Raw genomic sequence first — 71,837 nt, 5'->3', positions numbered from 1 at the left:
CAACACTTCCCCATTGCCCAACAATAGCACTTCTCCTCGTGCCTCGCGAAGCCTTGCTGACCTTCGTGGTTGTGGTGGTGATTCTCTTGCCATAGACGTCTCAACTTGTTCTGCTACATTAGCATCACTTGTTGAATCTTGTCCCACTGGCTCATCCTGAACTTCTTCAAGATACACCTTTTGTTTACTTTTCTCTCTTTTGAGAAACTCTTTCTCTAAGAACACACCGTTCCGGGCGACAAACACTTTGCCCTCTGACCGGTGGTAAAAGTAATATCCTAAAGTTTCCTTTGGATATCCCACGAACATGCACTTGTCTGATTTTGGAGTGAGTTTATCCGACTGTAGTCGCTTGACGTAAACCTCACAACCCCAAATCTTCAGAAAAGACAAGCTGGGAGTCTTCCCAGTCCACATCTCATATGGTGTCTTAACTACGGACTTAGACGGTACCCTATTTAGTGTGAAAGCTGCTGTTTCTAGAGCGTATCCCCAAAACGACAAAGGTAGGTCCGACTGGCTCATCATTGATCGAACCATATCCAATAAAGTCCGATTACGTCGCTCAGACACGCCATTCCTCTGAGGCGTTCCAGGCGGCGTAAGCTGTGGAACAATTCCACAACTCTTTAGATGATTGCTAAACTCATGACTCAAATATTCACCACCACGATCTGATCGCAGTGCTTTAATTTTCTTGCCACGCTGATTTTCTACTTCATTCTGAAACTCTTTGAACTTTTCTAAGGATTCAGACTTGTGTTTCATTAAGTAGACATACCCATATCTACTAAAATCATCAGTGAAGGTTATGAAGTATTGGAATCCTCCCCTAGCTGTCGTACTCATTGGTCCGCACACATCAGTATGTATGAGTTCCAATAAATCTAACGTCCTCTCCGGTAAACCCGTGAAGGGCGCCTTGGTCATCTTACCAAGTAAGCAAGCTTCACATGTCTCGTATGATTCAAAATCAAACGAAGTTAAAAGCCCATCAGAATGAAGCTTCTTCATGCGATTCTCACTTATATGACCCAAACGACAGTGCCACATGTAGGTAGGACTTAAATCATTAGGCCGAGGCCTTTTAGCACTAATATTACAGATAGGTGCATCATCAAGATTTAAAATGAATAACCCATTCATAATGGATGCAAAAGCCACAAACATGCCATTCTTAGAGATCACACAACCATTGTTTTCACTCGCAAATGAATAACCATCCTTCATCAAACATGAAGGAGACATAATGTTTCGACTCATACTAGGAACTAGATAACAATTATTTAACTCCAAAATAAATCCTGATGGGAGGTGGAGTTGCATCGTCCCGACAGTCAACGCAGCAACTCTTGCATTATTGCCTACCCGGAAATCAACTTCTCCTCTTTTCACGCTTCTACTTCTTATCATTCCCTGCATCGAATTGCAAATATGGGCAACCGATCCGGTATCAAATACCCAAGAATTAATATAAGAATCAGCAAGAAAAATTTCTGTAATGTGAATAGCAAGTGTACCTGCTGCGGCTGTACCCTTACCGCCGCGATCCTTAATAGAGGCCAAGTACTGCTTGCAATTCCTTTTCCAGTGACCAAGTTCTTTGCAATAAAAGCACTCTGCATCTGCAGCTGGTCCAGCCTTGGGCTTTTGATTTGGCTTGGATACTGTATCCTTTGCCTTGCCCTTCTTCTTTTGAGATTTACCCTTCTTCTTAAAGTTGGGTTTGTTTTGGACCGCCATCACATGGCCGCTGCTGCCAGCGCTTTTCTTTATGTCCCCCTCTGCTGTTTTCAGCATGCCACATAGTTCATTGAGGCCCCTCTCCGCCCCATGCATATGGTAGTTCGTGATGAAGTTTCCATAGCTGGGCGGAAGAGATGCCAAAATGAAGTCAGTGGCCAACTCTTGGCTTATTGGGAAGCCTAGCTTCTCCAACCTCTGACTGTAACCAACCATTTTGATTACATGTGGCCCAACTGCTGCGCCTTCTGCTAGCTTGCATTCCAGAAAGGCTTTGGACACATTGAACCTTTCAGTCCTAGCCTGAGTCTGGAACATATCCTTGAGCGCCACGATCATATCGTACACCTCATGGTTTGACTCAAACTGCATCTGGAGCTCAGGCTCCATGCAAGCAAGCATTAGGCAACTCACTTCAAGATTAGCATCCATTGCTTTCTTGTAAGCGGTTTTAGCTGCAGCAGTTGCATTTTCACCAGGATCCTCTGGCAGTGGGGTGTCTAGAACGTCTTCCTTTTTTCAGCCCTGAGAACAATTCTCAGGTTACGGATCCAATCCGTATAGTTTGTTCCATTTAACTTATCCTTTTCAAGAATTGATCGCAAAGTAAATGTTGGTGTGCTAGGTGCCATCTACAACAAAATAATGCAAAATACTAAGACAAAAATATCCATGACAGAGTAAATCATATTAAACATTTAATAGTCTACTCCCACTAAAATCAATATCCCTCGATTGATACTTAGTGATTCAGAACCCACAACTAACAAGTCTACTAGTGAGCTTTAGCATCACCGCTAGAAGACAAGGTAGATCGGTAAGCAACTCCTTGCTAATCATATCATATATATGACTCCTGTTGTTGGGTGACATCTCTATGTCTCGGCTCCCAACCTTATGCCTCAAAGTCCTTAACCATTAAGTTGACTTTGTTTAAGTTAACCAACCCTTTCTGCAGTTCGTATCCGATACAAACCTATCTAGTCAAGGAAAACTGGTGGCACCCTAATTTCATAGACCCACCACCAATTGTACAAGACTTATGATAGTGCAAGGTTTGGAGAGGCATTAAAGCTTAAACATTTATGAGGGATCGTCCTACTTATAACATCGCACGCAAGGACATATATGCAATATAAACAAGTAGAACAATAAGAATGGCATTCACACAACAGTTGTGATTCGGTATGGCTTGCTTTCACATGGTGATCCCCATCTCCAATAATCTGTCCATCACGATGATCTCCATCTCCATGATATAGGTATGCCATCCTCCAGGTGATGAGTCCTTCAAGACCTATCTAACGTATGCTGGTAAACAAATTACATATACGCTTTGGATCATCACATGTTGACACGCAGGTCATTACATTAAATTTGGACAATACATTTGGCTCCAGCCGTATTGCCCTGGTCACGACACGCAGGTCATGAATAATTTATTAACATGCATCACATACACATAATAGCCATACCGATCACATGTCCTGCAAAAACAGGTTAGACAAACACGTTTCTATACGTTCGCCACTACAGCAGATAGCCACGGCGGTCCACTGGAAACCTCACAGGATTCCATGCATCGTATGTATGGAAATTCCACTGGAAATCTCATGCGGTTGATCAAATCAACCCAAATCCGAGACTTTCGACCCGAAGAAGATTACACTCATGACGTCGATCTGTTGCGTCAATCTGCTGGTTGTGTACGCAGTTAGCCCCGATGGTGATTCCAGCCGGTAGGGGCAAGTCGCGCATACAACAGAGAAGGACGAACTGATCTCTCCAGTCATATCCGATGTAATCTACTTCAACCCTTTATTACCAATTGATCTAATCAAACCGTGCAACAAGTAGATCCATCACATGAACCTAGATCCAGACCTAAAACTTACGCAGAACCTGCCTTTGATACCACTGTAGGATTACGGGGAGGCTACGCTAGCGCAAAACAAAAATTTTCATCCCCATAATACCAAGAACTACTGCGGTTATAGGTCATGGAATTACCACTAGACGCGCAGAGCAGCGGAAGACGTCTCGATGTAGACGAACGCGTCGAGCAGTGCCGTGCAGTCGCCGGCGTCCTTCACGTCCTCGCACGGTTCGCCCAAGTGCTCCAGATGTAGCACCTCCGAGGTATCCACACGTACAGGGAGGAAGCGCCGCGTACCGAACTGCTAGGTTCGCGACGGCGGCTTGGCGAGGGCGAGAGGTGGGCGGCGGCTGTTAGTTCGCTGGTGGCGAATTAGGTTATCCTTAACCGCGCCCCCGCCCCTCAATATATAGGCGTTATGGTGGGCTTCTGACGCCGAGGCCCATCATTAACCCTAAAGCCCAGTCTAATTTCGGATCTAATCCGAATTAGGCTTCCTTCCCCTTAAGTGTGTGACCCTATAGGTTCACGTACAAATAGACATAGCCCGAGTACTCTTACTTGGCCCAATAATTGACAGCGGCCTCTAGCAAGACATGTCAACTCCTATGTGTACGTAAAGATCATATCAGACGAACCATTGCGACATTAAGTACATGCTGTTCCCTTTGTCTCACGATATTTGGTCTGGCTCTAAGCTGACCTCTCTTTCTCGATACTGTGAATTGGAATCCTTTCAATGGTTAACTCTTAACCCTAGCACGGCCATGCATTTCTTGATCCAATCACTCGAGGGGCCCAGAGATATCTCTCTCACAAAGAGAGGGACAAATTCCATCTTGACTGACCATGCCTCATAGCATGCTTCCTGACAAACCCAAAACTACCTTTATAACTACCCAGTTACGGGATAGCGTTTGATAGTCCCTAAGTAAGTCAATTCACATCTTGAGAACATGCGACAATCTCAGGTCTAAGGATACAGTATTCATGTTGCAAGAAGAGAACTATATTACAATATCTCACGTTGGGTCGGTCCAGCCTCATGTCATACATGCGCCCACATTATTAGTTTAACATCTCCATGTTCATGACTTGTGAAATGTAGTCATCAACTAATACATGTGCTAGTCATCGACTCTGACTAGGGACATCATTTAGAATAACCATATAAGTAAAGAATCTCACAAACAATTCACATAATTGCTAATCAATACAAGGTGCCTTCCATGGATATTCAATTAAGCAATATATATATCATGGATACAAAGAAATATGCTCATCTCTATGATTATCTCTAGGGCATATTTCTAACACTATCCGCATGGCGGAAAATCCTGTTGAACACAGCCGCACAAAGCACATTGACATCCGGCATCACTTTTTGAGAGACCACCAGAAAAGGGGGATATCGAAGTGTTTCATGTTAGCTCCGAGAACCAGCTAGCCGATATCTTTACCAAGCCTCTAGATGAGAAGACCTTTTGCAGGCTGCGTAGTGAGCTCAATATCTTAGATTCGCGGAACCTGGATTGATTTATAGCATACATGTGTTTATGCTTTTGATCATGTTCATTCTGCATTTTGTTGCTTATTGTGGTGCTCAAGTTGTACAAACACTCCCTGGACCTCACAAGTCCTGTTTGCAAGTGATGCACATATTTAGGGGGAGCTGTGCTACAACTTGACCCTTTGAGACTAACCATGTACTTGAGTTTGGTTGTTTTAGTCTCCAAGGAGAATTGAAAGGGAAAAAGGTGGACTTGGACCATGCAAGACTTCCACTGCACTCCGATGAAAAGAGTAACTTTTCCAAGTTCATCTTTAAACTCTTATTGCCTATTTGCTCTTAATTGAAGATTTTGGTGAGGCAATGGGGTTAAAGGGCCAAGATTGATCCCGTTTTGGTGCTTGATGCCAAAGGGGAAGAAAATAAAGGCCAAAGCAATAAATGGATCAGCTACCACTTGAGAAACTTTGAAAACAGTAGAATAGAGCTTTTGGTTTGTCAAAAGTTGGCCTCTTATGGGGAGAAGTGTTGATTATGGGAAAAAGGGGGAGTTTTTGGAATATTGAATCAATTTTCTTTGGAAAACCTCTCTTTATGTCTCTACAAGTGGATTTGACTTAGAGATAGGATTTTGAGTTTGATTTGCAAAAACAAACCAAGTGGTGGCAAAGGATGATCCATATATGCCAAATTGAATCAAAATAAATTTGAGTTTTTATTTGAAGTGATATTGCACTTGTTCTAGTTGCTTTATGTTGTGTTGGCATAAATCACCAAAAAGGGGGAGATTGAAAGGGAAATGTGCCCTTGGGCCATTTCTAAGTATTTTGGTGATTGAGTGCCAACACAAGTGCTTAAATGTGAATCTATGCCCATGGATGAACAAAGTGCAAATCAAGAGTAAAGGTATGTTTCTAAGCCTTAGTACATTGGTTTTGTGTACTAATATACTTGTCTAAGTGTTAGAAACAGAAAGAAGAAGAAAAGAAAAGAGGTGAAAAAGGCTTGGCTGTGTACAGCCAAGACTCAGCTCTGTCTGGCACACCGGACTGTCCGGTGGTGCACCGGACAGTGTCCGGTGCGCCAGGCTGGCTCGAGCGAAGTGGCCGCTCTCGGGAATTCGCCGACGACGTACGGCTAAAATTCACCGGACTGTCCGGTGTGCACCGGACTGTCCGGTGAGCCAACGGTCGGCCGCGGAATCTGCGCGCGACACGTGGCCAAGTCAACGGCTAGAAGGGGGCACCGGACTGTCCGGTGTGCACCGGACATGTCCGGTGCGCCAACGGCTCCCAGATCAGCAACGGTCGGCTGCGCCATTTTAGGAAGGAAATCGGGCACCGGACAGTGTCCGGTGTGCACCGGACTGTCCGGTGCACCCGACGACAGAAGGCAAGATTGGCCTTCTAGATTTGCTCTCAACAGCTCCTAGCTGCCTTAGGGCTATAAAAGGGACCCCTAGGCGCATGGAGGAGCACACCAAGCAACCTTAGAGCATCCTTGATCATCCACACTCAGTCTTTGCGCATTCGTTTGTCATTCTCAGTGATTCGAGCTCCGTTCTAGTGAGAACTTTGAGATAGTCTTTTGAGCTCGATTCTTGGCCGTGTGTGTGCGCATTTTGCTGTGGATTTGTGTGTGCTGCTCCCCTCCCTTACTTCGTGCTTCTTTGTGAACTTTAAGTGTAAGGGCGAGAGACTCCAATTTGTGGAGATTCCTCGCAAGTGGGATAAAGATAAGCAAAGCAAAACACCGTGGTATTCAAGTGGGTCTGTGGACCGCTTGAGAGGGGTTGATTGCAACCCTCGTCCGTTGGGATGCCACAACGTGGAGTAGGCAAGCGTTGGTCTTGGCCGAACCACGGGATAACCACCGTGTCATCTCTGTGATTGATCTTTGTTGGTTATTGTATTTTGTTGAGGATTCCTATCTAGCCACTTGGCAATTATTGTGCTAACGATTAACCAAGTTTTGTGGCTTAAGTTTTCAAGTTTCACAGGATCACCTATTCACCCCCCCTCTAGGTGCTCTCAACCGTGCACACGACGACACTCCCCTCCATGTCGTCTTCCTCGCCTCTTTCCCTTGATGGCCGACATGACGATGTCTGCTCCCTGCCCCTTCCTTAATGTCGATGTGGTGTGCTCCCTGCCTTTGCCTCAATGATCGTCGTCGTGGCGCCTCCTCTTTGTCCTTGCCTTGACTTCAACATATGGCTTAGGCTACGAAGTAATCCATATAGTCACACGTAACATGTAGCCCAGTCAAAAAAATGTCTATAGCGATAACTAGAGACAAAATATGTTTTAAATATAGCCTATAATATTCTACTTGACCTGTTACGATCGAGTCGTATCTGACTCGAGCAACAGGGGCAAGAATATATTTATATTAGAGGGTGTATTTGTACCTCTAAAAATATAAAACTAGTCATAAAAAAATAAAATCTTTATCTTATATGTACCATCATCAGCTAATGTTTAGATACCTATAAAAGAGTCACACTCTCTCAAATTTGTTCTAGCTTCACAATGACCATCCATCCAAGTATAGATGTCCATTCGGGCCGCCCGGCACGGACCTGGCCCGAGCCCGGTTAGGCACGACACGAACAGGGTCGTGCCTGGCCCGGCACGCTGTTGACTCGGGTCGTGCCGGTTCAGGTCACGTGCCAGGACATGTGTCCAAGCACGGCCCAGAGAGGCCCAAAACGTGTCGGGCTGGCCCGAAATCCTCTGGGCCATTCCGAGCCGTGCCCTCCACTGGCCCGAAAAATCACAGAATTACAAAAAATCTAAAATACTAAAATTCTAAAATCAGGCATCAGGCAAACAACTAATATGAAAACACAAGCACACATATAATATGAAAACAGATAATTATGGAGCTGTGTGCAATGGCTGCCTCATTAAAAACCTTCTTAGGCAAAAACTTACACCTCGTGAGAAAAAAGCCTAAGAAGGAAAAAAGAGTACAGCCACAACTCCTAAGCCCTAAGGCATAAGTTCATACAGTACAGTCCATGAGTTCATACAGTCCATGAGTTCATTACAAGAATAAACCATCAGGCATCAGGCAAACAACTAAGCTAGCCAACCACCACTCCACCAGTCCACCACCAACTACTGTTTGTGTTCTTCTGGATCATCAAGGTACAAGTTCTCATGTTCAGCTTCAAGTTCCCGTGTCTCTTCCTCCACAGTATGCTGCAGGTGAGCATCAGCAAGCTCCCAGTCTTTTATGCAAGACAAAACCTCGACCATATCTGGAGCCAGGCGACGTCGACGCTCTTCAATCACCCTGCCAGCAAGACTAAAGGTAGACTCTGAAGATATAGTAGAAGCTGGTGTAAGGAAAATGGACCCCGGGTCTTTTGGCTAATTGAGTTTTGGTGTTTGATGATCAACACAATCCGTGAACTAATAAGTTTCTCTAGCGGTTATGTTTGTAGTTCACAGGATGCAAGAATTACTTGGACTAAGGAATTGAGGAAAGCAACACCTCAAAAGAAGACATTAAGAAGATACAAGAAAAGTCCAAGAAATGGAGGCATGCTACCCTCGGACTGTCTGTGCGTGGAGCACCGGACTGTCCGGTGGCACACCGGACTGTCCGGTGCCCACACGCCGGACTGTCCGGTGCACCAGGGAACAGCATCCCAACGTCTAGTTCCAGGTGGCACCCGGAGAGAAGACCATCGGACTGTCCGGTGTGGAAAGCCTGCGGCGCCAACGGTCACCTGCTCTGACAGGGGGTCAGATAGGGCAACGGCTAGGCGCACCGAACAGGCTACAGCGCGCTGTCCGGTGCACCACCGGACTGTCCGGTGTGCCGCAGAGAGCAGCAGCTTTTCTCCAACGGCTACAATTGTGTTGGGGGCTATAAATATACCCCCAACCGGCCATTCTCAAGTGTGGGAGCCCAAGCAACATACCAAGCAATATTGTAGACATTCCCAAGTGCTCTTACACCCAAGTGCTTAATAGAATCACTCGGTGATTAGCGTAGGTGATTTGCGAAGTGCTTAAGTTAGTTAGACCGCTTTAGCGCTTGCTCTAGGTGAACCCTAGTTAGTTGAGTGAGTTTAGACAAACTACACAACCCCTCGGCTCTTGCGTGAGTCGTTGTAATTGTACCGAGTGGGGCGAGAGTCTTGCGAGACCGTGACAACCGTGTTTGTGTCACGGCCGCCACCGTGTATGGAGAGAACGAGGCCCGCGGCGTTTCGGCCGGAAGCTTGATAGTGGAGACGGCGGGGAGCGTCCGAGAGGAGCCGGAAGCGGAGCACCACATGCGTGTGGAGAAGGCCCGCGGCTCTCTACGGAGTTACTCGACCGAAGGTGCTTGGCCCTCGCGTGGGCTTCCCTTTGCGTAGGGGCACCAACGAGGATTAGTCGGAATCTTACGTGGTTCCGGATACCTCGGTAAAAATACCGGCGTCATCCACGAGAGTTTGCATCTCTACTTTGCTCTTTAAGTTTCCGCATTTGTATTAAGCATTTAAGTTTCAATCTTGTATTCATACTTATATAGTGTAGATTGAAACTTAGCCTTTGCGGTAGAGATAGCAACACTTAGACAAAACCTAGTTTGCTCATTCTAGTTTGTTTATTTACATAGGTTTTGCTCTAGGGATTTAATTGTGGCCTAGTTTAGAGAAAGTTTTAGAAGTCCTAATTCACCCCCCCCTCTTAGGCGTCACCCGTTTCCTACAAGTGGTATCAATGCCTGGTTTGGCTCATTTGAAACGTTTTAGCTTCACCGCTAAAAGAGCCGACGCTTTTTAGAGGAAGGGATGGATACCCATAGGCCACCACATTTCGACGGCACTAACTTTCCCTATTATAGTGCTAGAATGGCTTGTTACCTAGAGGCTGTTGATTTAGGTGTTTGGAGAGTCACTCGTGACGGGATGAAACCCCCCAAGAATCCCGAGAAACCCACCACGAGTGAGGAAAAAGAAATTCATTTAAATGCTAGAGCCAAAAATTGCTTATATGAATCTCTTAGCATGGATATTTTTAATCAAGTATTTACCTTGAAAACTGCTAATGAGATTTGGCTAAAATTGCATGAGCTCCATGACGGCACAACTAATGTCCGTGAGCAAAAACATTGCCTAGTCTTAAATGAGTATAATTCATTTGCTATGAGAGATGATGAGCTTGTTAGAGACATGTATTCTCGTTTAAATCTAATCATCAATGAGCTCAACTCTATTGGCATAAATAAGCTAGGTGATGCGGACATTGTAAGGAAGATTATCTCCCTACTACCACAACGAAGATATGGGAGCATCATCACCATCCTTCACAACATGGAGGACTTGAGTAATATGACCCTGACCATTGTGATTGGGAAAATCGCGGCTTTTGAAATGTCGCGAAAAATGTGTCGGGGAGAGGAGCCAACTTCCTCAAGGCCATATGCTTTTGCATGTGATGATAGGAAGGGTAAAAAGAAGGCTTCCACACCAAGTTCCTCAAGTGAAGAAGAAGAAGAAAGTGATGATGATAATCAACCATGCACATCATCCTCCGAGGACGAAGAAACAATCCGACGCGTCGAAAAGGTAATGGGGATGATCCGCAAGATTAATCTAATGGGTGTGCCCCTGCAGGTCGAAGATATTCTCTTTAACATTGACAGGAAAAAGCAAAGAAAGAGAGGATGCTTCGCATGTGGGGAGAAGGGCCACTTCAGGGACAGCTGTCCAACTATGACCAAACCCAAAAAGGAGAGGAGCAAAGGCAAGGCGCTAACAAGTGTTAGAACTTGGGATGACTCTTCAAGTGAAGATGAACCTCCAAGGACGCGCAATCACCGGTCCTCATCACGCTCATCACGGTCATCACACAAATGCCTTATGGCAAGATGTAACAAAAGCATTCCATCCTCTAGTGATGAAAGTAGTAGTGATGATGAAGGTGAGGGAAAGCCCTCCGTAGATGAGCTTGCGGAAGCCGTTGAATTTTTCCAGGATGTTTGCACTAAGCAAAAAGCTCAACTTAAAACCTTGAAAAATAAGTTGATTAGCTCCCAAAATGATTACAAAGGTTTGCTAGAAAAATTTGAAACTTTTGCAAACTTAAATAGTGAGCTGTCAACCAAAATTGAGCTATTAGAGTCTAGTGCTCCATCCATTGCTACCGATGATGGCCTTATTAAAAAGAATGAAAAACTTAAGGCTAAGTTAGCTAGCTCCCAAAATACTATTGAAAATTTGCTAGAGAAAATGGAAATTCTTAGCATACACAACAATGAGCTAACTACTAAGCTAGAAAACATTGGTAGCACCCCAGTAGCATCTCTAGTTAAAATTCCTGAAATTATTAAAAAGGATGCTTCTACTTCTTGCTTTGACTTAATCAATGATACTAACCCCTGCAACCAAGGTCTTGTTGAGAATATTGTTGTAGAAACATGTTCGGATGAGGTTGCAAAGTAAAATGAGCAATTAAGGCAAGAAGTGGCTCGTCTTGGCAAGGCTTTGTATGAAAAGAAAGGCAAAGCCAACAAATCCAACCTCCACAGGATAACACCACTGCGGGAGTGAACAAGCCTATGGAGGGAGAAACTGTGATTTGTAGGTTATGCCACAAGGAAGGCCACAAGTCTTTCAAATGCAAGACGATGACCGGGGATAAGCAAAGGCAAAAGCTCAAGCAAAAGCCATCAAGCAAAATCTCCAATACCTACATCAAAAAGGTGGACAAAAAGACTGCTACACCTTATTTGATCAAAAAGAAAAAGAATGGAAAGGTGATAGCAATCAAGGCCAACAAGCAAGCCAACAAAGGAAAGGGGGCCAAACGCATCTGGGTGCCAAAGGAAATTATTTCAACCATGAAAAGCACCAAGAAGGTTTGGATCCCGAAAGGGAAGTGAGTGGACCAAAGATCATCAGGGAATTTGGAGATTTGGCAAAATTGGGATGTATATCATGGGATACATCATATTGGATCAAGTTTATTTGCCAAGTGGATTAGTGAAAATCTTAGACCCAAATTTCCCACCCATGACTAAGGTAACTAGATTTATTATATTTATTATTTTTAGATATGCGTATCTATTTTCTTGTATCTAGTTTTACCTTTCATGCCTAGTATTACATTTGGTATTTACTTTTATGTATGCATACTAGGTAAATCGCATGGTAGGATTGCTTGCTTTCAATTTATATCTGAAAGGGAAATGTGCCCTTGGGCCATTTCTAAGTATTTTGGTGATTGAGTGTCAACACAAGTGCTTAAATGTGAATCAATGCCCATGGATGAACAAAGTGAAAATCTAGAGCAAAGGTATGTTTCTAAGTCTTAGTACATTGGTTTTGTGTACTAATATATTTGTCTAAGTGTTAGAAACAGAAAGAAGAAGAGAAGATAAGACTTGGCTGTGTACAGCCAAGAGGCTGTTTCGGTCTGGGGCACCGGACTGTCCGGTGGTGCACCGGACAGTGTCCGGTGCGCCAGGCTGCCCCGGCCGAAGAGGCCGCTCTCGGGAATTCGCCGACGGCGTACGGCTAAAATTCACCGGACTGTCCGGTGTGCACCGGACTGTCCGGTGAGCCAACGGTCGACTAGGGCCAACGGTCGGCCGCGGATTCTGCGCGCGACACGTGGCCAAGCCAACGGTCGGAAGGGGGCACCGGACTGTCCGGTGTGCACCGGACATGTCCGGTGCGCCAACGGCTCCCGCATCTGCAACGGTCGACTGCGCTGTTTAAGGAAGGAAATCGGGCACCGGACAGTGTCCGGTGTGCACCGGACTGTCCGGTGCACCCGACGACAGAAGGCAAGTTTGGCCTTCTGGAATTGCTCTCAACGGCTCCTAGCTGCCTTGGGGCTATAAAAGGGACCCCTAGGCGCATGGAGGAGGGAACCAAGCAACCTTTGAGCATTCTTGATCATCCACACTCAGTCTTTGCGCATTCGTTTGTCATTCTAAGTGATTCGAGCTCCGTTCTAGTGAGAACTTTGAGATAGTCTTTTGAGCTCGATTCTTGGCCGTGTGTGTGCGCATTTTGCTGTGGATTTGTGTGTGTTGCTTCCCTCCCTTACTCCGTATTTCTTTGTGAATCTCAAGTGTAAGGGCGAGAGACTCCAAGTTGTGGAGATTCCTCGCAAACGGAAATTGAAAGGAAAAGCATAACACTGTGGTATTCAAGTTGATCATTGGATCACTTGAGAGGAGTTGAGTGCAACTCTCGTCCGTTGGGACGCCACAACGTGGAGTAGGCAAGTTTTGTACTTGGCCGAACCACAGGATAAATCACTGTGTCTACTCTGTGTTGAACTCCTTGTGGTTATCATATTGTGCAAGATCTTCTTTCTAGCCACTTGGCATTAACTGTGCTAACACTTAATCAAAGTTTTGTGGCTTAAGTTTTGAAGTATACAGGATCACCTATTCACCCCCCCCTCTAGGTGCTCTCAATTGGTATCGGAGCCGTTCTCTTCAAGAAAGGGACTAACCGCCCGAAGAGATGGATCCTAAGGGGAAGGGAATCGTGATCAACGACAAGGAAAAGGAGTCCTTCGTCAACGAGCCAAAAGATGATAAATCCAACGACTCTGGCTCGGGCCACAGACGTAAAGATGGGAAGAAGAAGAAGACAAGGCGCATCAAGGAGATCGTCTACTACGACAGCGACGAATCCTCTTCTTCCCAAAAGGACGACGACAACGACTACAGGAAGACGGTCAATTCGAACTTTTCATTTGATTATTCTCGTATTCCACATAGTTCGAATTCACATTTGCTTTTCATTCCTCTCGGCAAACCTCCACACTTTGATGGGGAGGACTACGGATTTTGGAGTCACAAAATGCGTAGTCACTTATTCTCTCTTCATCCAAGCATATGGGAGATTGTAGAGAATGGAATGAAATTTGATAGCTCGGATAGTCCTATGCTTATAAATGAACAAATCCATAGAAATGCACAAGCTACTACTGTTCTTTTAGCATCTTTGTGCAGGGAAGAATACAATAAGGTGAGCGGCTTGGACAATGCCAAGCAGATATGGGACACCCTCAAGATCTCTCACGAGGGCAACGACGTCACCATGCTCACCAAGATGGAGTTGGTAGAGGGCGAACTTGGAAGATTTGCTATGATAAGGGGGGAGGAGCCAACCCAAACATACAACCGGCTCAAAACCCTTGTCAACAAGATAAGGAGCTATGGAAGCACGCGATGGACGGACCACGACGTCGTCCGCCTAATGCTAAGGTCCTTTACCGTTCTTGATCCTCATTTGGTGAATAATATTCGTGAGAATCCCAGGTACACCAAAATGTCGCCCGAAGAAATTCTTGGAAAATTTGTAAGCGGGCGGATGATGATCAAGGAGGCGAGGTACGTCGATGACGCGTTGAACGGTCCAATCCACGAGCCTCAACCCATTGCTCTCAAGGCATCGAGAAGCAAGGAGGCACTACCAAGCAAGGTTGCGCAAATTGAGGCGGCCGGGCTTAATGATGAAGAAATGGCTCTCATCATTAAGCGCTTCAAGACGGCGTTAAGGGGTCGCAAGGAGCATCCCAACAAGACCAAGACGAAGGGGAAGCGCTCATGCTTCAAGTGTGGTAAGATTGGTCACTTTATCGCTAATTGTCCCGATAATGATCGTGACCAGGAAAAGAAGAGTGAGAAATGGGAAAAGAAGAAGAATTACAAGAAGGCAAAGGGCGAGGCTCATATTGGAAAGGAGTGGGATTCGGATTGCTCCTCGTCCGACTCCGACAACGAAGGACTCGCCGCCACCGCCTTCAACAAGTCATCCCTCTTCCCCAACGAGCATCACACGTGCCTCATGGCTAAGGAGAAGAAAGTAAGTACTCGAAACTCTACTTATGCTTCTTCTAGTGAGGATGAGTCTAGTGATGATGAAATAGACTATTCATGCTTATTTAAAGGATTAGATAGATCTAAGATTGACAAAATTAATGAATTGATTGATGCTTTAAATGATAAGAATAGGCTACTAGAAAAGCAAGAGGATCTCTTGTACGAAGAACATGATAAGTTTGTAGAGGCTCAAAAATCCCTTGCATTAGAAATTAAGAGAAATGGAATGCTTGCTTGTGAATTGTCTACATGCCATGATTCAATTTCTAAATTAAAGAGCATCAATGATGACTTAAATGCTAAACTAGTAGAAGCACAAAAATCCAACTCTTGTGTTGAACATGTTGAAATTTGCACTAGGTGTAAGGATGTTGATATTAATGCTTGTAGTGAACACTTAGTTTCCATTTCAAAATTGAATGATGAATTAGCTAGTCTTAATGCCCAACTTAAGACTAGCAAGAGTGAATTTGAAAAACTAAAATTTGCAAGGGATGCCTACACTATTGGTAGACACCCCTCAATTAAGGATGGGCTTGGCTTCAAGAGGGAAGCCAAGAACTTAACAAGCCATAAGACTCCTATCTCCACCAAGGAGAAAGGGAAGGCTCCTATGGCTAATAGTGTTAAGAAGAATCATGCTTTCATGTACTATGATAGGAGATACTCTAGAAATGCCTTCAGAAGTAATGATGTTTTTGATTCACATGCTTATGACTCTTATGCTGTGACTGCTTCTAGTTCTCATGTTATGCATGGTAGAAATGTGTTTAGAAGAAATGTTGTTCACCAAATGCCTAGGAGAAATGTAGTTCATAATGCTCCTAGGAAAGTAGTGAATGAACCTTCCGAAATTTATTGTGCTCTAAATGCTTCCTTTGCTATTTGTAGAAAGGATAAGAAAATTGTTGCTAGGAAGTTAGGGGCAAGATGCAAGGGAGATAAAACTTGCATTTGGGTCCCTAAGAATATTTGTGCTAACCTTATAGGACCCAACATGAGTTGGGTACCTAAGTCCCAAGCCTAAATTTGCCTTGCAGGTTTATGCATCCGGGGGTTCAAGCTGGATTATTGATAGCGGATGCACAAACCATATGACGGGGGAGAAGAAGATGTTCACCTCCTACGTCAAGAATAAGGATTCCCAAGATTCAATCATATTCGGTGATGGGAATCAAGGCAAGGTAAAAGGGTTAGGTAAAATTGCAATTTCTAATGAGCACTCTATCTCTAATGTGTTTTTAGTAGAGTCTCTAGGTTATAATTTGCTATCTGTTAGTCAGTTATGCAACATGGGGTACAACTGTCTATTTACAAATATAGATGTGTCTGTCTTTAGAAGAAGTGATGGTTCACTAGCTTTTAAGGGTGTATTAGACGGCAAACTTTACTTGGTCGATTTTGCAAAAGAAGAGGCCGGTCTAGATGCATGCTTAATAGCTAAGACTAGCATGGGCTGGCTGTGGCATCGCCGCTTAGCACATGTGGGGATGAAGAACCTTCACAAGCTTCTAAAGGGAGAACACGTGATAGGTTTGACTAACGTGCAATTCGAAAAAGATAGACCTTGTGCAGCTTGTCAAGCAGGTAAACAAGTGGGAGGAGCACATCACAGCAAGAATGTGATGACTACTTCAAGACCCCTGGAGCTGCTGCATATGGACCTCTTCGGACCCGTCGCCTATCTGAGCATAGGAGGGAGTAAGTATGGTCTAGTTATTGTTGATGACTTTTCCCGCTTCACTTGGGTGTTCTTTTTGCAGGATAAGTCTGAAACCCAAGGGACCCTCAAGCGCTTCCTCAGGAGAGCTCAAAATGAGTTTGAGCTCAAGGTGAAGAAGATAAGGAGCGACAACGGGTCCGAGTTCAAGAACCTTCAAGTGGAGGAGTTCCTTGAGGAGGAAGGGATAAAGCACGAGTTCTCCGCTCCCTACACACCACAACAAAATGGTGTGGTAGAAAGGAAGAACAGGACGCTCATCGATATGGCGAGAACGATGCTAGGAGAATTCAAGACCCCCGAGTGCTTTTGGTCGGAAGCCGTGAACACGGCTTGCCACGCCATCAACAGGGTCTACCTTCATCGCCTCCTCAAGAAGACGTCGTATGAGCTTCTAACCGGTAACAAACCCAATGTATCTTATTTTCGTGTATTTGGGAGCAAGTGCTACATTCTAGTGAAGAAGGGTAGAAATTCTAAGTTTGCTCCCAAAGCTGTAGAAGGGTTTTTGTTAGGTTATGACTCAAATACAAAGGCGTATAGAGTCTTCAACAAATCATCGGGTTTGGTTGAAGTCTCTAGCGACGTTGTATTTGATGAGACTAATGGCTCTCCAAGAGAGCAAGTTGTTGATTGTGATGATGTAGATGAAGAAGATGTTCCGATGGCCGCTATACGAACCATGGCGATTGGAGAAGTGCGGCCACAGGAACAAGATGAACGAGATCAACCTTCTTCCTCAACTATGGTGCATCCCCCAACCAAAGATGACGAACAGGTACCTCAAGTGGAGGCGCTTGATCAAGGGGGAGCACAAGATGATCAAGTGATGGAGGAAGAAGCGCAACCGGCACCTCCAACCCAAGTTCGAGCAATGATTCAAAGGGATCATCCCGTCGACCAAATTCTGGGTGATATTAGCAAGGGAGTAACTACTCGATCTCGATTAGTTAATTTTTGTGAGCATTACTCCTTTGTCTCTTCTATTGAGCCTTTCAGGGTAGAGGAGGCCTTGCTAGATCCGGATTGGGTATTGGCCATGCAGGAGGAACTCAACAACTTCAAGTGAAATGAAGTTTGGACGCTGGTGCCTCGTCCGAAGCAAAATGTTGTGGGAACCAAGTGGGTGTTCCGCAACAAACAGGACGAACATGGGGTGGTGACGAGAAACAAGGCTCGACTTGTGGCAAAAGGTTATGCCCAAGTCGCAGGTTTGGATTTCGAGGAGACTTTTGCTCCTGTGGCTAGGCTAGAGTCTATTCGTATCCTGCTAGCATATGCCGCTCACCATTCTTTCAGGCTGTTCCAAATGGATGTGAAGAGCGCTTTCCTCAACGGGCCGATCAAGGAGGAGGTGTACGTGGAGCAACCCCCTGGCTTCGAGGATGAACGGTACCCCAACCACGTGTGTAAGCTCTCTAAGGCGCTCTATGGACTTAAGCAAGCCCCAAGAGCATGGTATGAATGCCTTAGAGACTTTCTAATTGCTAATGCTTTCAAGGTTGGGAAAGCCGATCCAACTCTTTTTACTAAGACATGTGATGGTGATTTGTTTGTGTGCCAAATTTATGTCGATGACATAATATTTGGTTCTACTACCCAAAAGTCTTGTGAAGAGTTTAGCAGGGTGATGACGCAGAAATTCGAGATGTCAATGATGGGCGAGTTGAACTACTTCCTTGGGTTCCAAGTGAAGCAACTCAAGGACGGCAACTTCATCTCCCAAACGAAGTACACGCAAGATCTGCTAAAGCGGTTTGGGATGAAGGACGCCAAGCCCGCAAAGACTCCGATGGGGACCGATGGACACACCGACCTCAACAAAGGAGGTAAGTCCGTTGATCAAAAAGCATACCGGTCAATGATAGGTTCTTTGCTTTACTTATGTGCTAGTAGACCGGATATTATGCTTAGCGTATGCATGTGTGCTAGATTTCAATCCGATCCTAAGGAGTGTCACTTAGTGGCGGTAAAGCGAATTCTTAGATATTTGGTTGCTACGCCTTGCCTCGGGCTCTGGTATCCAAAGGGGTCTACCTTTGACTTAGTTGGATACTCAGACTCCGACTATGCTGGATGTAAGGTCGATAGGAAGAGTACATCAGGGACGTGCCAATTCTTAGGAAGGTCCCTGGTGTCATGGAACTCTAAGAAACAAACCTTCGTTGCCCTATCCACCGCTGAGGCCGAGTACGTTGCCGCAGGTCAGTGTTGCGCGCAACTACTTTGGATGAGGCAAACCCTCCGGGACTTTGGCTACAATCTGAGCAAAGTCCCACTCCTATGTGACAATGAGAGTGCTATCCGCATGGCGGAAAATCCTGTTGAGCACAGCCGCACAAAGCACATAGACATCCGGCATCACTTTTTGAGAGACCACCAGCAAAAGGGAGATATCGAAGTGTTTCATGTTAGCACCGAGAACCAGCTAGCCGATATCTTCACTAAGCCTCTAGATGAGAAGACCTTTTGCAGGTTGCGTAGTGAGCTAAATGTCTTAGATTCGTGGAACTTGGATTGAATTATAGCATACATGTGTTTATGCCCTTGATCAGGTTCATTCTGCATTTTGTTGCTTATTGTGGTGCTCAAGTTGTACAAACACTCCCTGGACCTCACAAGTCCGTTGCAAAGTGCTGCACATGTTTAGGGGGAGATGTGTTACAACTTGACCCTTTCGAGACTAACCATGTGCTTGAGTTTGATGATTTAGTCTCGAAGGAGAATTGAAAGGGAAAAGGTGGACTTGGATCATGAAAGACTTCCACTGCACTCCGATGAGAGGGTAACTTATTCCAAGTTCATCTTTAGACTCTTATTGCCTTTGTATTCTTATTGAAGATTTTGGTGAGGCAATGGGGTTAATGGGCCAAGATTGATCCCGTTTTGGTGCTTGATGCCAAAGGGGGAGAAAATAAAGGCCAAAGTGATAAATGGATCAGCTACCACTTGAGAGATTTTGAAAATAGTATAATAGAGTTTTTGTTTTGTTAAACTCTTTTATTGTCTCTCTTGTCAAAAGTTGGCTTCGTGTGGGGAGAAATGTTGATTATGGGAAATAGGGGGAGTTTTTGAAATCTTTGATCAATCTCTTTTGGAATGACTCTCTTTATGCCTCAATATGTGTGTTTGACATAGAGATAGAGATTTGAGTTTGATTTGCAAAAACAAACCAAGTGGTGGCAAAGGATGATCCATATATGCCAAAATTGAATCAAAATCAATTTGAGTTTTATTTGAAGTGATTTTGCACTTGTTCTAGTTGCTTTATGTTGTGTTGGCATAAATCACCAAAAAGGGGGAGATTGAAAGGGAAATGTGCCCTTGGGCCATTTCTAAGTATTTTGGTGATTGAGTGTCAACACAAGTGCTTAAATGTGAATCAATGCCCATGGATGAACAAAGTGAAAATCTAGAGCAAAGGTATGTTTCTAAGTCTTAGTACATTGGTTTTGTGTACTAATATATTTGTCTAAGTGTTAGAAACAGAAAGAAGAAGAGAAGATAAGACTTGGCTGTGTACAGCCAAGAGGCTGTTTCGGTCTGGGGCACCGGACTGTCCGGTGGTGCACCGGACAGTGTCCGGTGGTGCACCGGACAGTGTCCGGTGCGCCAGGCTGCCCCGGCCGAAGAGGCCGCTCTCGGGAATTCGCCGACGGCGTACGGCTAAAATTCACCGGACTGTCCGGTGTGCACCGGACTGTCCGGTGAGCCAACGGTCGACTAGGGCCAACGGTCGGCCGCGGATTCTGCGCGCGACACGTGGCCAAGCCAACGGTCGGAAGGGGGCACCGGACTGTCCGGTGTGCACCGGACATGTCCGGTGCGCCAACGGCTCCCGCATCTGCAACGGTCGACTGCGCTGTTTAAGGAAGGAAATCGGGCACCGGACAGTGTCCGGTGTGCACCGGACTGTCCGGTGCACCCGACGACAGAAGGCAAGTTTGGCCTTCTGGAATTGCTCTCAACGGCTCCTAGCTGCCTTGGGGCTATAAAAGGGACCCCTAGGCGCATGGAGGAGGGAACCAAGCAACCTTTGAGCATTCTTGATCATCCACACTCAGTCTTTGCGCATTCGTTTGTCATTCTAAGTGATTCGAGCTCCGTTCTAGTGAGAACTTTGAGATAGTCTTTTGAGCTCGATTCTTGGCCGTGTGTGTGCGCATTTTGCTGTGGATTTGTGTGTGTTGCTTCCCTCCCTTACTCCGTATTTCTTTGTGAATCTCAAGTGTAAGGGCGAGAGACTCCAAGTTGTGGAGATTCCTCGCAAACGGGAAATTGAAAGGAAAAGCATAACACTGTGGTATTCAAGTTGATCATTGGATCACTTGAGAGGAGTTGAGTGCAACTCTCGTCCGTTGGGACGCCACAACGTGGAGTAGGCAAGTTTTGTACTTGGCCGAACCACGGGATAAATCATTGTGTCTACTCTGTGTTGAACTCCTTGTGGTTATCATATTGTGCAAGATCTTCTTTCTAGCCACTTGGCATTAACTGTGCTAACACTTAATCAAAGTTTTGTGGCTTAAGTTTTGAAGTATACAGGATCACCTATTCACCCCCCCTCTAGGTGCTCTCAATATCCTTAAGCAAACCTACATGGTTTAAAATGTTCTTTTTAAGCACGACACATAGCTTACTTAACATTCCTAAGTAAATGACACTAATGCATCAAAAGCTTATATCTTACATTTGGTATCATTTATCTTATATGTGCCAAAGTTCGGATTATGGATAACCTGCCCCTCTTGATATCAAATCAAAGTGCATGTCTCCTACAAGTATTCAAAAACTTGTATGCACACTTTTAGGGGGAGATTACTCTATAATCTAAGACTTTGAGACTAACACCCCTTTCAAGTCTATTTTCTTGTGATAGTCTCATTGTAAGGAAAATGAAGTCCCCGGAGAAAGACAACAATCTTCCACTGCATATCTCCAAGAACTGTCATTTTACATCATTTACACGTCCTCTCCGACTTTTGGTTAGACTACTATTTTATATCTTATACTTCCTTGTTGCTATAAATGCATAAATGGTTCAATCATATTTTGTTACCTATGCATAAGGGAAGTTAGTCTATTCAAATCATGACCTGCTCCTCTATTTTTCACATGCTTTTTCCTAAAAGTAGAAGATCTCTATCAGGGGGAGTATTTCTTCGTCTCTAAAGGGGGAGAAAAATTCTTTCTAAAAAGAGAACACTCTTTTAGGGGGAGTAATTATTCGAGGGCAAGCCTTTTATTTACTTCCTACATGCTTTTAATATCTTCCTTTTCGGTGGTTGATGCCAAAGGGGGAGAAGTTTAGGGACCAAAGCAATGAAAACTATATCAAACACCAAACACCACCAATTTAAAATTTTAAAACTACAAATGGCTTTTCAAGTGGTTTTGGTTATTTGGTCCAAAAATAGGAAGTTAGTGAATTATGGAGTTAGGGGAGGCTTAAGTCCATAATGTCACATTAAGGGGACAATCATGCATCCTAGCAAGTAGATTGCATATTTACATTCAAATACCTGTATTATTTGCTTGCTTTGGTTGTGTTATCATCAATCACCAAAAAGGGGGAGATTGTAAGGAAAATAGACCCCGGGTCTTTTGGCTAATTGAGTTTTGGTGTTTGATGATCAACACAATCCGTGAACTAATAAGTTTCTCTAGTGGTTATGTTTGTAGTTCACAGGATGCAAGAATTACTTGGACTAAGGAATTGAGGAAAGCAACACCTCAAAAGAAGACATTAAGAAGATACAAGAAAAGTCCAAGAAATGGAGGCGTGCTGCCCTCGGACTGTCTGTGCGTGGAGCACCGGACTGTCCGGTGGCACACCGGACTGTCCGGTGGCACACCGGACTGTCCGGTGCACCAGGGAACAGCATCCCAACGGCTAGTTCCAGGTGGCACCCGGATAGAAGACCACCGGACTGTCCGGTGTGGAAAGCCTGCGGCGCCAACGGTCACCTGCTCTGACAGGAGGTCAGACAGGGCAACGGCTAGGCGCACCGGACAGGCTACAGCGCGCTGTCCGGTGCACCACCGGACTGTCCGGTGTGCCGCAGAGAGCAGCAGCTTTTCTCCAACGGCTACAATTGTGTTGGGGGCTATAAATACACCCCCAACCGGCCATTCTCAAGTGTGGGAGCCCAAGCAACATACCAAGCAATATTGTAGACATTCCCAAGTGCTCTTACACCCAAGTGCTTAATAGAATCACTCAGTGATTAGTGTAGGTGATTTGCGAAGTGCTTAAGTTAGTTAGACCGCTTTAGCGCTTGCTCTAGGTGAACCCTAGTTAGTTGAGTGAGTTTAGACAAACTACACAACCCCTCGGCTCTTGCGTGAGTCGTTGTAATTGTACCGAGTGGGGCGAGAGTCTTGCGAGACCGTGACAACCGTATTTGTGTCACGGCCGCCACCGTGTACGGAGGGAACGAGGCCCGCGGCGTTTCGGCCGGAAGCTTGATAGTGGAGACGGCGGGGAGCGTCCGAGAGGAGCCGGAAGCGGAGCACCACGTGCGTGTGGAGAAGGCCCGCGGCTCTCTACGGAGTTACTCGACCGAAGGTGCTTGGCCCTCGCGTGGGCTTCCCTTTGCGTAGGGGCACCAACGAGGATTAGTCGGAATCTTGCGTGGTTCCGGATACCTCGGTAAAAATACCGGCGTCATCCACGAGAGTTTGCATCTCTACTTTGCTCTTTAAGTTTCCGCATTTGTATTAAGCATTTAAGTTTCAATCTTGTATTCATACTTATATAGTGTAGATTGAAACTTAGCCTTTGCGGTAGAGATAGCAACACTTAGACAAAACCTAGTTTGCTCATTCTAGTTTGTTTATTTACATAGGTTTTGCTCTAGGGATTTAATTGTGGCCTAGTTTAGAGAAAGTTTTAGAAGTCCTAATTCACCCCCCTCTTAGGCGTCACCCATTTCCTACAGCTGGGACTGTCAATACATCTTTAGCATTTAGAGCAAGAATAGGATAAGTGAGCTTATGCTGATGCCACCAAGATAGGACATTGAAGTCCTCATCAAACTCGGTTATAGTATCACTATCTAAGTAAGATGCCAGCTCAGAAGTGGATGCAGCAGTAGAGATAGAACTAGAACCTGGTCTCCTTCCCACAGAAAACTCACCATCATAGTCATCATCACCATAGATGTCATCCCATGCCATTTTTTTCTTACCAGAACCAAGAGATGTTGGGTGTTGATTAGCACGCAGGCGTGTGTCACCAAATTTAGCTTCATACAACTGAAATATCTTGGATAGTTTAGATCTAACTTCAATTGGAACATTAGAATAATTTGTACCAGTTAAGCTAGCTAACATGACAAGGAGTTTGTTAAAACACCTCATCTTAGCCCTTGGGTCTAAAATAAATGCAACAGCATATAGAATAGGAATATCCCTCCAATATTTCAAAAATTTATCTTTCATAGGAACAACAGCAGCCCTAAGAAGTCTATCATTTTCAAATGAATTTAGATGTCTGGCTATCCTAAGAATATGGTGTAGCATCAAAGTAGCAGTAGGGTAGTACACACCAGACAATGCAACAGTGGATTCATAAAATAATTCTAGGAAAGAAAGAACTTTTTCAGCAATTGTCCAATGATCATCAGTGAGTAAAGGAGTACCATCAGAATGCAAAGGATACTGAGTTTTGATAAAAACAGAAAAGCTGGACTTGTATGGTACTAGGTGTTTAAGCATTAAGTATGTAGAATTCCATCTAACATCCATGTCAACACCAAACTTACGAGGACGAATAGCCATACTCATACAATAGCTTTTATATGCAGCTATTCGTTGATTTGAAGCATTTAAAAAAGTTGTAGCATTTAATAAGTTCATTCCTTGCAACAGAAGGACAGTACTCCCAACGCTGCAAAGAACCATCGGGGTTGTACTTAAGCACAGTTTGGGTTTGTCCAGAGCGATCGTGTGCCTTCTTAGCACTACAATTGTGTCTAAGCAAGTGACCAGTACCAGAAGAGGATCTAGCACTTAATGTCTCATGACAGAACTTGCATCGAGCAGCATACCTTACACGCTTACCATTTACCAGATTGGTTAACTCGTCGAAATTGTTCCAAACTTTGGATCTCTTCCTTGAGCCGCCACCAGCAGAGGCAGTGGTAGATGCTGGTGGGCTCGTGGAGTCCGTAGCAGTGCATGTTCTAGAGGCGACGAAATCCTCGAGGTCGACCGGATCTAAATGAGTGACACCAACACCCAATAAGGCTTGTCTAGCATCCATCGCCTCATTGTGGCCCTCAAGTTGTCGCTCCGCCTCCTCATCCTCTGCAGCCGGGTTAAGATCCATAGTATTGAGACCTTGACCTCGACAACGAGGACGAGGAACACACTGGTCTCCGACTCTCGGCTCTCGGCACCCGTCTCCGACTCCTCAACGACTGCACGACACCCGATTTGACCGATACCTATGTTGAGGAACACACCAGAAGAATTAGGGTTAGGAGAAGGGCCCGAAGAACACACCGATAGAATCATAGAATAGGGAAAGGAGTAGGGCCCGAGGGACTCACCTTGTGCAGTCGGAGCACCGAAGACGACGGACGATGGCCGAGATCCGTGGAGCGAGGAACACCGGAGGGGATTAGGGTTAGGGAGAGGACCGGGAGAGGAAGGTAAGGACAGAGAGGAAGTATAGATGTCCAAGCACGGCGCGGGCGACCGACGTGCAACTGATTCCAAGCACAGGAGACACCGGCGGACGATGGCGAACCGCAGATCCGAGAGGGGAGAGGAGATTAGGGTTCGGGCGGAGCCGCGGAGTCGTAGAGAGAAAGCGAGCGAGGCGAAGGCGAGAGCGTAAATGCGACTGGCGAGGCGAGGGCGAGAGCTGTGTCCGTAAATGAGGCGAGGGCGAGAGCTGGGCCGCTGGGGCGCGTCGCGCGCGGCCGGTTAACCTAACCGAGCCGCCGCGTGCCTCCCCCTCAGACGGGCCGGGTCGGGCTATACCTGACGGGCCGAATTCTATGGCCCAGTCCGACAAGGCGAACGGGCCAGGCTAGCCCAGGCACGATTGAAGCCGGGTCGTGCCGGTGCTGGGCCGGGCCATTTTCGTGTCATGTCGCGGGCCACCCGGTGGACCCGGCCCAGCCCAGGACATCTATACATCCAAGTATCGAGCGGGGGATGGACACGAACCCATGCATGTGGTCTACCAGATCGAAGTGTGTGAAGTCACATGCATGAATCCAAGCATCCACAAAAGGTTTGGCAAGCCTTGCTGGGACTTGGCGACGATTGAGCTGGACGTGATCAGATTGGATTTGGATGCGTCGCCAAACCAAGAAACGGGGCCCTCCTTGCTCTTGGCCCGTTCCGCCGTTCATTCGTCGTCGCTTCCGTTTGCACGACGAATACTCGCTCCGGCTCCTTTTATCCTACAATAAAATCAATTAAATGTTTGTTGTCCGGTACATGTATACAGTAGATGCTTTACAGCCCAGACAGAGTAAAGGACCGGAGCTCTTGTGGGTCATCTGGTCAAAACTTGGCTGTGCGCACGGGCGACGGATTTTGACTCCTTCACTGATAGATAGACCATGAGACGAAACTGGCGCAGTGCAGGCAGCTGATAGCACGTCGCCTTCCGCTACCGCGTGCATCGCCGTTTGACATCTCGCGGGAGTCCACGGGTTCGGCGAATGTTTGTGTCGTCGTCGCAAACGACGCAGAGGTCTCGCAGACAAGCCGACAAGCATGAGGCGTGATAGCCTGATGTGATAGAAGGTGAGGCTGAGGCCGCAGTGCGGGTGGACCGAACCAGTTGCCCCGCTGGCTCCAAAGACGGAACTGCGTGTGCAGCTCACAGCTCAGCTCAGCTCTGCTGACGCGGCCCAGCAGGAGGGGATCCGCTATTCAGCTCAGACTGTCTTCAGCGGTTACCCCTAAATTTCTCCCCCTATATCTCACTCATGTGTCACGTCAGCGTTCTCTTCCCCCCTATATCTCCACCCTGTACAGCGGTTCCCCCTAAATCCTTCCCCTATACCCCACTACAACTATAAAATATCATTTTCTATACCTACTTTTCACCTCTTATCAATTTTTCATCTACTAATAATTGAAAGTGGACCCACGTGAACAGTATTAGAGAGGGTGAGAGAGGCACCACAGAACGAGGGGGAGAGAGAAGCTGGCTAGGGGGAACATCCACGTAGAGCGCCGGGTAGCGTGAGCCGTTGAACGGCTAACGTGTGCACTGTAGCCCCCAAATTTAGCGTGTGGGAGCGGCAGCGTCATCCGTTGAAGACAGTCTCAGCTCGCAAGTTCGGGGCGAGAAAGAAGAATAGAAACAAAACCAAACCCACGTCCACCCACAAGAGCACAACCTAGTGGGCTGGCAGATCAGTTCATCCACGCCGTTAATAAAAAGGACCCAGACCTTTGTTTTGCCTGCAAGCAAGATAAAAACCTCCGTCAAACTGTATACACGGTAAATAGGACAACGGGGAGTCTCGTGTATCAATTTGCTTAAAAAATGTTTTGTGGTGTCTATAGACAAGTCACTATGACAATAAGCCGGTTTTACAAACCCGGTTTTGGATAGTTTTGCAGGAACTGATAAAGTTCGAGAACCTATTCGCCCGGTTTTCTAAGTTTGAGAGCGTGCCAAATTCGTACACCGCTAGTGTACATTACTCTTAGTTTAACTAAGTCTATATAAATGATATTAATATTTTTGCATTTAAATAACTTTTCAATAAAAGTACATTCCACAACTAAAATAATAATATTTATTATATTTTATAAATATTCGATTAACTTTAAAAAAAACTACATATAAGTTTACTGTCTGCTTGTGACGTCGCCCAGCTTCGCCTTCGGGCACAGCAGGGGCCCCTTTGGTATGACAAAATCAATCCAAATACCGTGTGTGCGAACAATAAAAAGGCACCATGACTTCTTGAACTTATGTATGAGGAAGTATTTACCAAGTACCCTAAACCTATCAAAGTAATTTCGCATGAAGACATGTAGTATTGTTTCACGAGTTTATTTGTATGCCTAAAAACTGTCATTAGAGATGCTTTTGAACTAAAGACTTTCTTAAGCTACCGTCTAAACGAATAATTTAAAATTGTTTTTTTACATTTTAAACAATTTTACAATATTCGCTAAAGTGAACATAAATATCATCGGCCTCTATCTTTCACTAACGGGTATCTGTGTTAGAGTATTATGTTTTAGTCTGAACACTAAAAAAAGGTTTCAAATAGTGGTGCTATAACCTTTTCCTACAACGTAAAGCTATGATATTTTACTTTTAGATGATATTTCAACTACAACCGTTGTATCTCCGCTAAATGTCGTAGCTTTAGCTTTAAATAGCGGACACTATTTTTAAATAGCGGACACTATTTTTAATTTTCATGGTGGACCAAAAATTAATAAAATGTAATGAAGAAGGAAGATAAAGTTTATTGATAGTAATGAATGTAATGAAGATCGACTTGAGCTAGCTTCATACATAACAATATGCAAATGTTATTCACATGGATCATCAGTCATCAAGTGTGCATTCTTCTTATTTAGATAACTATATGCTTGATGAATAGATTGCACTAGTAGTTGTTCACTTGCACCAATAAGTTTTTTTTTGTTATGTACTAAATCAAGGTATTGTGTTGGTACCATGTCGATGAGCTTGTGAACTCTTTACTACTCTAGCATTTCATAACTAAGAAAACATATTAATTATCATGTTGTGCAACTACCTAGATAGTGGTATTATTGAATTGCTAAACACTTCAATTCCATAAATCATGTACTGTGTAATGTCCCTAGTCTCCTAGATTCGTGGAAAGATATTGCTCTTAGTTAGATATCTTGACTTCCATGTTTTTGCATAAATTATACATAGTTATGTTTTTTTGCATAAATTATACATAGTTTAGGTTTTTTATTTAGATAATAAAAATGGAGCCACTATTTTGCGTAGCCCAACGTTGAACACTAAAATTGACAGCACTGGTATCGTCGGATTGTCCAGTGGGCAAGCCCGAATAGTCAAGAATTAGATCAGATCATGGGAGAGTCCTGATTTCTTGCGTGATCTTCCTCATTTTGTGCAAGATCTTGTTGGACTCTACCTGGGAAAGAGTCCAGACCCACCAATAAATATGAAGTATGATCGATTGAGAACGCACCATCTAGTCGAACCAATCTATTTACTTTTATTTTTCGTTATGTATCTTTTTATCTTTTAACCCTAGATCTATTTCAATTAGGGGTGGTAATAGAGAATTCCCCATAGGGTTTTAGCTCCCCATCCCCGTCCCCGCGATGAAAAAAATTCATTGCGGGGATCCCCACGAACGCTTGCGGGGGACATTTTCCCCATCCTCGTTCCCCCGCGAGGATAAATCCCCATCGGGGATCCCCATCCCCGCTTAAATTAGACCGTATTTAATTTATTATTAATATAAAACATTGTCACTTATACATATTGTTAGATGTAAAAATTATTATATGTATATCAAAATGAACACATTTGTACAATGAGTGATCTCTCGACAAGATCATTATTTATTTTTATCATTAACTATTACATGAAAACATCGTCACATGTAAGCTTAATGTATCCCCACAGGGAACGGGGATGTGGAATGCTTCCCCATCCTCATCCTCATTTAACCGTTAGGGGAGAATTTTTCTCTGTTTACATCCCTATGGGGGAAGAAACTTCCTCATCTCCATCCCCTAATAGAGGAATTCCCCGTGGGGAATCGGGGATCGGGTCCCCATTGCCATCTCTAATTCTAACCCCTCTTCTCCCTCTCTTCAGTTCTACATCTATTTGAGGAGTTTTAGGTGGACTGTCGATCCTAAAACAATCGTAGAGTCCATCCTCCCTGATGGGATCCCTCCCGGGAGGTTGGATCTAGGTTTACACGAGAGCTCTTTGCGCGCCATAGACAGTCTGGCACCCTTGAAAGTTCCTTTAGGAGATACTAAGGACGTAGATGTCGCCTAGAGAGGAGGGCGAATAGGCGAATTTTAAAACTTAACTCGATAGAACTTTTGTTACTCTACTCAAAGAGTTGTATGCAACGAAATCGAGTCAAGTAGAGTAGATCATAGCGGAATGATGTCTTTGTCCCAAACACAACCTGCACTTCACAGAAAACTTGTCCCAAAGATACGAGAAGTGAAAATATAAGTCAAACAAAGAGGCATGGACACAAGAAATTTTCTCGTGATTCGGTCAATCCTAAAATGATTGCCTGTATCCATGTTGGAGTTAGCCAACCTGACTTGGAGTCTATTTCAACTCCTTCATTTGTTTGGTCAAGTTTATCACCAAGACTTCCACTATATCTCAGATGGTTGCAGTACAATAGAACCAAGGTTAACACAACTTGGTAGCTCTCCGGTTAATGAACGCAACACGAACACTTGCTCAAGGTCACTACTCAATCTTTCCAGTAGCAGTACACCTCTCTCTTTGGCTAGAACACACGCCAAACACTTAATTTATAGAGAATTACACTAGAGAGGGATAGAATATGAATATGCACATGTTCTCCACTTGCTTGCTGCTTGGGTGTACTGGTTAAGGGTGTAGAGGGGCCTATTTATAGCCCCAAGGGCTAAATGGTTGTTACTAAAAACTACCCAGATCTGCTCTACTCGGGGGCACCAGATTAGTCCGATGCACTACCGGATCGGGTCTTATAGCCCTAACTCTGGGATCCTGATTGGTCCTTTCTATCTTAGGCTACACCAGACTAGTCCAGTGCACCAACGGACCGGACTCCATATCAGCTAGCCATTGGGCCAGCCGCTGCCCGTGAACTAGCCGTTGAAGCCGAGGTCCGGTGCACCATCAAACTAAGATTGTAGATGGTCCAATGATTTTTAGCCCAAATTCCCAAGAGTGTCTTCTTCGCTGTCGGTGGTCCGGTGCACCAGACCGCCCAAGCCCCCTGCTGCCTTCTCTATGCATGCAATCCGGTGCGCCAGAGACAACTGTAGACCTATCCTTTTTATTCTCTTTCTCTTCCATTCAACTTTGGACTTTCTTAAGCACCTTCCCATGACTTAGATAAATATTATTAGAGTATAATCCAATTTACTAAGTTATGCGTACACATTTTTCTCCTCTTCTTCGCATCGTTCTTGAGTTCCAACACCTTCCAATGCTCACTAAGAAATTTTCTAAACACTGTTCTTGTGTTTCAAGGACTCCGACATGGACGTTAAGGTTCTGGTGTCTTCGACCTTCGCTCGTCTTAGCCGTAGCTGGTCTCAAGGTCCCAGGACCTCACAGGGTTGGCTTGACTTGCACAAAGGGGGAGTCAACGGCGACACGAGCGCAATGATCCTCTGTACGGCCTTTGTCCTCGAGGTGACGAGCCCTGGTGTCAGACAGTATTTGCTCCATCGATGTTGCGTATGCGGGGGTGCAAAGGCTCTCATGCACTGTGGCCCGCACCGATCATATAGGAGGCCTGAGGTCTCTGGTTACATTTGGGTCCTGCATTCATAGATATGATTAACTTGATTCCAGCACAACAACACTGTAGATCATTTTCGGCGGCCAGGGTTATTTTCGGCGGTTGAACCCTGGTCGCCGAAAATTACACGTTATTTTCGGCGGCCTGCGCAGGCCGCCGAAAATAGCACTAATTTCGGCGGCTATCTGTCTCGGCCGCCGAAAATAGCACTAATTTCGGCGGCCTAAGACGTAGCCGCCGAAAATAGCACTAATTTCGGCGGCTACCTGTCTCGGCCGCCGAAAATTAAACATTAAAAACCGTGTCTCCTTCTCTGTTCTCTGTCTTTCTCTCTCTCGCTCGATCCCGCGCGCGCTCGGCCGTTCGTCCGCCGCCGTCGCCGCCAGCCCCTGCCGCGCGCCCCACCGTCGCCCCTCGCCGGCCGCCCCCGCCCTCGGCCCCCGCCGTCGGCCCCCACCGGCCGCCCGAGCGCGCGGTTCGCCCTCGTCGGCCGCCGCCCCCGCCGCGCCGTGGACGGTCGCCGACCGGCCCCGTCATCCGCCCCCGCCAGCCGCCCGCGGTCCGACCTCGCTGGCCACCCCCGCCGCGCCGTGGACCCCCGCCGTGTCCATTAAGGTATTTTTTGTCTATTTTATTTCTTATTTTCGACGGCCTTTTATTTAATTGCCGCCGAAATTAGTATATCGTTGTAATTGTGTTTGTTGATTAGTGCGCTTGATTAATACTATTGTTTAGTACGTTTTTGAAATTATATTGTGTATTTTTGGCCATATTTTATTGTATAATATGTGGTTTATTAATGTATTAGTGGTTTATATATATGTGTTTGTTGATTAATTATATATGTGTTTGTTGATTAGTATTATATGTGGTTTATGTCGTTTAGGAAAAACATATGTACGTGGTATATGTGGTTCATTCTTATATTGTTTAGTGGCAGCGAGGTCATGCTGCCGAAATTTTTTTGGTCCTGCTAGCTTGCTGTGGATTTAGAACCTATTCTTGCCTATACATATATATAGGACCGAAACCATTAACGTAGTTGAATAACGTTTTCACGATATGGTTCGGTTTAACAGTCTCAGGCATGGCTGAAGATCGTGCATGGATGTACAATGACTGGAGTAGAAATGGACGTCATTCTGATGAGTGGGTAGCCAAGACCAAAGATTTTGTGGACCACGTATTCGCCTTGTCCTTAACCGGCACTGTCAGATGCCCTTGTAGGCGTCACGAAAACAGTATATTTCTTAATAAGGAAAGAGTTAGCCTAGATCTTTGTCAGTTTGGATTTATGCCCGGATATGAGGTGTGGGAACATCATGGTGAGGTAGTACCCAACAGGAATGTAGAAGAGGAGGAGAACAATGATTGGGCTGACGATGATGCGATGCATGAGATGCTAGATTCGCTACGTGCAGAATTCAACCTAAGCTCCGAGGATCCTGCCACACCAGAGGTTTCCAGATTTTTTAAACTACTAAAAGACTCTGAAGAGCCGTTGCATGAACACACAGATGTGAGTATACTCGCTTTTGTGACTCGGCTCATGTCCATTAAGTCCAAGTACTTTTTCTCGAACAATTGTTACAATGAGATTTTAAAGTTATTAGGAGATGTGCTCCCAAAGCCCAATAAGTTGCCTAAAGACATGTACCAATCAAAGACAATTATCAAAGGTCTCGGTATGGATTATGAGAAGATTGATGCGTGCAAAAATAATTGTATGCTTTTTATGAAGGAGCATGCGAAAGAGAAAAAATGTCTGAAATGTGGACAATCTAGATTTGTGGAAGTTGTTAATGATGAGGGTGAGAAGGTGATGACAGATGTTGCACATAAGCAGCTCCGCTACTTGCCACTAACTCCTCGAGTGAAACGGATGTTTCTATCTAAAAAAACCGCTATGCACATGCGATGGCACAAAGAAGGTGTCCGTGATAACGATGACCTAATCGTGCACCCTTCAGATGGGGATGCATGGAAGGCTCTCGACACGTTTGATCCCGAGTTTGCAGCTGATCCGAGGAATGTTCGAATCGGCCTCGCGGCTTCACACCTTTTGGTCAAATGGCATCATCATACTCATGTTGGCCCGTCTTTGTTATTCCATACAACCTTCCACCTTCTCTTTGTATGAAATATGAATTTATATTTCTTTGCTTAATCATTCCTGGCCCAGACTATCCTGGAAAGAACCTCAATGTCATGTTAAAACCCTTGATTGAAGAGTTGAAGGATCTTTGGAAAGGTGATGAAGCATACGATGTTTTTACAAAACAGATATTCAAACTTCGAGTTGCGTATTTGTGGTCGGTGCATGACTTCATGGCGTATGCTATTTTTACCGGTTGGAGTACACATGGTAGATTGACATGTCCATATTGCGGTTCAGATACAGATTGCTTCCGTCTTGCTCATGGTGGAAAGATCACTTACTTCGATTGTCATCGACGCTGGTTGCCCAGGAAACACCCCTTTAGAAGCGATAAGAAAAACTTTATAAAGAACACTGTGGTCACCAAAGGTCCGCCTAAACGTCTTAACGCGGCAGAAATATATGCTCAGCTGAACAACCTTGTCCTAAATGAAAAGGGGGACAAGTACGAAGGATTCGGAGTGGACCACAACTGGACACATATATGTGGTCTCTGGGAGCTCCCTTATATGTCGTCATTGATTCTTGTGCACAACATTGATGTCATGCACCAAGAAAGTAATGTTGCTGAAGCCCTCATACACACCTGCATGCATTTTGACAAAACAAAGGACAATCTGAAAGCTCGAAGAGATCTAGCAATGCTTTGTGACCGACCAACCCAAGTGCTCAATGACAACGGTAGGCCGCCCCGTGCCTTGTTCTGTCTTACCTCTAAAGACAAGATCGAGGTAATGAGATGGATGAAAAAAATTAAATTTCCCGATGGTTATGCTGCGGGCTTGAAAAGAGCTGTGAATTTGAAAACGGGAAAACTAACTGGGTTAAAGAGCCATGACTTCCATATATTAATGGAGAGGATTATCCCTGTCATGTTTCGTGGTTATATGCCCGACGCCATGTGGCAAGCAATAGCTTATTTTCGGCGGCGTCTGGCCGCCGAAAATGTAGCTGTTGTAGTGCAGGCGAGGTCACCCGATAGTTGGTTTGAGGTCTGGTTAGATCTTTGCTCCAACAATGGTTACTCTCGGTTCCGAAATCGAGACTGGGAGCAATCCTTGGACCTCGGCACAAAGCTATAAATGTCTAGTGCTGGCGGCAGCAGCGAGCATAACCATGAATCTAGTGGCAGGGACCAACGACACAGAACAGTTTTAGGCACAAATGGGAGCTTCAATCCGAGTCATGTGCTAGGCTTGTTCCTAGGCCAAAGTTCATATGTGTAAAAAAAAGTGTGCCAGCTGCCACAACATGTCACATTGGGCCCTCCGCCATTGCAAAATAACACAAAATAACTTATACAATAACTCAAATAACAAAAGTAACAAGTTAATCCCTTACACAACCACTTTGTTCAGTTATCTATAAAAATAGTATATTTATAGTTTGACATGTTATTTATATGATACAAATCACATGTCAAATTAGTTAGCCAACATGAATACATATGATATAAGTGATGTATATATTCTTAAATTACATGTATCATCGGATACCCGTCGGTAAATTTTGATGACAGCATACTGCCTATATATATCTTTATAGGTACTTGAGGCTCATGCACGCGCGGTAAATTTTCATGCTCGTACCTGATATGGAACACCATACCTAATATGAAATCTCATATGTATGGATAAGATTGCCATCCCTATATTAGTCCTGGACCAAGCAAAATATATTTTATGTTTTTATTAATTCGTCTTTGCCAAAAAAGTTGTCACACGATGTCACACACAACTTATATTAGTCAAATGTCCGTGTATTATTACGGTTTTGTATATATCATACGAGTAAATTTTGTTTTAATAAATACAAAATATGTGTGTTCTATTAATTAAGTGGGTGTGAATATGAAGTCAATAACCAAAGTTTGAACCCTTTTGCATAGTTTTATCTTATTTTTGTATAAAGCGAGAAGGGCGGATAACGATGAAAACCGTGGAACCGTGAAAACTAGTACTTTATAGTAGTGATGATGAAATGATATTGTTTTCATCGGTTTTTATTTCATCAATTAAAATGGTGACATGAGTATATTTTTGAAAAAACGAATTAAAAATAAAATTTAATCCGTCAAGGGAAGATGGACTCACGCTCAATGGGCTGAATTTGGGCTTTCCCGTAGAAAACTCAGTCCACGCTTTTGGGCTTTCCCTTTGCCCCTACTCGTCTTCCCCACCGAAGCAGGGTGATGCGGAGGGCGTCGCCTTCGCTGTCTCCGGCGAGGGGCCCGGCGGTCTTCGCCGCCGCGGTCGTGGTGTTTCTGCCGGTCTTATTCCCCGGGTTGTTCTCCCCTCTTGGCCACGCTTTCCCTTCTGTCTTCTCGGTGAGCCCCACTTTCCCCTCCCCACTGTTGCGTCATTCGATTTGAGCAGGCGTAGCGTCATGTCGTCAGCTTGTTTAGTTGCTTCGTGCGGTTTCTGTTGCTAATTTGCGGCGCCTTGGTGAAGCCGCGCCCTTTGTTTGTGGTGCGCAATTGCTGGATCATTTTAGGGGGATTGATGTGGCTGTACTTGTGGAGAAATGGCGTGGCAAAACTGACAAAATTTTAGTTATATTTAATGGTTTATTACGCACCATGTTAGAGAAAATGCAAACTTATGACCTTAGTGGAAATTACTGAACTATAAAGCTACTATCTAAAGAGCTGACTCTTTTGAAGGATCCATGCCTGTATATGTCCTTAAGGATCTTCGTTTTTCTTTTAGTGGTATACTAGTAAATTGCGCGCACCCTGCACGTGTAGAAAATAACGGGGCGTGTAAAAAAGAATTTAGTAATATAAGTAACAGAAATGTTGTAGCTTTCTACCTTAATTGGTTGTCTAGCGAAGCTGATCTAGCTAGACTGGTGGACTTGAAAAGAGTTTGGGATTTAATCGTGCATAGTGACGGATCAAAAATCTAATAGAGTCTTAGACTGATTTTGATATGATAACAAAACATAGCACCCCAAATAAAAGTTCAATTAAAAACAACAAAGTGTGGCGATATTTTGTTCTTTCTTTTGCAAATATTATGACAGATCTTTAGTTTACATAATATTTTAATCATAAGATGCACACAGATATTCTAAATTTGTTCCAAGACTAGTGTACTTTTGTCGTTAGATTAACCAAATTTGATCGCCTAGATATGTGTATTTTTGTCCTCAGAGTAACCAAATTCGATCCAAGAGGTCCACTAACCAATCTAGTCCATTGGGAACGGAAGCACGCCAGCCTTGCCCAGTTGTCGTTCCTGGTGGTGGGCACACGCGCAGCTGCCTCAACCCAAGGACCGATCCATCCAATTCAGTTCTGTGGCGTCTATTCCTCTCTGTCTCCCTCCTGTCTGCGTACTCCGTAGACACGGACTCCTGGATTCAGAGCGGGAGGGCAGAGAGGGCCGGATGGCGGGCTGGCGGCGATGCTGGTGCCTGGTGGGCGCGCTACGGAGGGGGAAGTGGATGCCGACGCGTCTCGCGCCTCCTCGCTCAGCCGCTTCGCAGATTCATGAGTTAGCTACGGAACGTTTCTAGACGTAGGAATGCAAATGGACGGCTGAAAAAAGAAGAACGACATGGACAGTCTAAGCGTTGAGTATTGCTTCCGGCTTTAATATATAGAAATGGGATGAAGTGTGTACTGGAGTACTTGCCTTGATCACCAGTTGGTACTATTGTGTGCATAATGTATGAGATCAACTTATGAGATTATGGTAGAAGTATGCTTCTGGTGAATTATTCTGTAAAAATGTTATATTCCATTTTTGGATTTTGCACATGCCAATGTTTTGTTTCCGGTATTTTGCAGGAGTGGAATGCCCCTAAGCCAATGCATCCTTCTCTTTTGAATGAGGCCTTGCGATGGACAGCTGTGAGTACATCTATGTCAAATGAAAACTGCTGTCATTGTGGTTGATGATATTTTAACATATGTTTTGTTGCAGACAGACGGACAAAAGAAAGATCTATGGTCACCCTTGCCATATCAGGGGTGGAAACCATGCTTAACGCCATCAGTTTCTCACAGTAATTTACTTCTTTTATGTGATGATGAAACATAGTTCCTCTTCCTGTTGAAGAAATTAATTAATTAAACATCTTTTATTTTAATGTTAGAATTACCTCTGGAACCAAGTGGATACATCCAAGTATTTCTTGATGGTGGATTGAACCAACAAAGAATGGGGGTATGCTCTTCTAATTACTATTAGTATGATTTTAGGACATGAGATAGCTTTCTTTATCCAGGCTTTAGATTGGCCAACTCTTTATTCCAATTCTGTAGATATGTGATGCCATTGCAGTTGCAAAGATTCTTAATGCTACTCTTGTGATCCCACATCTTGAAGTAAACCCTGTTTGGAAGGATTCAAGGTGCCTCTGTAGTTTGAAACTATATATTCCATGTTCTCCTGTTGAGGCAGAAATATTTTTTTTTATATATTATACTGGTTCATTTTTTCCTGGCTGCAGCTCATTTGAAGAAATTTTTGATGTGGATCACTTTATCAACTCCCTAAAAGATGAAGTTTCCATTATCAAAGTGCTTCCAAAAGAATTTTCTTGGAGCACAAGAGAGTACTATGGCACAGGCATCCGTGCTACAAGAATAAAAACTGCACCTCTTCATGCCTCAGCAAATTGGTATTTGGAGAATGTCAGTCCTATCCTGCAAAGGTCAGTGACAAATTGAACTTGCAGTGTCTCTATTTGACTATTTGTTATGCATGTAGTTTTACTTTCTGAAGGCGCTTGTATCACAAGACATCTTTCTAGCTCTCTCTTTAATGATGCCTTAGTTGAGATTTTGCACTGATTTTGAGATTGATAGACACTTGACATATTGAATACAATTCCTGAGAAGGTTGTTCATGTTTTGCCCAGCTCAGCTGCTACTGAATTTGCTCTATTTCTGTTAACATTATGTCTAACTATTGTTTGATTTACTGAGTTGGTTACTCGATGAAGATAATTTTCACCAGCAATCTTATCTCCTGCTGTTCCACTGCCAGCTATGGGATTGTTGCGATCGCTCCCTTTTCTCACCGCCTTGCATTTGATGATTTGCCTGTGGATCTTCAACGCTTGCGTTGTAAAGTTAACTTCCAAGCTCTGGTCTTCCGTTCTCACATTATCTCACTTGGAGAAACACTTGTGAAGCGCTTGAGGTCTCCGGTCCGGGTTCATTCCAGTAAATCTATCCATCAAGTTGTAGGAGACACAAATCAAGCTGAAAAATATGCAGTTTTGCATCTCCGTTTTGATAAGGTAGATGACAACTTCTGCAGTATTGGACGGTGCTTGTGTATCTTTGTGCTCCTAAAAGAATTTCTGTTCCAGAACATTGCAAATTTATCTAAACTTTTCAGGATATGGCTGCACATTCTGCATGTGACTTTGGAGGTGGCAGAGCTGAACAGCTAGCTCTTGCTAAGTACAGGCAAGTTATATGGCAAGGAAGGGTATTAAATTCACAGCTAACTGATGAGGAGCTTCGGAACACAGGACGCTGCCCATTGACCCCAGAAGAGATTGGGCTGTTACTGGTAGCCCTTGGCTTTGACAACAGAACTCGACTCTATCTTGCATCTCACAAGGTTTGACTCTTCTGTGCTCTAACCTTTTCTTGCAGGGGAAATCAGGAAGTTTTAAGAGCATCTCCACCAGATCTCCTATTTCTTCTCCCCTATAATTAGTTATAAGAAACCTTTCAAAAGTAACTCTATGATATAAGAGACCTTTGCTCCAGCAAATTACCAAAACTCATCCTGATTTAGGAGAGGGAGAGGTCTCCCCTTTATTTAGGAGAGTTGGTGGTGGATTTAGGAGATCTCCTAAAATATAGGGATAGGATATGTGATAAGAGATCTACTGCAGCTGTTGCCTTCCTATTTGATGGATAGGGAGAGTATAGGAGATCTGGTGGAGATGCTCTAACACGCCTCACATATCCAGGTATATGGTGGAGAAGCCAGGATCTCTAGCTTGCGCAAACTATTTCCGTTGATGGAGGACAAGAGGAGCCTTGCATCTGAAGATGAACTTGCTAATGTTGAAGGGAAGGCTTCTGTTCTAGCAGCTCTTGACTATTATATCAGCATGCATAGCGACATTTTCATATCTGCATCTCCTGGAAACATGCACAATGCTTTGGTAAGTTATCGTTGCCTCTATATTTATTAGATCATTCCTTTAACGCGTAGCCTTCACTAGAACAATTCTTCGCCTCAGGTGGCTCACCGAAGCTATGAGAACTTGAAGACCATAAGGCCAAACATGGCACTGCTTGGGCGCACCTTTGCGAATAAGAGCATGGAGTGGCCAGAGTTTCAGCAGGTTGTACAGGCAGGACACAAAGGAAGATACGGGCAAATCCGGTTGAGAAAGGCAACGCAATCCATCTACACTTATCCTGCACCTGACTGTATGTGCCAAGGATAGGCTACTGGTTTCAAAATTTCAGAAAACCAATCGGTTCTGCAGCAAATGAAGGTCGAGGATCGCCGTCTCAAATGTTGCATTGCGGTTAGTACATTCCAGCTGCCACTAGATATGCAAGTTTGATTTTTTTGGGACAGCTGCTATGTACTGGATCTCCTCTCTCTCTCTCTCTCTCTCTCTCTCTCTCTCTTCACAATACAGTTTGGTGCAGATGCAGTTTATAGATATTCTCATATTCGTGGTTGTGACGGGTGTTAAGATATCACACTTGCCATTAACACTTTGCGCTCTTCAGCTTCTACATCTATTTTAATGCATCATGTATTCTTCAGTGCCGAACTATGTGCTTGGAGCGAAACTGACCCTGTTCGAGGTTTAGGACGAGCCGAGCCGAGCCAAACTTTGTTTTATACTAGCTCGTTAGGGTCTGTTTGAAAATGCAGTTTTGAAATACTATAACTTTGAGATACCACAGTTTACAATTATACATGACACAATACTACGATATCACTTTACCATAGTAAAACCATAGTATTGTTTAAAACCGAGATCTGTTTGGTTCTATTGGAAAAAAACAAAGTATATGCAGAGAGAAGAGAAGAAAACTAAAGTCCCGAGTAGAGTTTCGAAAACTTAAAAATACCACGGTTTTGAATAAAACATGGTATTTAAAACTGTGTTTTACCTGTATAAACTAAACACCTTTTTGAGTTTCAATACTATAGTATCATCAAATGCCATAGTATTGTTTTAAAACTGTAAAAATACTACACTTCCAAACAGTGTCTGTTAGCCTTACCGAGTCAAGCTCGAAGTGAGCTGAGCCGCAGCGGGTGAAGGTGGCTCATTAACAATGACAAGTATTTGCTCTGTTCGAATTTCGAATAGGTTATCAGGATCCACTGGTTTTTGTATTGCGGAGTCAATCCAAATTAGGGGTTGTTTGGTTCGTGCTTAAATATGCCACACTTTATCTAAGGTTAGTCGTTCGAATTGAAGAACTAACCTTAGGCAGAAAAGTTAGGCAAAGTGTAGCAACTTAGGCATCAAACCAAACAGGCCTTTAGACTCATTATAGGCCACCCGACCCACCCGACTGGGAACCATCCCTTATTCTTAGAATTCCTATGGCACTTCGAAAGATCATGTGCCCTGAACTCGTACGTGACTTATCCTCGCTGATGTCAAAACCCAGCAGATTGTACTTTTTCTTTGAGTGGCCAGGCCAGGTAGATCCTAAGAATAGAGAACCTATGGCGTCTGAGATGGGTGGAACCTGACTGGGAACCGAATTAGCCCTTAATCTAAATTATTCTAACTCATCAAAGCTTATATAAATAAGCAACCTGACTGGGAACCGAATTGGCCCTTAAGCGGAAGTTGATTATGCTTGAGATATCAGCTCCTTGTACTTGAATCATTCTATCGCTATCTTGTTGACCTTGTTCGAGTGTTCTTGAAAGAAAGTAATTTCACTTCTTTTAGCCGAATTGTACGAACTTGTTCGTTTGAGTTGTCTGAATGGAGTCTGGACCATTTGTAATAAGGGATGGTTAAGTCTGGGTCCAACAATACTCTCTAAAGGGTTCTGTACCCTAAATTTAGAGGGTGAGGACGTCCTCTACTCCCTCCAGCAACGTCCTTTAAACGGTCCTCTAAATTTAGAGAACGCTGCTGGATCCTCTATATGTAGAGTTTCTCTAAACGGTTCTCTATCTATTTGAATACTTTAAACAACCGGTTTAATAAAACTAAAATATGTACAATATATTTAAGAGTATGACAAATACGTATGTACAAAAATTAAAAAAATTAAAAATGTCTTTAATATAGGTATTTACATATAGAGGACGTGATTTAGAGGACGTTGTTGGAGAGAAAGTAGATATAGGAGATTGAATCTTGTAGAGAAGACTGTAAATGACGGATATAGAGGATGTATATAGAGTACGTTGCTGGAGATAGTCTAAGCGTATAACTTATGCATGGGCCGAAATAAAAAAAATTTCCCACTAAACAGAGAAGATAATAGAACGCTTAGGCCCGTTCGAACTCGTGGACAATAGGCCCAGCCCACAAACTACAACATCCTACCGGAAAACCCTAGGAAGTCCGACGACAGCTATATATAAGGCCGCCGGAGCGATGTCCCAACAATCGCCTCGTCTCACAGTCCTCGCCGACGGCAGCCGCGCCTTCCATGCGATACTCTCCACTATGTTGTTTGCATCCTTCTATTCGTGCTGCGGGCTGGTCTTTGCTCTTCTTTCTTTTATGCTCTGAGATCTTTGGTTGCTTGAGTTTATCGTTTTTCTTCTTGTCGATTTGGATTGAGATTGGATGCAAGCAGGTGATGAGAACAAGACAGGGACATCAGAACCCTTTTCCGGGCATGATAGACCAAGTCTATAATGGGAATCTCTCTGATGCTTTAGCTTTTCCAAATCCAAAACTCGCCTTCAATGGCCGTCCCTCTAATGCTTTAGCTTTTCCAAAACTAAATCTCCTTTCTCTGTGTATCTTTCTTTCGGGGTCTTGCTTCTTGTCATGTTCGTTGGCTGCCGATGATGCATAAAAAATGCACGTATTATCGGAATTGTTCCATGACGATCCACAAATTGTCACTACCACTGAGGCAGACTGTGGTCTTGAATCTGTTCTTTTTCCAATGTGATTAATTCGTTTTTCTGTCATTTTATCATCGTTGTCAAGTGTACCATTAGGCTGTTTAACACAAGTTTAGGCTGGTGTATTATCTCGAGCAAATTGCCGATGATGGTGTTAAATATACTTTGTAGCGATTCCGCTGTGAAAAAAACTTAAATCTGAGGCATTTGCAGAGTATTGCCGTACATTTTCATCTTCCCTTTACATAGTGACCCTCACAAAAAAATTTCATCGTCTATAGGTTTGTGTTTCATTTTCTACAGACTTTATACTTCCTACGATGTTATATTACATTCTGATAGTTAATTGATTGGATCGTGTGAACAACTGCACATGATAAATGTTGTAAATCGTTTTTGATATCTGAGGAATACTGGCCTGCTTCACACACTCATATTCTAGAGATACCAAAACAAAAAAAATACACGGTCGAACTACCAGAATGTCTAGAAATGTGGAGTTTAAAGTAGAAACGCTTTTTTTGGATGGAAAATCTATGAAGTCATAGTTTTAGTTAGTAGAAACCTAATTCGTTAAAATTCCGTCCAGTAAAACAGAGGAATTATAAATTTATAAAATTATAGGATATTATATAACATAACTTATTTTAAACAGAGTAGGTTACCACCAGATTATATAATACAACTTATTTTGAACAGAGGAGATTATAAATGTAAACAAACAGCCTCTAATTGCTTTAGGCCCGCACACAATTCTGTTCTATCTATATATGAAACGTCCATAACTCCTAAAAATCTCGGGAGCAAATCTACGTCTGCAATAGATGATTGTTCTAATTTTGACGGCTACGGCAGCATCTCACAATCCTTGGGCGGTTGAGATTCGTGGTGTTGTGCGCGCGCTGTGTGCCACGGGGACCCGATCGGCATCGTTCTTCTCCTGCCCCGCTGTAGCGTGCCTTCGCTCCTCGTGCAGAAGCTTTCGACACTGGTTTTGGAAAACCATGTACAACGATTGTTGTACAATGTCGTAATGCATTAACAATACACTATTCGATATTTTAAGATTCCGTCTTAAGGCAGTAGATTTGAATCTTTGATCAACAATATCTATAAAAAATATTATTTTTGAAATTAAGAATTTATTTTCAATCTCGTTTGTATTAAGTCAATTTTTGAAGTTTATCAACAATACTAGATCATGGAGCGCCTGAAGGGCGCCCTATCCAACTCAAGGGAAAAACATGAATGAACTTTTGTTCGTGCCATATTCAAATTCAGCGAAAGATTTGATAAATTATTTAGCACAATTGCTGCTTCAAAGAATGAATCTCCCACCATGAACAAAGTCACATAACAATTAGGACAAATTGATGTCTTCTATAATCCCAATATAAATATATTGTCATTTGTCCAGGTATCTTCCATAGCGAGTTGCAAGAATTACAATAACCTGCAATATACCTTCCACAGCGAGTTGCAAGAATTACAATAACCTGCAATTACCAGTGAGAATAACACTTCCCAGTGATACAACTGATGCACAGTATTCAATGGTATGTGGTGTATTATGGACATCATCCAGGATACTGATATGCCAAGCATTACAATCACAATAAATCGTTGAAATGGCAACTGAAGAATCTATACAAAGGTCATCTTATCTCGGACAACAATTGGGTCTAATAAATCTCCTCGGGAGTTGCTAATTTGAATGGTAGTTAAATCAAAAGGCAACCATTAAGAATTGTGCCCAATTCTGTAGACTGCAACAAGCTTGCACTCGTGAGAATTATTTTCTATTTATATAGTAAGAGAGGTTGAATTGAAGCACAAATGTAATAAAATGCACAAACACTTAATACAAAACATAGAGAACATGCTACTACAAAACCATGGAGAAAATTAAAGTTCCATTTGAACCCTGTGTGTTTTACAAAATAGCAAGTTCCAAAAGTTGAAGAGAAGTTTTTTGAATCTCGACTTGGTAAAAAAAGGGCATGGCTGCCTAGAACGATGAATTCGTGCAACCTGAGGGCTCGGTAAAGAAAGGGCATGTCCGCCAGGAATGATGAATTTGTGCAACCTGTGGCGATTCTAAAGGAGGTCAAAAGGCCAATGGGTTTGAAGGGAGAAAGAACATCAATTGTTAAGTTACATTCTTATGCATCAATTGGTGAGGCCAAGAACCTTGAATTCACATGTCCATTGTATGAAAAATACCTTGAATAAATATCCACGTTGCATAGTAATATGACAATTATATCCTTCGAAAGCATCTCAGAGCAGTCAGGGACTCAGGGCAAGCCTGAAATGGGCAGTGGAAAAATCAGGGCAACAATAAAGCAGCCATCAAAATGGGCATAAATGCAACAACATATTTAGGGTGAGTTTCATCCATGATATAGGCTTATAGCGCGCACAAAAGTTTTGGGGGAACAATCAAATAAAATATTGAGTCAACTAAGGCAAAGATAAAGAGTACTCAAATCAACTTGCGGCAGATCCTATAACATTGGAGACAACTAAAACTCTAAAATCTATCACTTCAGATAAGCTAGAAGTTCTACTGCACCGGCATAGCCGGATTCCTTGTCCACGTCCAGGTCCTCCATCACACCCCGATCTGCACCAGGAAAAGCAAGTCCAAGGTGAAGCTGCCAGAAACCATGCCACCGGTAAGTTAGTCCCAATGGAACGGAACAAGGGGCTGGACGAAGCATTCTGGCCGCACCGCTGTGGCCGAGCTGCGCCGCGTAGAAGCGCTTCGCGACGGCCAGGCGCGAGATCCAGTGCTCGTAGTCCAACAATCCGATGGGAGCGGGGCGGAGGAATACGTATCCTCTTCCATCTCCTACTCATGCGACAGTATAATGGCAAACTTGGCGTGAAGCTTTGCTTCTCGTTGGCATTGCGTAGGGGCGAGGAGGATGTGGTGGAGTCGACGGCGGCGGCTTGAATTGTTGTGGCTGCTCGGTGAGGAAGACAACCCGAACAACCAGATACGTCGCCAAGCACGCGTGAACGGGAGGAAGAAAGAGAGTGCATCAGATGGGAAGAGCTGCGGGATTTTAGCCAGATACCTAGTACAACCCTATGAAACCTCCTCCGCTCGCTGGACATCCCCCAAGCGAGCTCCTGAATCTCTTGCAGCCTCCATGGCTGGAGTGTCGTGGCACAACATGCAAGTAGTGAGGAACAAGAGATCGGGGACGGAGGCGAGGGGCGATGGAGGCGGGGAGCGACGAGGCTGCGTGCGTGGCATGGTTTGGGAGCGACTAAAGAACGGCTGGACGGGCAAACACGACTGAGGTTTAGAAACGAGTTGGAGAAAGAACTTCGGGTCCGAGGTCAAGGTCACGCGTCGGCATGCGCGTGGCCAAGAGCCGCGCAGAACGCGGAGAGGGCTTCAAACTTGAGTGTCTTTTAAGACTTTAGATGTATAAAATATTATTTTTTAAATTAACGAAAAAATTTCAATCACAAGTAATTGTAAGAAAAACAAGTAATGGACAAAAGAGTGTCAATCCAATTTTTCCAATGGTCTCATTAATTTGGTGATCACCTCTACCCCCATGTTAAGGTGGGTTTCTAAACTCTTGCTATTCTATCACGACATTGATTAGTCTTCAAGTCAAGAATTATCTTTGCTGTTCCGGTAAGGTAGTTGCAAACCTTCCTCACAATATCCTATGTTGCCACACAATCTTTCCAAAAGGTTCGACATACTAGGATCACATAGATGATAGATGACTCAATCAATTACTAGAATGCAATTTCAAGCATTCTGTGTGAGTGTTTGGAATGCTCAAATTTGCTTAATATATGCTAGGAATGACCAAGAAAGTTTCTTCATACAAGGACCCCTTTTTATTTATACCATTCCAAACACAGATAGCCATTATGGGTAGTGATGGCAACAAGCACAGTTTACCTTCATACGAGTTTCGGTGTCTGTGTTTGATTTTCAATCCAACGGTGTAGTCTTGTGCGTATGAAAATGTTGTACATGTGCTCTCAAACTCGCGGATATATGTTGTCGGTGTTTTGGACCCGCGAGGACCCTCAACCGACTAGTGAATTTGTCGCTGCGTGTCCCTGCCCAGATGGGTTGATGCAAGATGGAACACAAGAGGGAGGATGAGACTTATATTATCTTGCACCGGGGTGCTCATAGTAGGGGTTACAAGCGTCGCGAGAGAGAGCTAGGGTTCGACCTTAAGGTGAGGTGTCTGAGTTAGCCTCCTCCGCGTCTCTCCCACTCTGCCCGCCTCTTTTGGAAGGCCCTGGACATCACCTTTTATAGATAAAAGGAGATGGTCCAGCTGTATAATGGGGGTGTAGCTATGTGCTAACGTGGCCGACGGAGAAGTACTTGAGCCCCGTAGAAGCGCAGCTGGCGGTGCGGCAGGGGTCCTGCTGACGTTTCCTTGCCTTCGTAGGGAGCTTGAGAACAACCGACGTCGTGGACGCACGCAGGGAACCATCATTACCTATTACCGGAGTAATCTAGATGGGACACCGGCCTTGTTCCTTCATAGCCTGAGGCAGCTAGCTAGGGGTAGGGTAATGATGTATCCCCTGTGGCGTGGTCGGTCCGAGGCCGAGGTCGAGCGAGGCGGAGACTTCTCCTGAGGCCGAGGCTGAGGTCGGGCGAGGTTGTGACTCCTCCCGAGGCCGAGGCTGAGGCCGAGGCCCGAGGTCGGGCGAGGCGGAGACCTTCTCCCGAGGCCGAGGCTGAGGCCAAGGCCGGGGGTCGGGCGAGGCGGAGCTCCCTGTTGCGCCCGAGGCTGAACTCGGGGGAGGTCGTGACTTACTGTCGTTAGTTTTACCCTAGTGGTTGGCACAGTAGTCGGAACGGGGTGAATAGTTCTGTTTTCCTGTCAGAACGATCAGTAAAGGGGCGAAGTGACTGCGGTCATTTCGACCTTGCCGACTGAGGCGTGCGTGTCAGGATAGGGTGTTAGGCGATCACCGTATTAAATGTGCATGCGATACCGTCGGTTGGTAAGACGATTTGGTCGAGGTTGCTGCACGACAAAGTTTGCCCGAGCTTGGCTTCGGGCGAGCCGAGGGTGCGCCCACTGCCTGAGGAGGCCCTCGGGCGAGGCGTGAATCCGTCCGGGACCGCAGTTCTTGCCCGAGGCCGGGCTCGGGCGAGGCGAGATCGCGTCCCTTGGTAGACGAGGCCTTGACTTGAACCGTGCCTATCAGTCTTTACAGTTTGTTCTGAAGATGTTTTCTAGCCATGTTAAGGAGTATTGGGGGTACCCCTAATTATGGTACCCGACAGTAGCCCCCGAGCCTCGAAGGGAGTGTAGGTACTTGCTTGGAGGTTCTGCCGGATTTTTTGCAAGGGGACCAGCCTTTCTCGGTTATATTTTGTCCCGATGGGTGCGCGCGAGCGCACCCGTCGGGTGTAGCCCCCGAGGCCTCGGAGGAGTGGTTTGACTCCTCTGAGGTCTTAATTCTTTTTGTGATTCCTCGGTCGGCCTTGTTGTTCCCTCATGCGGCCTGGCCGCAACCCGGGTGCATGGTCAGGCTCCGAGCTTTTAAGCTGGTTTTGTCGACGTCGTCAACAATTTGGCCGTAGCCTGGTGCGAGAGTAGCCTCCGAGCCTCTGCACGGAGCGAGAGGACGATCAAGGACTATCTCGGCTTTTTATTGTACGCCCCTTCGTCGCCTTTCCGCAAGGAGGAGGGGGAGGGGAACGCGCCATGTTACCCTCAGTGGGCGCCGAACATGGTGTTTCCAGTGAGTTGCTATCGGGTGATCCGAGTGGACGCCCGAGCCCCGTTCGATAAGGGTCGGCTAGTGGCCCAGAGGCGCGCTCCAAAAGTACCTGCATGTGATTTGCTGGACCCGGACCCATTTGATAGGGTCCGAGGGCTCGGTGCCTCCCTCCAGTGGGATTCCATTACAAATCGTTCCCGCTGGTCTCAGAAATGTCCTAGGGTACCTCGGGAGCGTAGCCCGAGCCTCGGCCATGTAACGGACATACCTAGGGTCATCCCTGACTCTGCATGCTCTAGGGCGGCTGTTAAACCCTTCTGAGGGGCTAGCCTTCGATCCCCTGATCAGTAAAGGTCTCGGAGCCCGGGTGCTCTGGGGCGGTTGCCGAACCCCGCAGGGCGCAACCTTCGAACCCCTGATCAGTAAAGGGCTTGGGGCCCGTTTCCTTCGCTGAGAAGGATCCTTCCGAAATATCCCCTTTTTCGATCCCTGTGGCAAGCGTGAGAGAGAGAGGGAAAAGGAAGACATGATATAAATTTAAACAATGTGGCGCACCTTTTTTGAGGCGGTCATCATGACGGAGACGAAACGGCGCCCGCTTCGCCTGTCAGAGGTGTCGCGTGCCCTGCCAGGGAGTTAATGCGACGGGACGGGCAACTCGCGGGGTATCTGTTGCGCGTGCGCGAGTCATTCGAGGAACGGAAAAACCGTTTTGCCTCCGAGTTTGAATTTCACGAAGGGTTCGGGCAAAGTTTTGGGTGGATCTCGCCTGGGCCCTTATATATCCGGAAGAGGGGCCGGCGGTGGTTCTTTACCCTGCCATCTGCGCTTGCCTTCTGCTTTTGTTTTCGCAACCTAAGAGAGTGGACAAAGAAGAGAAAACCATGCACCTCATCCCCTCCGCCTCTACCGCTCCTGCTCGGCGATGGCTGACAAGACGACCGTCATTCCGCCGCACGACCCGTGGCCTTTCTCCACCGTTACTGTGGAGGATCTGGAGGCCCTTGTCGCCGATGGTCTGCTCCATCCTCTCTCCGGTGGGCCACAGCCTGAGTGGATGGCCCCCGGGAGCGAGGTCGACCCGACTCCGCCGCCGGGGTACGTGGTCAGTTTCACCCCTTTCCATGAGCGGGGGTTTGGGATGCCAGCGAGCCGCTTCATGCGGGCGCTCCCGCATTACTACGGGGTGGAGCTGCATAATTTCAACCCCAACTCCATAGCGCAAGCGGCCATTTTCGCGGCGGTTTGCGAGGGGTTTCTGGGGATTGACCCCCACTTGGACCTGTGGATCCATCTCTTCTCCGCAGAGTTCTTCGGCGCGTCGACGGACGTGAAGAAGGTCTGTGTTGGAACTTGCTCTCCCGAGCAAGATGATCCAACGGGGGAGTGAAAGTAATGCAAACGAGGTTTTAGCTCAGGAAGGCAATTGCTCTGTTCATCCAGCCTCTCAAGGGCACTGTGCGGGGGTATTTATAGGTGCCTGAGTGCCCTTCGTCTTGGATTAAGGACGCATGTGCCCTCAAGCGCCCAGGTTATCCCCGGAATATTCCTATAAAGCAGGGTTACATACTGTAATTACAGAGAAGCCTTTACAAATTAGGCCCGTAATGCACAGCGGCCACGCGGTGCCTGTTACAATGGGCCGAATTGCACGTGGGCCTTCGTGTTGGACGAGGCCGCGGGATGGGGCGACCTCGTCGTAGTCCTTCGTCCTGCGGCGTGTTGGACGAAGGGTGGAGACTGCCAGTCGTCTTGCCTCCGTTGGTGCAGCGAGATTGGCGAAGGCATCGAGCGAAGGGTAGCGTCTTCGCCTTCGCCCCAACATTTGCCCTCCGAGGGACCAGTTCGACTAAGTCATCTGGTGCCGAAGGCGTCGCTAGATGGTGGAGACGCTGCCCTCGCTCGAAGTGGTTCCGCGGGGGTTTTTGATATGACCGTTGATTGACACCGCACTGTTGGATTGCGGGTTTCCCGAAGCGTCGCGTCCTGTGTATAAAAGGGGGTGGGGGCGGCGCGGGTTGAAATTTACCTTTCCGCGCGCCGCGAAAACCCTAACCTCTTTTTCAAACTGCTCGCTTGCTCGCCTGCCCTCCTTGCTCCTGTTCGTCGGAGATCTGGCCCGCGTGAAGCAGACCACACGCCGCCATCGACAGTACATAGCTGAAAGTTGCCTAGAGGGGGGGGGGGGTGAATAGGCAAGTTAAAACTTTTTCAACAAAAACTAGAAGCAAACTGGGTAAACTGAATTGATCTCGAAATTCACGCAGTTAACTTTGAAAATGATATGTTCTAAATGATCCACAGGGTTCAAAGTAGTAGATCTGAGAAGGGCACTTCTCAAAATCCACACACCAAAAAGATATAAACAAATCTTTCATGGAATGGTGAGAGAACGAAGAACATGTCTAAGCACAATGAACAAGAACACAAGAGACACAAGATTTATCCCGAGGTTCGGTCACACCACAAAAGGTGCCCTACTTCCTCATTAAGGCGCCCACAAAGAGCCGGGTCTCTTTCAACCCTAATCCTTCCTTTGTCGACCACAATGGTCAAGCTCACACACTAATCTTTGCTCAAACGAGCGGGTAATACAAACTTTCTTGTGGTCTTCCACAAGATTTAGAGAGTCACAAGAGATACCTAGTCGTCTAGGAGCTAGAAGCTCCAAGAGTAATGAATCCACAAAGAACTCGATGTAGTACCAAAGCTCAAATGAAGAAGAGCAAGAAAGATTTGGAGATGAAGCACAAAAACCACAGCTCTCAAAATCACTCAAAGATTTTTCTCCAAAGATTTGAAATGGGAGAGGCAAGAGATGTGTGAGAGAGTGGGAGGTGTTCTTCAAGTTAGAAATGGAGTTTGGGTCATGCTCTTGTGTGTGGGGAGAGAGGTAGGAGTGAGTATATATAGGTGGAGCTCAAAACTAGCCGTTGGGCAGATTTTTCTATCTGAGATCGGTTGAACCGCCCCCTAGGGCAGTTGAACCGCCCCTGGCAGGTCAGGCAGACTGTCTGCCAGTCTGACTGTCAGACTGACTAGCAGACTGACCTGTAGACTGGTCAAGTTGACCAAGACCGTTTGAACCGCCCCTAAGACCGGTTCAACCGCCTGGGGCAGGCTGACAGACAGTCTGCCAGTCAGACTGGCAGACTGCAGGTCAGACTGCAAAAAACAGGTCCTGACTGGCAGACTGTCTGTCAGCCTGCAAAAACAGGTCCTGACACCGGTTGAACCACCCCTAGGGCCGGTTCAACCGCCTGGGGGTCAGACTGGCAGTGAGTCTGCCAGTCAGGAGGTCAGACCGGTCAGGTGACCCTGACACCGGTTGAACCTCCCCTAGGACCGGTTCAACCGGTTTTGACCAGTGAGGTCCAGGGAAAATACCCCGGCTGAACTTTCCCTGGACACCGGTTGAACCTCTCTGGACCCCGTTGAACTTGCCCTGGACCCCGGTTGAACCTGTCTGGACCCCAGTTGAAGTTGAAGTTCAGCTGGAGTTGAGAAAGCTCAACTCAGCTGAAGTTTAGCTCAACTGCAGCTGAAGAAGCTCAGCTCAGCTAAAGTTCAGCTCAGTTGAAAAGCTCAGCTGCAGTTTAAGAAGTTCAGCTGCTTTTCAACAAGAACACTCTAGGTTTCTCAAACCTAACCATGGTCAACCATAGAACGTTCAAGAGATTTTTGGTTTTCAAAAATAGCTTTTGAATATAGAGGCTTGAGCTTTGGCAAACACCAATCTTCTTTTTAGATCCCCCTTTATAGTACGACGATTCCTATACTCAAATTAAATAAAATTAATTAAGTAAACTCCTTGAGTCATTGGTGTCTCATGTGTGATTTCTCCATGGCGTTGCTTCATAAGGATCACAAACATCTTTGTCTCACCTTTTGAAGCAAACACAAATCAAACCCTATGACTTGTACCATATCACCATATATGAGATCAAATCATGGCTTCAAGTAATCTTATTGATGCATCAACATGTTATAACTCTTCATAGCTGATTAGTTCATCGACTTATTGCAAGTACTCGCTTCTTCACCTTAGCCATGGTACCTCGGTCCACAAGCCGTCGCTTGGCCTTCACCTTCGCTTAGTTCCTCGAAGCCCTTTCCTTGCTATCTTCACCCTATCAAGCCATTCTTGAGTCACATCATATTGAGCATCCATTGAGAGAATCATTTCTTCAATATTGTGAACCTTGCTTGAATGTCTTCTAGATATAACTATTAAGATCAATCAAGCTCTAGTTTGATTCTCATAGGAGCATATATGGACTGATAGTAATATGGTCAAGCTAATTCACGATTCCTCATATATTATTCACTTTGGCTTGACCAATCCTCTTAATCACTTCAACCTCTATTCTGATCATATCTATGTAGTGATTTCTTGGGTTTTGTCCATATATTCAAACCAATATAGAGACCATATTATATCCATTTGCATTGTCTCACTGGTTATTTAACCTTGTGTTGAACCTTTGTTCACTGTCATTATACACTATTCAAGTTTGTTCATCATACTGAATTTCCTGTTCAACACTTAGCAAACTTGTTAGACCTTTAAATGTGTTGTTATCCAAATCACCAAAACTCACAAAAGGGATGAATGCACTTTCAATCTCCCTCTTTTTGGTGATTGATGACAACACATTTAAAGCTTACATAAGATTTGATAAATAAGATTTTGAATCCTATGATATAGTTTCCTCCCCCTAAATATGTGCATTTCAGAAAATAACACTTTTGTACTCAAATGCCAAAAGCACATATTTGGGTCAAAGTATGGAGACAACTTATATCATACTATTCATGAGGTGCAGTGTGTCATAAAATAAACGTGATGCTCATGACATAGTATGCACTCATCAATTTTCTACATCTTATGTTTTTCTTATGATTCCCCCTTTTTGTTAATTATATCTCCCCTTCTTAAAAGTCTTCTAACACTTAGTTACATACGACTAAAGGTAAGCTTTAATGCAAAATTTCTCCCCCTTTGTCATAAATCTCCAAAAAGGATACAAAGAATATAAAGGGTAGAAATTATGATTAAGCAAGATGGGAACATACTATTATGAAAAGGGTCCTTAGATGGCACAAAGGTAATGGAGAAGTGACATGAAGTGATGTACCTTTGCATTTTACCTTTTCAAGGGGAGTTCCAAACTTGTGTTGGATTTACAATTCATTTGCAAGCTCTTGTTGGTATAGTTGTGACATAGGTCCAAGATATTAAATGAAGATTGTCATACTAAATCAAAGGTGAAGCTTGATACCTGGAGTCTAGATGTCACCTAGCATCTTCTTATCACAGCAAGAGGCAACATGAAAATTGCACAAGTATGGATTCTACAACTAGTGATCATGTACGAAAAATAACAATTGAAAACACCAATTGACACAATTTGTTAGATAAGCAGATCACTAATTGCATATTACACTAAGTTCTCCTCAAGTTTTAGTGCGCACATATATATGAATTCAATTGATACTTGTTGAGAGTACTTATTTGCAACTTAATGCACCATTGGCATAAAAGGAGTATCAATTGAACATAATCATGCAACATAAGGAATATGTGTACTATTTAATCAATTAAGTTCTAGAAAGGAGAATTCATAAGCTATGCTACTTTAGACATTTGCAAACCAAAAGAATATGATACATGTTTACCAATTTTAGATGACGTTGGAGTAGCATATACAAGAGAAACTCATTCTCCTATGAAATGTATAAAAGATACATTTATTGGAGCAAAGAATCTTTGATATCCATCAAATTTGTAGTGGAAGCGATTGTCTTTGCCCAAAGGTTCCTTTTTAATTTGAGACTACACACATAATAGACTTGAAAATGAAGTTAGTCTCAAAGATTCAAATTATAGACCATTCTCCCCCTAAATGTGTGCATACAAGTGATGGATACTTGTTTAGCTTATGCACTTGGACTTGTGAGGCCAGAGGATTAAGTTCTACAATTTGAACCTTGGTACAAATAAAGTATGAAAATGTGAAATTGTACCAATTTAAGGAATTACTCATAATCAAAAGGTATACTAATAGACATGATATGCAATATTTTAAGCCAAGATTCTTGAGAAGTTAGCATGTTTGACTCATACCTCACTAAGATGACTTAAGACTAACTTATGATATCACCACAAGAGGTATTAATCAAATATCTAGAGATTCTTTAATCGTCACCACAAGTGCAACCTTATGATGTGACTTAAGATATTGCATATACATGCACACACTAGCATGTAAGAGCCTAGATACACAATTGTAATACAATAGTTCATGGAGTGACACACATTTGTTCTACGCCACATGGTCTCCATTACAATCATGAATTTTCATCTTAGCTTTTGATAGGCTTGACATTTCAAAGAGAAACTTATCCTCTTCAAACGATCAAGAGAAATTCATTTTCATTTCTATGGAACCATTCATCCTCATCTGATGTTCTCCAAGGTGTGAGACTACACAACATGAACTTGAGAGAAATCATTAATCTCACAAGATATAGGCTAAACTCTCCCTCAATTTGTGCATGCAACAGTACGCAAAGTACACTTATGCACATCAACAAAATACGAGGTTAAAGGAGATGTTTGCACTATATTTTGGTTTAACATAGCATGCTTTACATAGATGATGAAAATTAAACCAATTGAAAGTTTAAGGACTGAAAGTATATCAATTGAAATCCTGAAGGGTAAAGCATGCTAATATGAACCTTAAACCTCATAGTGAAGGATATCATATAAATATGTCACTACATCTTCATTATTTGGTTGACAAAAAAATAACTCCCTTCTTGAATCGTTGTGATATCTTTTCTCTTTACGATTTCATCCAACCAAGTGATCTTGAACTTCTTTCATTTTTTCTTGATTCGATCATACTTGATATGAGATCAATTGAAGCTCAATGATTGAAACAACCAAGACTCTTATATTTGTAGATTTTGAATTCATCTTCAAAGAACTTGGGAGGACCTTGTTGAAACACTTAGAAAAGAGAGCATTAGAAACACAAGAGAGGGTTTCACAAATGATGATCCTTATATGTGGATGGCAAATGAATCATCATTATTGAAACCCAAATGGATAGACTAAATTCATTTAAATTAGTGCACACATATAGTTGATGTCAAAGTTATATGCACTATTGAACATTTTATATTGCAAGGAATTTAACCTATACTATGGTACATCCCACTAAGGATAGAATACTAAAACAACCGAAGGAGAGGAAGTTTTCATACCTTGGCCTCTGATCAACTTCTTCTTACTTTATTTGAATAGTATCCTTTAAGCTTGTGATTTATCCAATTTAAAACAAGCACCATCTCTTAACATATATTTTCTATGGATAAACTCAACACAAGAGATGACATTAGTAGTGTCGGCGTTTCGACCCCGGGGGGTCCCTGGACCGACGAGTAATTTGTCGCCGCGTGCCCCAGCCCAGATGGGTCGGCGCGAGACGGAGCGCGTAGGGGGAAATGGAGCCGGAGGGAGACAGGCGTAAAATGGGAAACCCGCGGCCTTCGCGTTCATCCCGCGCCCAGGTCGGGTGCGCTTGCAGTAGGGGGTTACAAGAGTCCGCGTGGGAGAGAGCGAGAGGCTTATGCGCGCCGTCCCGTCCTTCCCTGCGCGGCCAACCCTCTGTAAGAGGGCCCTGGACCTTCCTTTTATAGGCGTAAGGAGGGGGTCCAGGTGTACAATTGGGAGGTGTAGCAGAGTGCTAACGTGTCTAGCAGAGAGGAGCTAGTGCCCTAAGTACATGCCGTCGTGGCAGCCGAAGAGGTTTTGGCACCCTGTTCGTGTGATGTCGTGGCCGTCGGAGGAGCGCTGGAGCCTGGCGGAAGGACAGCTGTCGGGGCTGTCGAGTCCTTGCTGACGTCTCCTTGCTTCCGTAAGAGGGCTGAGAGCCGTCGTCGTCATGGAGCATGCGGGGCGCCATCATTACTTGTTTACCGGGGCGAGCCAGATGGGACGCCGGTCTTGTTCCCCGTAGCCTGAGCAAGCTAAGGGTAGGGTAATGATGGCCCCTCCTGTGACGTGGTCGGTCCGAGCCCTGGGTTGGGCGAGGCGGAGGCTCCTCCGAGGTCAAGGTCGAGTCCGAGCCCTTGGGTCGGGCGAGACGAAGACTGCCGGCTGAGGCCGAGGTCGAGTTCGAGCCCTGGGTGGGGCGAGGCGGAGTTCGTCGTCTTCCGGGGCTGAGCCCGAGTCCGAGCCCTGGGTCGGGCGAGGCGGAGTTCGTCGTCTTCCGGGGCTGAGCCAGAGTCCGAGCCCTGGGTCGGGCGAGGCAGAGTTCGTCGTCTTCCGGGGCTGAGCCCGAGTCTGAGCCCTGGGTCGGGCGAGGCAGAGTTCGTCGTCTTCCGGGGCTGAGCCCGAGTCCGAGCCCTGGGTCGGGCGAGGCGGAGTTCGTCGTCTTCCAGGGCTGAGCCCGAGTCCGAGCCCTGGGTCGGGCGAGGCGGAGCTTCCTATGGCGCTTGAGGCCGGACTTGGCCGCGGTCAGCCTCACTCTGTCGAGTGGCACAACAGTCGGAGCAGCGCGGGTGGCGCTGTCCTCTTGTCAGGCTGGTCAGTGGAGCGCCGAAGTGACTGTGGTCACTTCGGCTCAGTCGACTGAAAGGCGCACGTCAGTATAAGGTGTCAGGCCACCTTTGCATTAAATGCTCCTGCGATACGGTCGGTCGTCGTGGCGATTTGGCCAAGGTTGCTTCTTGGCGAAGACTGGGCCTCGGGCGAGCCGAAGGTGTGTCCGTTGCTTGAGGGGGCCCTCGGGCGAGACGTGAATCCTCCGGGGTCGGCTGCCCTTGCCCGAGGCTGGGCTCGGGCGAGGCGAGATTGTGTCCCTTGAGTGGACCGAGCCTTGACTTAATCGCACCCATCAGGCCTTTGCAGCTTCGTGCTGATGGGGGTTACCAGCTGAGATTAGGAGTCTTGGGGGTACCCCTAATTATGGTCCCCGACAGTAGCCCTCGAGCCTCGAAGTGAGTGTTAATACTCGCTTGGAGGCTTTTGTCGCACTTTTTTTGCAAGGGGACCGGCCTTTCTCGGTTGCGTTTTGTTCTGGTGGGTGCGCGCGAGCGCACCCGCCGGGTGTAGCCCCCGAGGCCTCGGAGGAGTGGTTTGACTCCTTCGAGGTCTTAATGCATTTCGCGATGCTTCGGCCGGTCTGGTTGTTCCCTCATGCGAGCTGGCCGTAGCCCGGGTGCACGGGCGGGTCCCAAGTTCTCGGGCTGGTATGTTGATGCTGTCAACGGTTTGGCCGGAGTCGGGTTTGCGAGAGCAGCCCCCGAGCCTCTGCACAGAGCGAGAGGACGGTCGAGGGCAGACTCGACTTTTTTACATACGCCCCTGCGTCGCCTTTCCATAAGGAGGAGGGGGGGGGAAGCGCCATGTTGCCCTTGGAGGGCGCCGAACATGGTGTCTCCAGTGAGCTGCTAACGGGTAATCCGAGTGGACGCCCGTGCCCCATTTGTTAGGGGTCGGCTAGAGGCCCGGAGGCGCGCTCCAAAAGTACATGCGGGTGATTTGCCGGACCCGGTCCCCTTTTGACGGGGTCCGAGGGCTCGATGCCTCCCTCTGATGGGACTCTGTTACAAGATCATTCCCCCTGGTCTCGGAAATGTCCTAGGGTACCTCGGGAGCGTAGCCCGAGCGTTGGTTATGTATCGAACGTACCTCGGGTCATCCCTCGCTCTGCGTCTAAGGCGGCTGTGAACCCTTCGAGGGCCAGCCTACGAACCCCTGATCAGTAGTGGGCGCGGAGCCCGAGTGGCCTGAGGTGGCCGTTGAACCCTTCCGAGGGGTCGGCCTTCGAACCTTTGACCAGTAGTGGGTGCGGAGCCCGAGCGCTCTGAGGCGGCTGTTGAACCCCTCCGAGGGGCCAGCCTTCGAACCTCTGATCAGTAGGGGGGCTCGGGGCCCGTTTCCTTCGCGGAGAAGGATCCCTTTCGGGGTATCCCCTTTCCCGGTCCCTGTTGTAAGAGAGAGAAAGAGGAAGAGGAAAAGGATACGAAATCGAATAACATGGCGCACCTTTTTGACGCGGTCATTATGGCGGAGGTGAAGCGTCGCCCGCTTCTCCTGCCAAAGGTGCCGCCTGTCCCACCGCGGAGTTAATGCGACGAGACGAGTGGTTCGCGGGGCAGCCGTTGCGCGTGCGCGAGCCGTTCGAGGAACGGAACATGGGCGCGCCGTCTTCACGCCGTGGGAGAGGGTTCTCTCGCTGTCCCTGGAGGGGACGTGAGCTTGGCTGACGACGTGACCGCTGCTTCCGCCCGCCTGCCACCGCCATTACTGCCGGCCCATTTTTGGCCGTATCGACCGTCGCGCCTTCTCCCGCAGCTGACTGACCCGTGACCGATGTGCCTGGCTGGCACTGTTGGGTCATACGCAGGGTTGCCTCGAGTCGCGGTACTGGTTCCGCAGTCGAGGAGGCACGGTAGTGGCGCGAGTGGCGGTGCAGTTGCTTGCACGTAGCAACCGGCGCGCCGGTTACATGACGTGTGGGCCTGGGCCTCCATGCTGGACGCGTTGGAGTCGAAAGGGTGCGCCCACTTGGTGCGGTTGCATGCCGCCTACATGGCGGTCCGCCCTTCCACCCGCTGGTCTGGGCAAAAGTGGAGGAATGCTTGTAACCGCTGGGTAGTTGCGCGCACCGCGCGTGGCGGTTTGGCTTCTTCTGCCCTGGGCCAGCTTGCATGACGCGTGGGACCCAGCCCTCGTGTCGTAGGGGGAGGACCTTGGAGCGTGTTGGAGAAGACTCAGCCCACGATGGCTGAGGACGCAAGTGGGGAGAGGTGCCTTTAAAAGGAGGGTGACCCCTTGAAAGGCAACCATGCCTTTGCGCTCCCCTCATGCATTGTGTCTTTCCACCTTCTGAGCCCCCGGATGGGGGACACTCGCAGTTCTTCCGCCTTGTCTTTGGAGGAACGCAACTTCGCGGAATTTGGTACCTTTCAGCCATCGTTCGGCTTCAAGGATTTTCATCAGGCAGCCCGACCGCATCCCCTCGCCGGTGGTCACCCAAGACGGTGACCACCAGCTCCTAGGTGGGGAGAACCAAGCCGGGCTACGATCTTGGTCCCGCCCTCAGCTTCAAGGATCTTCATCATCCTTGCTGGGGCGGAGAGCGAGGTGAGCCGGGGCTCTACCTCCCGCAAGGGTCGGCTGGCCACCTCCTCTTCCAGCTTCTGGTGGTGGAGACCATCTGAAAGGGAAATGTGCCCTTGGGGCCATTTCTAAGTATTTTGGTGATTGAGTGCCAACACAAGTGCTTAAATGTGAATTCATGCTTATGGATGGACAAAGTGCAAAACAAGAGCAAAGGTATGTTTCTAAGTCTTAGTACATTGGTTTTGTGTACTAATATACTTGTCTAAGTACTAGAAACAGAAAGAAGAAGAAAAGAGAAGAGTTGGCTGTGTACAGCCAAAAGGCTGTTTCGGTCTGGGGCACCGGACTGTCCGGTGGTGCACCGGACAGTGTCCGGTGCGCCAGGCTGCCTCGAGCGAAGTGGCCGCTCTCGAGAATTCGCCGACGGCGTATGGCTAAAATTCACCGGACTGTCCGGTGTGCACCGGACTGTCCGGTGAGCCAACGGTCGGCCGGGCCAACGGTCGGCCGCGGAATCCGCGCGCGACACGTGGCCGAGCCAACGGTCGGAAGGGGGCACCGGACTGTCCGGTGTGCACCGGACATGTCCGGTGCGCCAACGGCTCCCAGATCTGCAACGGTCGACTGCGCCATTTTTGGAAGGAAATCGGGCACCGGACAGTGTCCGGTGTGCACCGGACTGTCCGGTGCGCCCGATGACAAAAGGCAAGAATGGCCTTCCAGATTTGCTCTCAACGGCTCCTAGCTGCCTTGGGGCTATAAAAGGGACCCCTAGGCGCATGGAGAAGTTAACCAAGCAACCTAAGAGCATTCTTGATCATCCACACTCAGTCTTTGCGCATTCGTTTGTCATTCTCAGTGATTCGAGCTCCGTTCTAGTGAGAACCTTGAGATAGTCTTTTGAGCTCGATTCTTGGCCGTGTGTGTGCGCATTTTGCTGTGGATTTGTGTGTGTTGCTTCCCTTCCTTACTCCGTGATTCTTTGTGAACATCAAAAGTGTAAGGACGAGAGGCTCCAAGCTGTGGAGATTCCTCACGAACGGGATAAGAAAAGAAAAGCATAACACTGTGGTATTAAAGTTGATCATTGGATCACTTGAGAGGAGTTGAGTACAACTCTCGTCTGTTGGGACGCCACAACGTGGAGTAGGCAAGTTTTGTACTTGGCCGAACCACGGGATAAACCACTGTGGCTTCTCTGTGTTGAACTCTTTGTGGTTATCGTATTGTGCAAGATCTTCTCTCCAGCCACTTGGCATTAACTGTGCTAACGTTTAACCAAGTTTTGTGGCTTAAGTTTTTAAGTTTTACAGGATCACCTATTCACCCCCCCTCTAGGTGCTCTCAATTGGTATCAGAGCCGTTCTCTTCAAGGAGGGACTAATCGCCCGAAGAGATGGATCCTAAAGGGAAGGGAATCGTGATCAACGACAAGGAGAAGGAGTCCTTCGTCAACGAGCCAAGGGATGACAAGTCCAACGACTCGGGCTCGGGCCACAGACGCAAAGATGGGAAGAAGAAGAAGACAAGACGCATCAAGGAGATCGTCTACTATGACAGCGATGAGTCTACTTCCTCCCAAAAGGACGACGACCACAACGACTACGAGAAAAAGAAACCGGTCAATTCGAACTTTTCTTTTGACTACTCTCGTATTCCGCATAGTTCAAGTTCACATTTGCTCTCCATTCCACTCGGCAAGCCCCCACACTTTGATGGAGAGGACTACGGATTTTGGAGCCACAAAATGCGTAGTCACCTATTCTCTCTCCATCCTAGTATATGGGAGATTGTAGAAAGTGGAATGCACTTTGATAGTTCGGATAGTCCCATGTTCATTAATGAGCAAATACATAAGAATGCACAAGCTACTACTGTTCTTCTAGCTTCTTTGTGCAGGGATGAATACAACAAAGTGAGCGGCTTGGATAACGCCAAGCAAATATGGGACACCCTCAAGATCTCTCATGAGGGGAACGACGTCACCTTGCTCACCAAGATGGAGTTGGTGGAGGGCGAGATTTGACGGTTCGCAATGATAAGGGGCGAGGAGCCAACTCAAACATACAACTGGCTCAAGACCCTTATCAACAAAATAAGGAGCTATGGAAGCACGCGATGGACGGACCACGACGTCGTCCGACTGATGCTAAGGTCCTTTACCGTTCTTGATCCTCATTTGGTGAATAATATTCGTGAGAATCCCAGGTACACCAAAATGTTGCCCGAAGAAGTCCTTGGAAAATTCGTAAGTGGGCGAATGATGATCAAGGAGGCAAGGTACGTGGACGACGCCTTGAATGGACCGATCAACGAGCCGCAACCTCTTGCTCTCAAAGCAACAAGAAGCAAGGAGGCGCTACCTAACAAGGTGGCACAAATTGAGGCGGCCGGACTTAATGATGAAGAGATGGCTCTCATCATCAAGAGATTCAAGACGGCGCTCAAGGGTCGCAAGGGACAGCCAAGCAAGACCAAAGCCAAAGGGAAGCGCTCATGCTTCAAATGCGGTAAGATTGGTCATTTTATTGCTAACTGTCCAGATAATGAAAGTGACCAGGAACTCGGGAGCAAGAGGGAAAAGAAGAAACATTACAAGAAGGCCAAGGGCGAGGCACATATCGGAAAGGAGTGGGATTTGGATTGCTCCTCCTCCGACTCCGACAATGAAGGACTCGCCGCCACCGCCTTCAACAAGTCGTCTCTCTTCCCCAACGAGCATCACACATGCCTCATGGCGAAGGAGAAGAAGGTATGTACTCGAGAAAGTACCACTTATTCTTCTAGTGATGATGATTCTAGTGACGACAATGAAATAGACTATTCTAGTTTATTTAAAGGTCTAGATAGAATTAAAATTGGCAAAATTAATGAGTTAATTGATGCCTTGAATGAAAAGGATAGGCTTTTAGAAAAGCAAGAGGATTTGTTATATGATGAACATGATAAATTTGTAGAAGCACAAGAATCTCATGCTTTAGAAGTTAAAAGAAACGAAATGCTTTCTTGTGAATTATCTTCTTGCCATGAGACAATTCCTAGCTTAAGGAGCATTAATGATGACTTGAATGCTAAGATTGCTAGTAAATCTAACTCTTGCGTAGAGAATGTTATAACTTGCACTAGGTGTAAAGATATTAACATTGATGCTTATAGTGAACACCTAGCTTGCATTTCTAAATTAAATGAAGAGGTGGCTAGTCTTAATACCCAACTTGAGACTAGCAAAAGTGATTTTGAGAAACTAAAATTTGCTAGGGATGCCTACACGGTTGGAAGATACCCCTCAATTAAGGATGGACTTGGCTTCAAGAGGGAAGCCAAGAACTTAACAAGCCATAAGGCTCCCATCTCCACCAAGGAGAAAGGGAAGGCCCCTATGGCTAAAAGTACTAAAAGGAACCATGCTTTTATGTATCATGATAGGAGACAAACTAGAAATGCTTATAGGAGTTATAATGCTTATGATGACTTTAACTCTCATGCCATGGTTGCTTCTAGTTCTTCCTATATGCATGGTAGAAATATGTCTAGGAGAAATACTATTCATCATGTGCCTAGAAAGAATATTATTCATGCTCCTAGGAAAGTAGTGAATGAACCTTCTACAATTTATTGTGCTTTAAATGCTTCCTTTGCTATTTATAGAAAGGATAGGAAAATAGTTGCTAGGAAGTTAGGGGCAAAATGCAAGGGAGACAAAACTTGCATTTGGGTCCCTAAGGATATTTGCACTAACCTTGTAGGACCCAACATGAGTTGGGTACCTAAGACCCAAGCCTAAATTTGCCTTGCAGGTTTATGCATCCGGGGGTTCAAGCTAGATTATCGACAGCGGATGCACAAACCATATGACGGGGGAGAAGAAGATGTTCACCTCCTATGTCAAGAATAAAGATTCCCAAGATTCAATTATATTCGGTGATGGGAATCAAGGCAAGGTAAAAGGGTTAGGTAAAATTGCAATTTCTAATGAGCACTCTATCTCTAATGTGTTTTTAGTTGAGTCTCTTGGCTACAATTTGCTATCTGTTAGCCAACTATGCAATATGGGATATAATTGTCTTTTTACAAATGTAGATGTGTCTGTCTTTAGAAGAAGTGATGGTTCACTAGCTTTTAAGGGTGTATTAGACGACAAACTTTATTTAGTTGATTTTGCAAAAGAGGAGGCCGGTCTAGATGCATGCTTAATAGCTAAGACTAGCATGGGCTGGCTGTGGCATCGCCGCTTAGCACATGTAGGGATGAAGAACCTACACAAGCTTCTAAAGGGAGAACATGTGATAGGTTTGACTAACGTACAATTCGAAAAATAGACCTTGTGCAGCTTGTCAGGCAGGTAAACAGGTGGGAGGCTCTCATCACACCAAAAATGTGATGACAACATCAAGACCCCTGGAGCTGCTACATATGGACCTCTTCGGACCCGTCGCCTATCTGAGCATAGGAGGAAGTAAGTATGGTCTAGTTATTGTTGATGACTTTTCCCGCTTCACTTGGGTGTTCTTTTTGCAGGATAAGTCTGAAACCCAAGGGACCCTCAAGCGCTTCCTCAGGAGAGCTCAAAATGAGTTTGAGCTCAAGGTGAAGAAGATAAGGAGCGACAACGGGTCCGAATTCAAGAACCTTCAAGTGGAGGAGTTCCTTGAGAAGGAAGGGATCAAGCACGAGTTCTCCGCTCCCTACACACCTCAGCAAAATGGTGTGGTAGAGAGGAAGAACAGGACGCTCATAGATATGGCGAGGACTATGCTTGGAGAGTTCAAGACCCCCGAGTGCTTTTGGTCGAAAGCCGTGAACACGGCTTGCCACACCATCAACAGGGTCTACCTTCACCGCCTCCTCAAGAAGACTTCGTATGAGCTTCTAACCGGTAACAAACCCAATGTATCTTACTTTCGTGTATTTGGGAGTAAATGCTACATTCTAGTGAAGAAGGGTAGAAATTCTAAGTTTGCTCCCAAAGCTGTAGAAGGGTTTTTGTTAGGTTATGATTCAAATACAAAGGCGTATAGGGTCTTCAACAAATCATCGGGTTTGGTTGAAGTCTCTAGCGACGTTGTATTTGATGAGACTAATGGCTCTCCAAGAGAGCAAGTTGTTGATCTTGATGATGTAGATGAAGAAGATGTTCCGACGGCAGCTATACGAACCATGGCGATTGGAGAAGTGTGGCCACAGGAACAAGATGAACGAGATCAACCTTCTTCCTCAACAACGGTGCATCCCCCAACTCAAGACGTTGAAAAGGTTCTTCAAAAGGAGGCGTGTGATCAAGGGGAAGCACAAGATGATCATGTGATGGAGGAAGAAGCGCGACCGGCACCTCCAACCCAAGTTCGAGCGGTGATTCAAAGGGATCATCCCGTCGACCAAATTTTGGGTGACATTAGTAAGGGAGTAACTACTCGATCTCGATTAGTTAATTTTTGTGAGCATTACTCCTTTGTCTCTTCTATTGAGCCTTTCAGGGTAGAGGAGGCCTTGCTAGATCCGGATTGGGTATTGGCCATGCAGGAGGAACTCAACAACTTCAAGCGCAATGAAGTTTGGACACTGGTGCCTCGTCCCAAGCAAAATGTTGTGGGAACCAAGTGGGTATTCCGCAACAAACAGGACGAGCACGGGGTAGTGACGAGGAACAAGGCTCGACTTGTGGCAAAAGGTTATGCCCAAGTCGCAGGTTTGGACTTTGAGGAGACTTTTGCTCCTGTGGCTAGGCTAGAATCAATTCGTATCTTGCTAGCATATGCCGCTCACCATTCTTTCAGGTTGTACCAAATGGATGTGAAAAGCGCGTTCCTCAACGGGCCGATCAAGGAGGAGGTGTACGTAGAGCAACCCCCTGGCTTCGAGGATGAACGGTACCCCGACCATGTGTGTAAGCTCGCTAAGGCGCTCTATGGACTTAAGCAAGCCCCAAGAGCATGGTATGAATGCCTTAGAGACTTTTTAATTGCTAATGCTTTCAAGGTTGGGAAAGCCGATCCAACTCTTTTTACTAAGACTTGCAATGGTGATCTTTTTGTGTGCCAAATTTATGTCGATGACATAATATTTGGTTCTACTAATCAAAAGTCTTGTGAAGAGTTTAGCAGGGTGATGACGCAGAAATTTGAGATGTCGATGATGGGCGAGTTGAACTACTTCCTTGGGTTCCAAGTGAAGCAACTCAAGGACGACACCTTCATCTCCCAAACAAAGTACACACAAGACTTGCTGAAGCGGTTTGGGATGAAGGACGCCAAGCTCGCAAAGACTCCAATGGGGACCGACGGACACACCGACCTCAACAAAGGAGGTAAGTCCGTTGATCAAAAAGCATACCGGTCAATGATAGGGTCTTTACTTTATTTATGTGCCAGTAGACCGGATATTATGCTTAGCGTATGCATGTGTGCTAGATTTCAATCCGATCCTAAGGAGTGTCACTTAGTGGCGGTGAAGCGAATTCTTAGATATTTGGTTGCCACACCTTGCTTCGGGCTCTAGTATCCAAAGGGGTCTACCTTTGACTTGGTTGGATACTCAGATTCCGACTATGCTGGATGTAAGGTCGATAGGAAGAGTACATCAGGGACGTGCCAATTCTTAGGAAGGTCCCTGGTGTCGTGGAACTCTAAGAAACAAACCTCCGTTGCCCTATCCACCGCTGAGGCCGAGTATGTTGCCGCAGGGCAATGTTGCGCGCAACTACTTTGGATGAGGCAAACCCTTCGGGACTTTGGCTACAATCTGAGCAAAGTCCCACTCCTATGTGACAATGAGAGTGCTATCCGCATGGCGGAAAATCCTGTTGAACACAGCCGCACAAAGCACATTGACATCCGGCATCACTTTTTGAGAGACCACCAGCAAAAGGGAGATATCGAAGTGTTTCATGTTAGCACCGAGAACCAGCTAGCCGATATCTTTACCAAGCCTCTAGATGAGAAGACCTTTTGCAGGCTGCGTAGTGAGCTAAATGTCTTAGATTCGCGGAACTTGGATTGAATTGTAGCATACATGTGTTTATGCCTTTGATCATGTTCATTCTGCATTTTGTTGCTTATTGTGGTGCTCAAGTTGTACAAACATTCCCCGGACCTCACAAGTCCTTGTGTAAGTGATGCACATATTTAGGGGGAGTTGTGCTATAACTTGACCCTTTGAGACTAACCATATGCTTGAGTTTGGTTGTTTTAGTCTCCAAGGAGGATTGAAAGGGAAAAGGTGGACTTGGACCATGCAAGACTTCCACTGCACTCCGATGAAAAGAGTAACTTTTCAAAGTTCATCTTTAAACTCTTATTGCCTATTTTGCTCTTAATTGAAGAATTTGGTGAGGCAATGGGGTTACAGGGCCAAGATTGATCCCGTTTTGGTGCTTGATGCCAAAGGGGGAGAAAATAAAGGCCAAAGCAATAGATGGATCAGCTACCACTTGAGAAATTTTGAAAATAGTAGAATAGAGCTTTTGGTTTGTCAAAACTCTTGCATTGTCTCTTTTGTCAAAAGTTGGCCTCTTGTGGGGAGAAGTGTTGATTATGGGAAATAGGGGGAGTTTTTGAAATCTTTGATCAATCTCTTTTGGAATGACTCTCTTTATGCTTCAACATGTATGTTTGACTTAGAGATAACAAACCAAGTGGTGGCAAAGGATGATCCATATATGCCAAAAATGAATCAAAATAAATTTGAGTTTTATTTGAAGTGATTTTGCACTTATTCTAGTTGCTTTATGTTGTGTTGGCATAAATCACCAAAAAGGGGGAGATTGAAAGGGAAATGTGCCCTTGGGCCATTTCTAAGTATTTTGGTGATTGAGTGCCAACACAAGTGCTTAAATGTGAATTCATGCTTATGGATGGACAAAGTGCAAAACAAGAGCAAAGGTATGTTTCTAAGTCTTAGTACATTGGTTTTGTGTACTAATATACTTGTCTAAGTACTAGAAACAGAAAGAAGAAGAAAAGAGAAGAGTTGGCTGTGTACAGCCAAAAGGCTGTTTCGGTCTGGGGCACCGGACTGTCCGGTGGTGCACCGGACAGTGTCCGGTGCGCCAGGCTGCCTCGAGCGAAGTGGCCGCTCTCGGGAATTCACCGACGGCGTACGACTAAAATTCACCGGACTGTCCGGTGTGCACCGGACTGTCCGGTGAGCCAACGGTCGGCCGGGCCAACGGTCGGCCGCGGAATCCGCGCGCGACACGTGGCCGAGCCAACGGTCGGAAGGGGGCACCGGACTGTCCGGTGTGCACCGGACATGTCCGGTGCGCCAACGGCTCCCAGATCTGCAACGGTCGACTGCGCCATTTTTGGAAGGAAATCGGGCACCGGACAGTGTCCGGTGTGCACCGGACTGTCCGGTGCGCCCGATGACAGAAGGCAAGAATGACCTTCCAGATTTGCTCTCAACGGCTCCTAGCTGCCTTGGGGCTATAAAAGGGACCCCTAGGCGCATGGAGAAGTTAACCAAGCAACCTAAGAGCATTCTTGATCATCCACACTCAGTCTTTGCGCATTCGTTTGTCATTCTCAGTGATTCGAGCTCCGTTCTAGTGAGAACCTTGAGATAGTCTTTTGAGCTTGATTCTTGGCTGTGTGTGTGCGCATTTTGCTGTGGATTTGTGTGTGTTGCTTCCCTTCCTTACTCCGTGATTCTTTGTGAACATCAAAAGTGTAAGGGCGAGAGGCTCCAAGCTGTGGAGATTCCTCGCGAACGGGATAAGAAAAGAAAAGCATAACACTATGGTATTCAAGTTGATCATTGGATCACTTGAGAGGAGTTGAGTACAACTCTCGTCCGTTGGGACGCCACAACGTGGAGTAGGCAAGTTTTGTACTTGGCCGAACCACGGGATAAACCACTGTGTCTTCTCTGTGTTGAACTCTTTGTGGTTATCGTATTGTGCAAGATCTTCTCTCCAGCCACTTGGCATTAACTGTGCTAACGTTTAACCAAGTTTTGTGGCTTAAGTTTTTAAGTTTTATAGGATCACCTATTCACCCCCCCTCTAGGTGCTCTCACCATCCTCCAGCTCTGCGGAGGAGGCGTCCTCCAGCCATGCCGGGGAAGGCGAACTGTTGCTGCCCAGCTAGGATGCAACATTCCGTCCTCCTCCTCGCTTTCGTGGCGAAGACAGGAGTGAGGACCTGCCGGTGCGCTTTGGAGCGGCCCGTGCTCGCCGGTGCGGCGTTGGTGGTAGCCGGAGGAGGCTTCCCCACCGCTGAGGCCGTCAGCGCCGCCTACGGACCGACCTTCGGCTCTTTGGCTTTAATGTCTGGTTCGTGTCCCTTGAGTGGGGACGCGAACGAGAGCCTTCCGGTGGCTGCGTCTATCCTAGGACCATGGCTGCTGCTGCAGAGGTCGCTGGCGAGCCGCTCGGAGCTTGTCGCCCCGCAGGCTCCCTGGTGTGGAGGTTGTTCATACCCGCGGGGACAGAACCGGAGTTTCGTTTGTAATGGCACCTTGAGTGCCGGTGTCTTGTTCATTGTGGCTGTCGGGGCCTGAACATGTATGTATTTTTGGCACGGAGCCGTGTTTTTTCCTCATTTCGAGCACTAGGACTCGCCTGTCGGCTAACTGAACCGCTCAACCAAGTGTGAGTTGCCTCGTGCGAAGGTGACGAGTGAGGTATTCGTATCCCGGAGGCGTAGGAATCCCTCGGCTCAGTCGGCCTTGCCGCCCGAGGCTTCTCTTGCTTAGTTAAAGGAAATCCTCGGCCGCTCTTCGATGAGCCGAAGCCGGAGGCAGCGGTGTCAGCACGGACAGAGGCAGAGTTGGCTCGAAAAGAAGACTTTGTCGACCGGAGCCTGGCCGGGCTATCCACTGGCAGGACCGACACCGGAGTCGAGTTGCCGAGGCCACGAGCCGGGCTGATGTCCTCGGGGGACAGCTGGCTGAGGCTTCGGGGTGGCCGGCCGAGCTGTCTGCTCGGGCCGGATTCCTGGAGAAGACCTTGGCGGCGATGGCTCGGGCGCGGTGCTGATGTCGTCCTTCGGAGTTGAGATCCTCCGACCACGTTGCCGTCCGAGGCTAGGTCGGACTTTGCCGAAGGTGTAGTTGACGCCGAGGGTGCTGCTGCTCCCCCTCCGTCAAGGTCCGAGCCTGCAGGATCGGTTTACCTTGTAGTGTGTGTATGTTTTCTGCGGCCGCTGAGGCCAAAACACACTGTCGTCGTGTTTGTAAAGCTGCGTTTCTTTTCCTCTTGTTTCGAGTGTCTGGACTTATTTGTCGGTAACAGAATTGTTTGTCCGAGCGAGAGTTACTTTTCACGGAAGGTGATGAGTGAGGTATCCATATCCCGGAGGCGTAGGAGTCCCTCGGCTCGGTCGGCCTTGCCGCTTACGTGTACTCTTACTCGTCCGTAGGATTCTGCTATCGATATAGTCGAGAAGGCCCGAAAAATCGTTTCGGCAGAAGAGTTTTCGAGCGTGAAGACTTGTTTGGTCCGCGGAGTCACCTATCCGAGCGTGAGTTACTTATCGCAGAAGGTGATGAGTGAGGTATCCGTATCCTGGAGGCGTAGGAGTCCCTCGGCTCGGTCAGCCTTGGCTGCTTACGTGTACTCCGTCGTTTTCAGGATCCCGCTTTCGAAGTAGTCGAAAAGCACAAAAGACGTTCTGGCAGAAAAGATCTTTTTTCGAGGAAAGTTTTGACGCAGAGGGGGTTCCCCCCTTCTAGCCCCCAAGGGAGGGTCGGGCTTTGCCGAGGCAAGGCTGACCCTTCCTTCATGACTAGACTTTGTTTGTGAATGAAGTGTACGAACGACTTGAAAGCATCTTAAGGGTAGAAGCGACGTAGCTGTCGGATGTTCCAAGCGTTGCTGTAGACCTCGCCTTGACTGTTGGCCAGCTTGTACGTCCCGGGCTTCAGAACCTTAGCGATGACAAACGGCCCCTCCCAGGGAGGCGCGAGCTTGTGCCGCCCTCGTGCGTCTTGCCGTAGCCGAAGCACCAAGTCGCCCACCTGGAGGTCTCGGGACCGAACCCCTCGGGCGTGGTAGCGTCGCAGGGACTGCTGGTACCGCGCCGAGTGTAGTAAGGCCATGTCCCGAGCCTCTTCCAGCTGGTCCAGTGAGTCTTCTCGGTTAGCTCGATTGCTTTGGTCGTCATAGGCCCTTGTCCTCGGGGATCCGTATTCTAAGTCTGTGGGCAAGATAGCCTCGGCCCCATAGACTAGAAAGAACGGTGTGAAGCCCGTGGCTCGGCTCGGCGTTGTCCTCAGACTCCAGACCACCGAGGGGAGTTCCTTCATCCATCGCTTGCCGAACTTGTTGAGGTCGTTGTAGATCCGAGGCTTGAGCCCTTGCAGAATCATGCCGTTGGTACGCTCTACTTGCCCATTCGTCATGGGGTGAGCCACGGCGGCCCAGTCCACCCAGATGTGGTGATCCTCGCAGAAGTCCAGGAACTTTCTGCCGGTGAACTGGGTGCCGTTGTCGGTGATGATGGAGTTCGGGACCCCAAAACGATGGATGATGTTGGTGAAGAACGCCACCGCCTGTTCGGACCTGATGCTGCTTAGGGGTCGGACCTCGATCCACTTGGAGAATTTGTCGATGGCGACTAGCAGGTGCGTGTAGCCCCCGGGTGCCTTCTGCAAGGGACCGATGAGGTCCAGACCCCACACAGCAAACGACCAGGTGATGGGTATCGTCTGCAGAGCCTGAGCGGGTAGGTGGGTTTGCCTTGCGTAGAACTGACACCCTTCGCAGGTGCGAACAATTCCAGTGGCGTCGGCCACCACGGTCGGCCAGTAGAAACCTTGTCGGAAGGCGTTTCCAACAAGGGCTCGAGGCGCTGCGTGATGACCGCAAGCCCCCGAGTGTATTTCTCGTAAGAGCTCCTGACCTTCGGCGATGGATATGTATCGCTGAAGGATGCCTGAGGGGCTGCGGTGGTAGAGCTCCTTCCCGTCCCCTAGCAAGACGAACGACTTGGCGCGCCGCGCCAACCTTCGAGCTTCGGCTCGGTCGAGGGGTAGCTCTCCTCGGTGGAGATATTGCAGGTACGGGGCCTGCCAGTTTCGATTAGGCGTGACCCCGCTCCGCTCCTCCTCGACGCGCAGTGCCTCACCCTCGGGGGCCGAGGGTGCCTCAGGCTGGGCCGAGGGTGCCTCGGGCTGAGCCGAGGGCGCCTCGGGCTGAGCCGAGGCCTTCTCGGGCTCGGGTGCGTCGTCGATCTTGACGGAGGGTTGATGCAGGTCTCGGGAGAAGACGTCCCGGGGAACCGTTGTCCGCCCCGAGGCTATCTTAGCCAGCTCGTCTGCAGTCTCGTTGTAGTGTCGGGCGATGTGGTTGAGCTCGAGCCCGTAGAACTTGTCCTCCAGGCGCCGAACCTCATCGCAGTAGGCTTCCATCTTCGGGTCGCGGCAGTGGGAGTTCTTCATGACTTGGTCGATGACGAGCTGCGAGTCACCGCGAGCGTCGAGGCATCGGACCCCTAGCTCGATGGCGATGCGCAACCCATTGACCAGAGCCTCGTACTCGGCCACATTGTTGGACGCCGGGAAGTGGAGGCGTAACACGTAGCGTAGGTGCTTCCCGAGGGGCGAGATAAAGAGCA

General features: G+C 46.4%; 1 protein-coding gene and 3 non-coding genes across 4 annotated transcripts; all 4 read left to right on the top strand.

Moving 5' to 3' along the window:
- The first annotated feature begins 35,463 nt into the window (after positions 1–35,463).
- Positions 35,464–40,122, top strand: LOC100283829 (uncharacterized). The gene is made up of 10 exons (NM_001156727.2): positions 35,464–35,683; positions 37,151–37,213; positions 37,287–37,368; positions 37,459–37,529; positions 37,628–37,716; positions 37,816–38,019; positions 38,355–38,610; positions 38,712–38,939; positions 39,298–39,495; positions 39,574–40,122. Exons 1-10 carry the CDS (start codon positions 35,549–35,551, stop codon positions 39,781–39,783), a joined length of 1,536 nt encoding a protein of 511 aa, NP_001150199.1. The 5' UTR covers positions 35,464–35,548; the 3' UTR covers positions 39,784–40,122.
- A 2,004-nt stretch (positions 40,123–42,126) lies between these two features.
- On the top strand, positions 42,127–42,216 carry LOC111589849 (small nucleolar RNA R44/J54/Z268 family). The gene has a single exon (XR_004851681.1). It is a non-coding gene; the product is annotated as a small nucleolar RNA R44/J54/Z268 family (small nucleolar RNA).
- Positions 42,217–42,342: 126 nt separating this feature from the next.
- On the top strand, positions 42,343–42,421 carry LOC111589866 (small nucleolar RNA snoR122). The gene has a single exon (XR_004851696.1). It is a non-coding gene; the product is annotated as a small nucleolar RNA snoR122 (small nucleolar RNA).
- Positions 42,422–42,546: 125 nt separating this feature from the next.
- LOC111589844 (small nucleolar RNA Z267) lies at positions 42,547–42,620 on the top strand. Its single transcript, XR_004851676.1, has one exon. It is a non-coding gene; the product is annotated as a small nucleolar RNA Z267 (small nucleolar RNA).
- Positions 42,621–71,837: the final 29,217 nt, after the last annotated feature.

Source organism: Zea mays, chromosome 7 (genome assembly GCF_902167145.1).
Source record: "Zea mays cultivar B73 chromosome 7, Zm-B73-REFERENCE-NAM-5.0, whole genome shotgun sequence".
Classification (NCBI taxonomy): Eukaryota; Viridiplantae; Streptophyta; class Magnoliopsida; order Poales; family Poaceae; genus Zea; species Zea mays.
The sequence above is the reverse complement of the archived record's forward strand: the minus strand, read 5'-3'. Positions and strand labels throughout refer to the sequence as shown.

Coding starts and splice junctions, on each gene's coding strand:
- LOC100283829 (NM_001156727.2), top strand. CDS start 35,549: ATGCGGAGGGCGTCGCCTTCGCTGTCTCCGGCGAGGGGCCCGGCGGTC. Junction 38,940..39,297: donor TCTATCTTGCATCTCACAAG/GTTTGACTCTTC, acceptor TCACATATCCAG/GTATATGGTGGAGAAGCCAG. Junction 39,496..39,573: donor GAAACATGCACAATGCTTTG/GTAAGTTATCGT, acceptor TCTTCGCCTCAG/GTGGCTCACCGAAGCTATGA.